Source organism: Malus domestica, chromosome 02 (assembly GCF_042453785.1).
Source record: "Malus domestica chromosome 02, GDT2T_hap1".
Classification (NCBI taxonomy): Eukaryota; Viridiplantae; Streptophyta; class Magnoliopsida; order Rosales; family Rosaceae; genus Malus; species Malus domestica.
The window spans coordinates 32,271,997-32,332,944 of NC_091662.1; the positions used below are offsets into that span (position 1 = coordinate 32,271,997).

Genomic DNA, 60,948 nt, shown 5'->3' on the forward strand with positions numbered 1-60,948 from the left:
GATAATTTTTGTTACAAAAAAATCGAATATAAATCTAGGGGTGGGCACGGTGCGGTTCGGTGCGGTTCCACCCCTAAAATGGAACCGGAACCGAAAAATATCAACGGTTCGGTTCGGTGCGGTTCCGTTTAAATTTATTACTAGAACCGTACGGTTCGGTTTACACCGGTTCCGATTCGGTTCTTGCCGGTTTACGGTTCCAAATACTAAATTATTTGAACACCACATCATCATGCATTCAAATACATCTTTGAAAATTGATTATATAAAGTTGCATACAACACATCTTTTTTAATGCAAATGTCTTTGGTAGTGGACCAAGTCAATAAAAAGAGACAATACATTGGCTGCCAATGTATTGTTTGAACTAAGAAGGGCATTTTTTTAATTGTTTTTCTAAAGTTGACAGACAATTGTGGATGTCTAAGTAAAAAATCACTATCCAGCAATTGGCAAATGAAGAAAAGTGTGCCATGCTATTGTATGAATTGAGTGATAGGCCCTGCAGGTATAGAAAATAAGTATGAGTCCAAATTAACAAACATCTTGAATGTGAGAACTGTTTTTGGAAGACTAATAACATTTTATGACACTTAGAAGCGTTTCTGATTAAATTTGGCAGAAAACTTTAAAATACATTTGACTCATAGAAGTACTTTATAAAAAATAGGTACTTATTCAAGAAACACTTCCAAGTAATTATAAAAGTTGCATACAACACATCATCATGCATTCAAATACATCTTCAAAAACTGATTATATAAAGTTGCATACAACACATCTTTTTTAATGCAAATGTCTTTGGTAGTGGACCAAGTCAATAAAAAGAGACAACTAATAGAAACATGCATTGGTCAGTTAGTCAACAAACAAAAAATGAAGAACTCAAGTAGCACTAGTCTCCTAAAATTGGTCTCCTGGTATTGGCATGTGTGTATATATATAATTAAATTATTTATTATTAATAAAACGGTTCGGTTCGGTTCCGGCCGGTTCTTGGTCATTCGAAACCGGAACCGGAACCGGTTTGAACGGTCCGGTTCGGTTTTTGGCTCAAAGTTGACTTTTCCGGTCAACACGGTTTTTTTTCATACGGTTCGATGCGGTTTTGCGGTTTGACGGTTTTTATGCCCACCCCTATATAAATCTTTGTGGTGAAATATGTTAGAATTTAAATCCAAGAAACAGATGCTAACGGCTAAAGAGAAACACGAGAAAAAAGAATTCATCTCTTTGTACATCTTTACTATATTTTTGCTCTGAAATTTGAAGTTTCATTTATGAAAAAAAACAGAAAAACAAATTCGATGATCCAAAGTCTCTCAATTTCACTTAGCAACCAAATTTGGTGTAAATTATTGTACTATAATACTTTTTGTTGCAGCTGTGGATTTTCACGTGCCATTTGATTAGAATCTTTAAAAAAATCTGTGCCCATGGCCACTTGATATAACGATAGTAGCTACCACGTTGTTGTAATTGCTTTTAGAAATCAAATATCATAAACTGTACTAATTGCGACTCCAAAGTTGTTGCTTGTTCTACATCGAAAAGAAAATTTTGAATGAGTGATTGAAATAGTGTTGGATATCTTTGGTTGTCAATTGATTTTAGGTCGGATGTTTATTTTTTAATATTTTTATACACATTATTTGGGAAAGAAGTACCTGATAAATGTTTTAACCACTTGAGTTACAAACTCTTTTATCTCTATTGCTAATGAAATACTTTCAGTCACGTAGATAAATGCTAGGTAAACCATATTTTAGTAGACTACATTGTACAATATTTCTATTAGAGGCGGAACTGGTACACCCCAAATTACTTCTCCCACACATTTTTAAAATTTTAATATTTATTTATCAAGTGCTAGTGGTGTGTAGAAAATATTAAAAAATTAAAAAGTTGTGGGAGAAGTAATTTGGGGTGTGTGAATATAATCTCTCTTTTTCTATCACATTAGTAGAGCCTACTAGTACAAGTAGTGTCCACCTATTTTGAGAACAACTTATATGATACAAGTTCATAGTCCCTCAATATTAAAAAAAAAAAAAAAAAAAAAAAAAAAAACCTCACTCCCACACGTTTTTTTTTCTCTCTCTCTCACTCTCCCTCTCTCCTTCTCATTTTCTAAAAAGCAAATGCTAGTATTAATTAAAGCAAACTTGAATCATTATTAAAGATGAAATGAACGGCTAAGAAGCAACATGAGGTGATCTATGGTTTAAGAAAAATAAAAAGAAAAATTAATAAAAAAAAGTTTGAAAACGTTATGTTTTAACGATAATGACAAAATAAAGGGTAAAGTGAATAATATCATGATTGATTTTTTAGTGTAAAAATATGACTTTCCGTTAAAGTAAACAATACCGGGAGCTTTTCGTTAAAGTTCACAAAATAAAAAAACACTGTTGTGTCAAGTGACGTTTCTTCTTGCATGACCACTCCTTTGAGCGGCATTTCCTCTTCTTTCTTTTTTTGGCTTCAGCGAAACTTTCACTCTCCTTATAAGTTCTTTCTTATAGCCTTACTCTATTTTTGAATTCCTCTTCAAATATGTTAATCCACATAAATTTAAAACAATTCGGCTGGACTGAATGTTAACTGCTACATAAGAATTAACATCTCTTTTGAAAATACGTTTTCGTTTTTATTTTGTTTTTCTTTCACATATTAAAGGAAAATTTGAATCTGTCCAGTACATAACAAATGAGTTTGGCGTTTTAGTAGTGAATGATTGACGAGGTAAACGAGTCAATTGTCAAGCAAATATTTGGGAAAAGGTTGAGTTTCGCCACTTCATCATCGAAAGCTCAGTCCAACAATCAAATACTTGGGAAGAGGTCCCGACTCCGCTAATTACAATCCTAATTGTGTTTTGCTTTCTTTCCTTGTCGTATCAACAACAACGACTAACACAAATATTATTATTTTATTCTCATATATCTACACATTATATTTTATTTCTCAGACTGGTAAATTTTGCAGGTTCATGGATCTTGATTCCATCTCATTATTAATAATACTATTTTGTTCGCATTTTCCATGCTGGTTATCCAATGCCTTCAATGATTATGATTTTTTGCAAGGACACGAATTTTTATAGTCTAGATGAACGGAAAGGGATCATTTTCGGATTCACTTTCTGGAGATCTTAGAGATCTTTACATTTTAACCGTTCATTATATATCGTGCAATTAGTTTTCGTCAGATACTATTTGTGTTTAATTTTAAATAAAAAAATCAAATAATTTCTGACCGCACGATACACGATGAATGGTTAAGATGTGAGAATCCTAGAGATCCCCCACAAGATGGATCCAAATGGGATCCGATTCTTAGATAACAATGTTCGTGTCATATATAGTAATATTTTAACTAATTGTGTTGTGTCAAACTCATTATATTAACAAGTTCTTAACACTTGATTTGATAATGGCCCGATTCGTCAATGAATTGTGTAGTTTCGTTATCGGGTTAACAAGTGTCGTGCATAATGTCGAGATCTGACAAAACGATATTCTAACAGTTTCTGTAACGGCACCAGTTAATGTGTTACACGATTACAATCTAACTTGTGATAAAAGAATTGATTCAAAATCTACTATTTTTCGTATTAAATTAACCGGTTATGCAAAAACTGGTTAAGCTTACCGTCATGTGGCTTCCCGTAACAATGAACTTGCAGCATATATGTCGGTCTCCGGTTGACGCATGCAATGATGTCAATCGCAAAGCAAGTAGCCAACTGCGACTCAAAACATGATTAGCAATCGATGATATTAATTCACTTTTCATCTTAAATATTAATACTGACGAGTACAAAAACCAAAAGTTCTACATCTCCTCCTCCTCCTGCTCCTCAGTCAGCTTCTGACAGAATCAACACAGATTCAGAGAGCCATTTTAAGGGTTTAGGGTTCGAAGCGATTGATCGTTCGAACCATGGCTGAGGAGTGCAGAGAGACGCTGCTGAAGAAGGTTTACTATGACGAGTGTCCCGGTTGTGTAATGGAACAGCGTAAAGAGCTGCAGAGAGGTCTTCCTATTAAAATGCTTGTTTCTGTATGGCTTATTGTTCTTTCAGCTGGTAAGAAAAGCACTTCAGTTTTTTCTTTTTGATTTTCTTTATCGTTTTTCTTGAACCGAATTCGAAAAGGGATTTCAAGTTCATCCTCATTGTGCTGCACTACAGTCTACAGTTCAATTTTCCTGTGAATGATGTGACGTGTATGTATGAATATATAACTCTGCAATTGATGTTGAGACTAAAAACTTGGAACGGAAATTCAGAAATATGATGTTAGAGGTTTAAGCTGTTATAAGTGCTTTTAGAATAAGCTACTATACCAGGAGATTATGAAATTAAAGAAAGACTTGTTGCTGCGTGTAAATTGGGTTGCTGATCCTATAGTTTGATTGCTTTGTTACACTCCAAATGATTAAACGTTTTTGTTAAGTAATGTTTATATCCGCACCGTCTTCATACTTTTTATTTATAAATGTTTAAACCCTGATCTATTGTTTGGTGATCGTTTTGCAGCGCTGCCAATATCATCTCTCTTTCCATTCCTTTATTTTATGGTGCGTGCATAATTATTAATTCTGTTGTTTCTTGTAATTTTTAAATTTTTGCAACCTTTAAAACCCGTTGAAGTCTACTCTTTTATCTCAAAATTCTAAATTATTGCTTGCAGATTAGGGATTTCCATATTGCTAAAAGAGAGGAAGACATTGGCTACTATGCTGGATATGTAGGTGAGTTGATGATTGTCACTACTTACCTTTCATTTCTTTCACCATTTCGTTCCTTAACAAGTGTCTTTACGAACTTTCTTACATTGTGAAGGGTCTTCATATATGCTTGGCAGAGTTCTGACGTCAATTCTTTGGGGAATGGTGGCTGATCGCTATGGTCGGAAGCCTGTCATAATTATAGGGACTGTTGCAGTGTTAGTAACTTCTGTTCTGCAATTGGGTTTCACTTTGATAATTTGGCAATAAGCACTGGCTCTTTTCTTCAACACTCTTCTCTGCGTATTTACAAATTATTTTTTACTTTTTACTGGCTCAGGGTTATTTTCAACACTCTATTTGGACTCAGTGTAAACTTTTGGATGGCTATTTCTACACGATTTCTTCTTGGAAGTTTGAATGGTTTACTTGGGCCGATTAAGGTACTATATTGTGTCATATATTAATGATGTCATTGCAAGTCTACAACCACGTATGTAATGTCTGGGTTACTTAGAATATATGATTTAACTGCATGACCAGGCATACGCAAGTGAAGCCTTCCGAGAAGAACACCAAGCTTTAGGCATGTCAACAGTAAGCCACATTGACCTCTCGATTCTGCAAGTTCTTATAATAAATATTCTACATCATCAACATTGAGAGTTATCATCTTTTTTCAGGTTAGTGTAGCCTGGGGTATTGGATTGATCATTGGCCCAGCCTTGGGAGGTTTCTTGGCCCAGGTAATTCTACTTATAGTACTTTCATGCTAGGAACCACACTTCAGAAAATCCCTCAGATGTGCGTGTATTTGTCGTGCTAATTGTTTAGTAAGACCATTCAATGGTACTTTTTGTGACTCTGTACATGTTAAATGATGGAAGAGATGTTTCGTTCATGTGTCTTTACCTAGACAATTTAATTTCTTTAAGCCTCTAAAAGGAACGATAACAGCAGATTGTGTTTTGGTAGATCCCATTCCAAATATGATACTTCGGACAAGTCAGAGAATGTTTCAACGTATGTTCTTTTGTGGGGTTTTCAAGTCTCAAGAACTGGATATGTTTAAGACTAAATGATCAACCGTCATCATAGCACTAGAGCAACCTCACATGAATAGTTATACAACCATTTTTTCACATACATGAATAATCTACATGGTTACGAAAGCTGTGCAACTTGCTGCAGTGAAAATCGTGGGGATCAGATCATTTAAGCGCACATGGTATCACTAACACTTGGGAATTAATTTTAAGGCTTAAAGCAAGCCTGAGGTATCACAGTGGTTCTGAATTAGTACTGGGGTTAGAGTGCAAGAAGGTTGGTTTTCGAAGGAATAGGCTAAATAGAGCAAATAATGGCTCACTGTCGGGTACACTTAGTGAAAATCATGGGTTAGCAGATGATTTTAGTAATTTTTAAGGCTGTTTCCTGCGAGTTTCAGGTTTTGGGATACCGAAATGGTCTTATCCTGCGCCAGCATGTCTATAATATGATGACTGTTCCGAGCTATTGGACACTAAAGAAGAATTTATTCTGTTTCTTTGTTATGTTTTCCTGGTTGATCTCTCTCTCTCTCTCTCTCTCTCTCTCTCTCTCTCTCTCTCGTTCGCTTGGCGTTTTGTCTTTTAGATTATAAATTGGATGTTCCTAACAAATTTTATGCAGCCAGCAGACAAATATCCAAGTATATTTTCCCAAAGCTCTATATTTGGGAGGTAAGTTTGGCTACTTATTTAAGTATACTGCAGTGGGATTGTCAAGTTTCAGCAGTTTTCTTATTATTTATTTGTTCCACAATGATGTTCCAAAACGTGAAATTCTTCTGCAGGTTTCCGTACTTCTTGCCTTGCCTATGTATATCGGTTTTTGCATTTGGAGTAACCATTGCTTCTTTCTGGCTTCCGGTACATATCTTAGTATATATTCCTTTATGTTGATGAATCTCTTTTACTTTTTCTCATTGTTGTTTTTGGCCTCCTATATTTTTTAGCTTATCACAGACATAACTTGCTTTTTGGACCCAAAACAAAAAAAACGTAACTTGCTTATTTTCTCATTTTTGTTTTTGTACTTGTTAGCCTAAATTTCTCATCACGTAGCCTCCATGAAATCTTGAATGCAGGCCTCCCTTACTGTCCTGCATTACATATAGACGCAGGTCCTAAATGAAAAGTACCTGTTCATACCAAGTTCCGTTCTTATATTATCTAATCATATACTCCATGTGTTCGACACTCATTCATCCTAGCATGCCTCAACTTATTTTTACGTGAATGAGAAGATTTCAGACATCTTGTCCTTTATATTTCGTACTTGCTTTTCGTACCCTTTCACTCTTTATTTGAATTTAACTTGAGGATCCCCCAAGAAAAGAGAAACTAGTAATGCTTGGTTCATTTTTAGCACACGTTTACATTAAGTACTCTTTGAAACTATACGTATTAACAGAAAACTTCCGTATCTTGATGGTTGCAGGAAACTTTACACAAGCACAACGGAAAAGCTAGATTAGACGATGATTCTTATGAAGCTTTGGAAGCTGCCAATGGTGGGTCTGATGCAAATGAAAAGCAAAAAACTGAAGAACAAACACCTAAAGAAAACCTCTTCAAGAATTGGCCCTTAATGTCTTCAATCATTGTTTACTGTGTTTTCTCACTTCATGACATGGCTTATACAGAGGTAACTTCTCTTAACACAGTGTGGTATAATTTGCAAAATCTTCCCTTTTCCTTTTGCTCTCTTTTACTGGAAGTTATGTACTGTGTGTTTCTTATGATTCGTTCAAAACAGATATTCTCATTATGGGCTGTGAGTCCTCGAAAGTTAGGGGGTTTGAGCTTTACAACCGAGGACGTTGGTGAAGTTCTTGCAATTTCTGGTAAACACATTATGATCTGCATAACATACCTGGGATATTTTCTTTAGGGTGGTGCTATCCATGCACCCATTTTTACCTCTCACACACCTCTCTTAATTTTTGGCTATTGGATCGTGTGAATGGAAGAAAATCAACGGACAAAAATGAACAAGAGTGTGTGTGAAGCAAAATGGGGTGTGTGAATAGCACTACCCTTGCTTTATATGCAGTCTCTGTCTGTTTCGATTTATACTACATATGCAGAATAAGGGATGATAACTTAATCAACTTGTAGGTTTTGGTCTTTTTGTCTTCCAAATTACTCTATATCCATATTTTGAAAGGCTGCTTGGTCCTGTTATGATTGCTCGTGTTGGAGGGGTAAGTTTTCCGCTCCTTCTCCCTGTGCATTATAGTACCTTCTGCATTTTAGTTCTTGCAAATAATTGTCCTTTGACCTAATTCCTGGTGAACGATATTAATTTTAATCTTCGTTAATCTTTTCACTCACGATTCGTGTGCAGATTATATCCATACCTCTGTTGTCAAGTTACCCGTTTATAGCAATGTTGTCCGGGCTCGCCCTTTCCGTGCTGTTAAACTGTGCATCTGTGGTGAAGAATGTCTTATCTGTATGTGCATCCATGACTCTAAAGCTCATTTTAACTAACACACTGTATGCACCATTGCATTACTGACGTATCATTAATTATGAGAAGCTGATATGAAATGTTTTACAAGAAACATAATCATAATACAAGCTACGAAAACAGAACTCTACTTTTATCTACTCCATCGAAATTGATAGTTTGTCAATTTTTATTTCCTTTTCTTTCGAGGGAATACTCTCTGGTACCGACGAAAGATATCGAGACGCTTCTCAATTGCTTACCATGCATTATCTTCTCTTACACGTTTTGTGCTCTAACTTCTAAATTTTTTGTGCACAATTAGATCACGATTGTAACTGGCCTGTTCATCCTTCAAAACAGAGCTGTGGTAATTTTATTCTCGAATTAACTGGTTTAAAATTTTCCTCTTCTCTGAGTCATGAGATTATTGATCTTCAAAAAAGAATGTGTCATAACTTAACTGTGATTGAACAACAGGACCAAAAACAAAGAGGCGCAGCGAATGGAATTGCGATGACGGCAATGTCTCTGTTCAAGGCAATTGGTCCAGCAGCTGGTGGTGCATTGTAAGTTTAGCTTTCCTTTACTTATAGGTGATGCTTGAATCCATATATTTGTTCCAGTAAGTACGCCAACTGGGAGCTGAAGTGATTTTTGTTATACGATGTTTCTTGTTGATACTGTTCAATTGCATAAGTTTGTGTATATCTTTTACGTACGGTTTTTTCTGCATAAGGTCCGTAGATTGCTAGTAGTATTGCACATTGTAAATCGGAGAAGGCGAGTTTACAAGCCTTACAATTAGTGTACTTTTTTCGGTGCACTTGTGTTGCATGATCTCATAGTAAAGAATTCAAAATTCTTCCTTTCCTATATTAATCATGGTTTCGTCTCAACAGGTTTTCTTGGGCACAAAAACGCCGGGATGCTGCTATCCTACCTGGTATCATACTTAACCAACTTTTCATCCTGGATTTACTGACAGCTCGCACGGTTTAGGAACATAACCGTTTCAATTTTCGATTGCAGGAAGCCAGATGATCTTCTTCATCTTGAATGTGGTTGAGGCAATCGCCGTTCTGATGACATTTAAGCCATTTCTTACTCTACATGAATAGATCGAGATCAATGTAAACAGAAATGGAATTTCATGCCGAACCTAAGGAAATAAGGAAACTCTCTCAACATAATTACGGGCAGATCATTGTATGCAATATGGTTGTTCACACTCTGTTGCAAGGATATAGCTTATTAGGAATATTAGATATGATCTTCATTATTGTAAGGGTAAAGATTCTTGGCATTGGTGTTATATGTGATCGAATAATCCTTTTCGGAAAAATTATATATAGCGATTTTGCAATTCAGTGAGATATTAAGGTTGCAATCGAGCGATTTTGAGTGTATTCGGCTTGCTCAAAGTCTTATCAATTTCGAGAGTGTACTTACATATTTTGGCCTTCTGTTGAGATTGAAGATTAAAACGATCAACATTCTTATGGTATGCAAAAAAAGACTTGAATTGCCACACAAGGAACCATTCCTGCACATGTAAACAGAAAGCAATCAAGAAGACCCGAATCGGCGTGGCACTTTATATGACTAAATTCCCCAACATTGTATTTGGTTCTTGTTTTGAACAGAAATCCGAAAACAGCTCGTCGTTTTGGTTTCGGGGTCTGAAATGTCCTGGCAATTGTGTAGGATGTATCCGGCACCAAACCTGGAGAATAAAATGAAAGAGTGGATGCGTGAGTGTATGAATCAGAAGAGCGAGGTTTGAGGGAAGAGAGAAGTAGAGGGAAAGTTGGAAAACTTGGAAATAGGATAAAATCGTGAAAGCTAGAAAGGAATTGTTTTTAAAATGAATGAAAACGTCTTTAGAGAAAAAAAATTGGATTCGAAAAGCCTTTGAAGTGCTTCTTACCAGAAGTACCAATCGTATGCTTCTTGCAGGAAGCATTTCAAATACTTTTTCAGGATTCAGTTGCATTTTAACTGGTTTCAAAAACATTTTCACAAAAAATGTGTTCATCCATTTTAAAATGCACTTCCAAACGAGTTCATGGACTCTCGGCGATAAAAAATGTGTAATCTTCTAATCCCTTTTGAGTGTTGGACTGAAACTACAACGATTATATAAACAAGTCTTGTCCAGAACCAGTTTCAAAGTAATGTACTAAATACTAAGAAATGAATGGAATGTTTAATTAATTAACAACTTAATATAGGGAGGGACACAGAGCTACCAACAAAAACTACTGAGATTGTCATCGTCCATGAATTTCTTATCGAACGTTCACGATGGTATGAACAACTTTATACGCAAACTTTACGATAACTGTTCGAAGATGCAAAATGGTTGTTGCCACCAACATCGGTTAGTTCCACATTGCTCTGGAAAGTTCAAGAGTTCTACTTGCAACCTGAGAATCCAATCTAGGTTGATTTGAGATGATTTCCTCTTAATATGAGCAATAAGGTTGAAAATTGTTTGGACTTGCCAATCTTGGCAACAAGTCGAGTATGAATTTTAAACATCTTAAATTCGTTCGTTCCCATGCATCTGTAAACGGACAAAAAAATTTAACGAGAATTTGACAAATATTAAAATATTTCAGGTATATATAATAAGATTACAGTTCGGTTATCGCCCCTATTCGTGCTCGAATCCGCTTTGTTTTCATTCTATGATATAGATTTTATATTTTACTTTCATTTTTAAGATGTCATTAGATAATAATATATTATAGTGAATTATTTAAGGCGTTCAAGTGCGACTCACTTAGTAGAATAAGGCTTTATTGTTGTTGTATAAAAGGCTATCAAGTTTTTTATGATATAAATTTTTTAAATATTGTTTACTACTTACTGTCATAACTCTTTTTTGCTCATCTTTGTGTTCTCTCTCTTAGTAAGAAAGTTTAAAACATCCGTCTTTGATTTGCTCCTTATCATTCATAAATTTAATGTCAGCTTGTTTAAAAAAAATGTAGATGAGGTGATCACGTTTTTTTACAATATGAAATTTCTTTTTGTTTACTGCATATCATTGCTCTTTTTTTATTTTTTTATTCCAAGTTTGTGATGTCATATATTTAATACCGAGTTTTTCAATTCTTATTTGTTCGCTGCACCCTAAGAAGACATGATTCCAAGCGGATACTTGGGATGTCCCCACCCTTCGAGGCCTGTCACAAAATTGTTTCAAGCACCTACAAAATCAAAAGCGCCCATTGTTTCAAAGAAAGGTGGAAATATATTTCATTTGATGGACATAGACAATTTGAAAGTTAAGCAGTGGTAAATCTAAGGATTCCTCCTTCTTCGGAACCCATAATATGTGAAAGCGTCGACGTAATTTTAGGGTGCGGCTAAAAGGGACGGCAAGGAGTATATATACTACTTAGGTTTTCTCTCTTATATGCAATGCAAAAGTTGTTAAGTTTTATCCCCTCAGTGAAAAGAGAGAAAAGCCCTAAAATAAAAACACATTGTGTGTCGTCCATCCTACATTGATCTACATGAGAGATATTGCTAACGCCTCAAATCAATCATTCCATTATCCATTGCTAGTTTTATCAGTGTGGATACGCCTAGAGGCTCAACACTTGGGGAGCATTGCGTGATCAATCATGAAGATGAAGATTGCAAGCATGGGGATGATCCAATCAAGCAGCATGCACGTGGCCCTTCTTTATTTGTTGTTTTATCAAATACAACCAACCAAATATATAATTGGGATAACATATTGTATGTTATTTATTTTTTTGCTATGTATTTAATTATTCAAATTAAATTAATCTCAATAATATGCCTGGAAACCTAACACTACCTCTATTAGAGAATATGATACACCTATCAAAATATAGTGTACTTAGCGTTTTTTGTCACATTAGTAGAGCCTAGTGCCCACCTTTTTTGTTATAAAGTATAGCCTACCAATACAAGTAGTGCCCACATTTTTTTATAACAACTTACATGACACGAGTACAGCTTCACGAGAAGTCTCATGCCAGTAAAATAAGAACGCGTTTTTGTTTCATTCGTGGGCGACACTATACACTCGTGCTAGTAAATCATTTTCTTATAGATATACCACGTTTCCTAAAATATGGTATATCTAGGACTTTTCATGTCACTTTAGGGTTTTTTTTTTTCCTTTCTCAATCACATATTAGAGAAAAACTTGAATTTGTCCATTACATAGTGAGTGAGTTTGGCGTTTATTAGTAAATGATTGACCTAATTGTAAAGCAAATATATGGGAATTGCTATTGAAACTCCAAAAATCTCATTTTGCACCCCAAACTTTTTATAATTAGAAAAAAAAATACACTTATAAGGAATATAAAATAAGATTTTTGAATTGTTGGGACTCTTCACATTTGGAGCCCGGTGTAATTCACTTTTCGGTCCCCCTCCCCCAAAGCTGACCATGTTTTTTTGTAAATGTACTACAAAAGTTGTTTTCATGTAGAAAAGAAAAATACTTAGGTACTCACTTTTTTGATGTGGCTCAATCAAAAGATACCACTCTTTATTTTCTAAAGCCGAAGAAAAAATCAATTAAAGTAACGCTAAGGAGATTAAATTTTAAAACAAAATTTTGTAAACCAAATGATGTGGTTGTTGATGATTGGATTACTACTTAAGTGTTGATTAATGTGTTTATTTCCTATTGGTGACACATTCATTAGTATACAAATTTGGTTTAAAAGTGTGATTTACTTAGTATTACTCAGTTAATTAACATGTCTATTATTTTTCCCAATAAAATATATATTAAAATATCATTGGAACAAAATTAAAAAGTCAGCATATAAGATCCAATGAACCTGCAAATTTCCAATCTAAGAAATAAAATATCAGTTGTAGATATATCAGAATAAAATACTAATAATTGTGTCAATTGTTGTTATTGATACGACAAGGAAAGAAAGCAAAACACAATTAGGATTGTAATTAGCGGAGTAGGAACTGTTGTTGGACTGAGCTTTGTTGATGACGTGGCGAAATTCAACCCTCTTCCCAAATATGGAACTGTTACTAGAACTTCAAAAATATTATTTGACACTCCTTACGAGTGTATTTTTCTTTCTAATTATAAAAAGTTTGGAGTGCAAAATGAAATTTTTGAAGTTTCAATATCAATTCCCTAAATATATATGGCAAAAATTGTTGGGACTCTTCACATTTGGAAGCCGGTGTAATTCACTTAGGTACTCACTTTTTTTATTTGGCTCAATTAAAAAATACCATGTGCTTTTTATTTTCTAAAGCCGACGGTAACGCCAAGAAGACTGAATGTATTGTATTGTAACTTTAAAATGTTACACTTTAAAAAAGTTTTTTTTATTAACACTTTAAAATCTCATTGTATTGTAACTTTTTTCTTTCCAAATATAAACATTTGAAGTGCACAATGAGCTATTTAGAATATCAATAACAACATCCTAAAAATGATTTTTCTTTTCAGTTTTATTACATAATAATGCTAGATATTCAAGTGAAATTTTAAATTTATAGTTTTTGAAGCTTTTTTTCCTTATATTTGGTTGTTTAAGATTGAAGTGTTTTTTATTATTTAGTGGAGGTTATGTTGTAGCTCTTTTTACTTATTATTTAATGAAATTTGTAAACTTACAATCAGTGAGTTCTAAAGTTTGTTTTGATTAAACTATTACTTGCAAGCATTAATACAATGTCTTACTCTTTTTTGGAAAACTATTTTAAGGAGTGACCTTTTACAAATTTGACATAGGCTTCCAAAATTTCTAAGATACTTTGACAAAAAGGAAACAACTTTTACAGTATATTGACAAAAAAATAACAACTTTCGTACGTACAAGACCTACAGGTACACTTTCATGTGGCTTCTCATGACAATAAAATAATAATATAAGAAGAAAAAAAACTTATGCATCTCTTTATTAAAGGAGCTCTAATGAAAAGGGTTTGGGCCAATAAATTTTAATCAAAAATCATCCTAAAATGTTATTTAATCAAAATGGCTCAAAGTTTAATAAACAAATCATCCAAAACTATTGTCCAATGGTCAAACTTACAAGCTCAACCCGCTACAAATCTACACTTTCATAAATACCCATAAATGATTCGATATCGTCCTGACTCTTCACCAACCTCAACCCAACACGAAACCGCCATAATAACTCCCTGTCTTCTTATCAAATCAAATTCCCCCATTTCAAAAACAACCAAATCAAAGTTCAAATCAAAGTTGGAAAAGGAAGCATTAATCGGAACAAAGTCGTCGAAATAAATACCCCTAAATGATTCGATATCGTCCTGACTCTTCACCAACCTCAACCCAGCACGAAACCGCCATAATAACTCCCTGTCTTCTTATCAAATCGAATTCCCCCATTTCAAAAACAACCAAATCAAAGTTCAGATCAAAGTTGAAAAATTAAGCATTCATCGTAACAAAGTTGCCGAAATAAGTTCAAAGAAGTTTAATGGCAGAAACCGGCGAAAAAGTGTCTGAAAAAAAAAAAACCAAAACATAAAATTGTTTCTGGAGAACCCAAAACATAACATTGTTTCTGGAAAAAAAAAAAATCAGATACAATGTTTGTTTTATCTGTGCACAAACAAACACTATATCTGGAAAGAAAAGAACCAAAATCCAGAAACAATGACTTAAATTCCAGAAACATTGACTTAAATTTAAAAAACAGTGACTCAAATTCCAGAAACAGTCTATGTTTTAACTAGGGGTGGGTTCGGTTTAAATCGGTTCGGTTTTTTGCCAAAACCGAAACCAAACCAAAATTTCAGTTCGGTTCGGTTCGGTTCAATTTTTTTTCGGTTTTTTTCGGTTCGGTTTCAGTTTTTTGTTTTTATTTTTTTTCAAAAAATGAAAAACATTGAAATTTTAAATTTTAACATATCCATCATAATATAAACATTCTAACTAGAATCAAAGACAATGAAAATAAACATTTAAAGTTGAACTAAAATCATCAATCAAGTCTTTCAAAGTCCAAACTAACAACCTCACAACACAAAAATCACACAAAAATCGTACAAATGACTTAGAAAAGTTAAATTATATGATGTTGTTCAAAGATCAGTGTTGTTTGCTTGTAACTGCATGTTGACAACTTGATTAGTAAAGGTAATGCGTGGGTGGATTTATTTAGTGTGTGTTGGATTCTTTTCCATCACAAATTACCCAAGTAATCTACTCGGAATAAATGTTTATGGATTATGTTACATGTTATATGAGAGTAGATTTGGAAAAGAAAGCTGGCGCAGAAGTAGACAGTGCTATGGAGATGGATGTTGGTACTTCGGGAAGAAGTTTGGTTCCGGAACCTTATATGGGGGAGAAATAATAGGTTAGGGTTTAGAGTTTTTATAGGCCTTTTTTTAATATTTTGAGCTTAAAGTTTGGCAACACATTGGGTTAGCACATTTTAACTTACAAATTGGGTTTAGAAAATAATACCCAAAACAAATAATTAAATAAAAAAATTAATTTAATTAATTCGGTTCGGTTTGGTTTGGTTCGGTTTCTAGATCACTAAAACCGAACCGAACCGAAAGAATTCGGTTCGGTTCGGTTTTTTCGGTTTCGGTTCGGTTTGGTTTTAGGTTTTTTTCGGTTTTCGGTTTTTTGAACCCACCCCTAGTTTTAACCTTTGACTGTTTCTTTTCTTTCATGCATCAATTGATTATATTTAAGAAACATGGTGCTTATTTTGCTTTGAATTCAAATACAGTGAATTTAACTATTTCTTTTTTAGCTTACATTTAAGAAATCGTGTGTCTATTTCATTTGGATCCATAAACAATGACTTAGATTTTAGAAACAGTAACTTAGATTCCAGAAATAATGTTACTTAAAATCCAGAAGCAATTTATTTTTACAGTCCAGAAACAGCGACCCGTTGTTATTATTGAATAGCTTGCATATCTCAAATTTATTTTATGGAGAAACAAATGATGAACTCCACTGACGAAGAAAAATTGAAAAACAGTACATCGAATACACTATGAATAATAACGACAATCACATTTCAACAAAATAATACAAAATATAAATTAAATAGTATGAGGATCTATATTTTTGTTTCAAAGAAAAAGAAGAAGGTCTGTAAAACAATGATGAACTCCATTAACGACGAAAATCTGGAACTCAACCTAAAAAATTTAAGGATAAAATCGATAAATCATAATTTATTATAGTTGAACCATTTTTAGTTGGACTACTTTAATATAAGTCTTGTACTAATCATTAAACAAACTTATAATATTATTTTTTTATTAAAACTAAAATTTTTCAAACATTTTTCATTAGTTTCGTTTTTATTAATTCATTGACATGACAGGCCAATAATTGCGGGTATACATGTGTTCTCCTGTTGACGCTTGCAATGATGTCAATTGCAAACCAAGCAGCCAACCCCGACTCAAAACATGATTAGCAATCCATGATATTTTTTCACTTTTCATCTTAATATTAATTCTGACGTATACGAAGACAAAAAGTTTTACGTCTCCTCCTACTCCTCCTCAGTCAGCTTCTAACAGAATCAAACAGATTCAGAGAGCCAATTTTCTGGGCTTCGGGTTCGAAGCGATTGATCGTTCGAACCATGGCTGAGGAGTGCAGAGAGACGCTGCTGAAGAAGGTTTACTATGACGAGTGTCCCGGCTGTGTAGTGGAACAGCGTAAAGAGCTGCAGAGAGGTCTTCCTATTAAAATGCTTGTTTCTATATGGCTTATTGCTCTTTCATCTGGTAAGAAAAAAAAATTTCCCTTCTGATTTTATTTATCTGTTGGAGCGGAAAAATTTGGATACTAATTCTCCATCAACAAGTAATCTTGAACTTATTGAGAAGGTTTAGACACCATCTTCGCTTGCCATCGATGAGGGAGGAAGGGGACCTGCAAAAAATAACTCTAAAGCTCAACTTAGTATTTGTTTAGAATGCCTCTAAAATATAGAACGATCTCAAACCTCTATCTTCAACCCATGCTGGTGTGATTATTGGCCTTTTGTAGGCATAAAATGTTTGGCCTCCAAGTCCTACTCTCCTTCTATTTTTCCATGTTCTATGGGTATTAGGTTGCTTCATTGTAGCTACACTCCCCATTTTTGGCGTGCTAGTGACTTGTTTAGTAGAGGAGTAATTTTTTTAAATGGTTTAACCCTGATCTAATCGTTTTGCAGCGCTGCCAGTATCATCTCTCTTTCCATTCCTTTATTTCATGGTGGGTGCATACTTATTAATACTGTTGTTACTTGTATTTCTAAAATTTTATAAAAAAATTCAACCTTCAAAACCCGTTGAAGTAGATTTGGTATCTCAGGATTCCAAATTATTGTTTTGCAGATCAGGGATTTGCATATTGCTAAAAGAGAGGAAGACATTGGCTACTATGCTGGATATGTAGGTGAGTTGATGATCGTCACTACTTAACTTTCATATTCTTCACCATTTCGTTCCTCCTTTAAGAACTTCCGTACATTGTGAAGGGGCTTCATTTATGCTTGGCAGAGTTCTGACATCAATTTTGTGGGGAATGGTGGCGGATCGCTATGGTCGGAAGCCTGTCATAATTATAGGGACTGTTGCAGTGTTAGTAACTTCTATTCTGCAATTGAGTTTCATTTTGATTATTTGGCAATTAACACTGGCTGTTTTCTTCAACACTTTTCTCTGCGTATTTACAAATTATTTTTACCATTTACTGGCTCAGGGTTATTTTCAACACTTTATTTGGACTCAGTGTAAACTATTGGATGGCTATTTGTACACGGTTTCTTCTTGGAAGTTTGAATGGTTCGCTTGGGCCGATTAAGGTACTACATCGTGTCATGTACGATTATTAATGATGTCATTGCACCTGTACAACCACGTATGTAATGTCCCCGTTACTTAGAATATATGATTTAACTGCATGACCAGGCATACGCATGTGAAGCCTTCCGAGAAGAACACCAAGCTTTAAGCATGTCAACAGTAAGCCACATTGGCCTCTGGGTTCTGCAGCTTCTTTTAATAAATGTTCTACATCATCAACATTGAGAGTTATCATCTTTTTTATCAGGTTAGTGTAGCCCGGGGTATCGGATTGATCATTGGCCCAGCTTTGGGAGGTTTCTTGGCCCAGGTAATTCTACCTCGTGTACTTTCACGCTAGGAACCACACTTCAGAAAATCCCTTAGTGTGCGTGTATTTTGTCGTGCTAATTGTTTAGCAAGACCATTCAATGAAACTTTTTGTGACTCCATATGTGTCAAATGATGGAAGAGGTGTATCGTTGATGTGCCTTTACCTAGACAACTTAATTTCTTTAATCCTCTAAAAAGAACAACAATAACTAGCTCCATTCCAAATATGATACTTCGGAAAAGTCAGAGAATGTTTCAATGCATGTTCTTTTGTAGAACTAGATATGTTTAACACTACATGTTCGACAGTCATTATACAACCACATACATGAATAATTCACGAAAGCTGCAACTTGCTGCAGAAAAAATCATGGGAAGCGCATGTGGTATCACTAACACATGGGAATTAATTTTAAGGCTGAAAGCAAGCGTGAGGTGTCCCAGTCGGTTCTGAATTAGTACAGGGGTTAGAGTGTGAGAACGTTGGTTTTAGAAGGAATAGGTTAAATAGAGCAAATAATGGCTCACTGTCGAGTACGCTTCGTGAAAATTATGGGGTAGCAGATGATTTTAGTATTTCAAGGCTGTTTCCTGCGAGTTTAAGGTTGTGGGATACTAAAACGATCTTATTGCAGCGCTAGCATGTCTGTATAATATGATGACTATTCAGAGCTATTGGACACTAAAGAAGAAACTATTCTATTCTTTGTTATTTTTTCCTGGTTGATCTCTCTCTCTCTCTCTCTCTCTCTCTCACTTAGCGTCTTGTCTTCTAGATTATTAATGTGATGTACCTAACAATATGCAGCCAGCAGACAAATATCCAAGTATATTTTCCCAAAACTCGATATTTGGGAGGTAAGTTTGGCTACTTATTAAGTACACTGCAATGGATTGTCAAATTTCTGAAGTTTTTGTGTTATTTATTTGTTGCAGTATGATGTTCCATATATAATGTGAAATATTTGTGCAGGTTTCCGTATTTCTTGCCTTGCCTATGTATATCGGCTTTAGCGTTTGGAGTAACCATTATTTCTTTCTGGCTTCCGGTACATATCTTAGTATATATTCCTTTATGCTGATAAATCTCTTTTATTTTTTCCTCATTGCTGTTTTTGGCCTCTTATAATTTTTTTCTCAATTTTCTCAATAGATGCCTCCATGAAATCTTGAATGCAGGCCTCCCTTACTGTCCTGCATTACATATAGACGCAGTTCCTAAATGAAAAGTACCTGTTAATACCAAGTTCCATTCTTATATTATATTATCTAATCATATACTCCGTGCGTTCTATACTCATTCATCCTAGCACGCCTTAACTTATTTATACGTGAATGAGAAGATTTCAGACATCTTGTCTTTCACTCTTTATTTGAATATAACTTCTTGACAATCTCCCAAGAAGAGAGAAACTAGTAATGCTTGGTTCATCTTTAGCACATGTTTACATTAAGTACTCTTTGAAACTATACGCATTAACAGAAAATTTCCGTATTTTGGTGGTTGCAGGAAACTTTACACCAGCACAACGGAAAAGCTAGATTACACGATGATTCTTATGAAGCTTTGGAAACTGCATCTGGTGGGTCTGATGCAAATGAAAAGCAAAAAACTGAAGAACAAACACCTAAAGAAAACCTTTTCAAGAATTGGCCCTTAATGTCTTCAATCATTGTTTATTGTGTTTTCTCACTTCATGACATGGCTTATGCAGAGGTAACTTCCGTGCGTTTTTTCATTTTAACACGGTATAGTACAATTTTCCGCATCTTCCCTTTTCCTTTTCCTCTCTTTTACTTGAAGTGATATACTATGTGTTTCTTATGATTCATTTAAAACAGATATTCTCATTATGGGCCGTGAGTCCTCGGAAGTTTGGGGGTTTGAGCTTTACAACTGAGGACGTTGGTGAAGTTCTTGCAATTTCTGGTAACACTTGATATTTCCACATGTTCCTAAAGCACATTATGATATGCATAACATATCTGGGATATTTGCTTTATATGCGGTCTCTGCTTGTTTCGATATGTGACTAACTACATATACAGAACAATGGCTGACAACTTAATCAACTTGTAGGTTTTAGTCTTTTTGTCTTCCAAATTACTCTATATCCATATGTTGAAAGGCTTCTTGGTCCTGTTATGATTGCTCGCGTTGGAGGGGTAAGTTTTCCGCTCCTGTTCCCTGTGCAGTATACTACCTTCCGCACTTTAGTTCTTTTTGCAAATAATTGTCCTTTGACCTAATTCCTGGTGACTGATATTAATTATAGGGGTGTGATATCCACACACTCCTTTTTACTTCTCCCACACCTTTTTAGTTTTCGGCCGTCGATCAGATGAATTGAAGAAGATCAACGGACATAAATTAACAAGGGGTGTGTGGACAGCACACCCCAAATTTTTATCTTCATGGTTTTTTCATTCGCGTGCAGATTATATCCATACCCCTGTTGTCAAGTTACCCGTTTATAGCAATGTTGTCCGGGCTCTCACTTTTCGTGCTGTTAAACTGTGCATCTGTGCTGAAGAATGTCATATCTGTATGTGCATCCATCCATAATTTTGGAGCTCATTTTAATTAATACACTGTATGCATCATTGCATGAATGCCCCTCATTTAGTGTATTAATCATAATACGAGCTACGAAAGCAAAACTCTACTTTTATCTACTCCATAGAAATTGATATATAGTTTGTCAATTTTTATGTACTTTTCTTTCGGGGGAATACTCGCTGGTACCGACAAAAGATATCAAAAGGCTTCCAATTGCTTACAATTATCTTCTCTTGTACGTGTTGTGCTCTAACTTTTAAATTTTTTGTGTACAATTAGATCACGATTATAACCGGCATGTTCATCCTTCAAAACAGAGCGGTGGTAATTTTCTTCTCGAATTAACTGGTTTAAAATTCTCCCCTCGTCTCAAGTCATGAGATTATTGATCTTCAATAGAAAATGTGTCGTGACTTGGCCGTGATTAAACAACAGGACCAAAAACAAAGAGGCGCAGCTAATGGACTTTCTATGACAGCAATGTCACTGTTCAAGGCAATTGCTCCAGCTGCTGGTGGTGCATTGTAAGTTTAGCTTTCTTTTACTTATGGGCGATGCTTAAATCCATATATTCGTTCTAGTAAGTACGCCAACTGGGAGTTGACGTGATGTTGTTATACGATGTTTCTTGTTGATACTGTTCAATAGTATACTTGTTTTTCGGTGAAGGCGAGTTTACAAGCCTTACACTTTACCAATGATATGAAATTTGTATTGCATGATCTCATCGTAAAGAATTCAAAAATCTTCCTTTCTTATGTTAATCATGATTTCGTCTCAACAGGTTTTCTTGGGCACAAAAACGTCGGGATGCTGCCCTCCTACCTGGTATCGTACTTGACCAACTTTTCATCGTGGATTTACTGACAGCTCGCATGGTTTAGAAACATAACCGCTTCAATTTTCGATTGCAGGAAGCCAGATGATATTCTTCATCTTGAATGTGGTCGAGGCAATTGCAGTTCTGATGACATTTAAGCCGTTTCTCACTCTACGTGAATAGATCGTGATCAACGTAAACGGAAGTTCATGTCGAAGTCTAAGGACATTTAAGCCGTTTCTGATGACATTTACGCTTTCAGTAAATCGTGCAGGAGTCTTATCACGTCGAGAGTAATTTGAAGTGGATTTACTGCCCCTCGATATGCTTCCGCTTTCGAAGATTCATTAGTTGCGGAGACGAAAAAAGCATTTGGTTTCCAAGTGGAGACATTTGCCTTAAGGTTAGCACTGTTGTCTGGTATCATACAGTTGGGTAGGGGGTCGATGCTGCAATAGGTCTCACCTCTATATTAGAATTGTTATTAGCACTCCAAAAAAATTATTTGGCACTCCAAACTTTCTATAATTAGAAAGAAAAATGCACTCGTGAAGAGTGTAGAATGAAATTTTTGAAGTGTTAATCATAGTTCCCAATTAGCAATTTAGAAAGGCAGCACAAATATGGTTTCACAAAATTATTCCTAGCATTTTCCTCATAGTAAACTTTCCCGAAATTGGATGCCAGGAATGCAATTTGTTGACGGGTAAAACTGGTCAGTCAACTAAGATCATCTTTATGAGAGATGTCAAAAAGTTCACGTTAACAACAACAGTAAGAAAGACAATATTAATTTTTCTTACTGAACAAATTCTTATGTGACATGACGTGGATCGACAATAAAGGAGGTTGCTGTAAAATTTGATAGCAACTCCAAATTTATTTTTAAATGATTAATAAATGTTTTATTTTTTTATCATTTTTTATTGTTTTTTGTTCTAAAAGTATTTATTACAATTATGAAAAATTTAATTTAGTGAGATTGCCTAAAACGACCCATTCCCTTAATCTTAGAATTGAAATAGGACAAACCAAATATAGACATGGTACGCACATGCCATCCACATCAATAGGACAAAAATAAGATTTTTCTAAAACGTACAATTACCTAATTATGCTCTCATATAAAGGGATTACTCAAAAATTTCAACCATCATTTTTTATTTTGTAGAGAGAAAGGGAGAGGAGAAAGAGAGAGAGAGAGAGAGATGAAGACGGGGAGTCGCTGGACGGCTGGAGGCTTGTGAGAAGTGGTGATATTCTGCTTGGAGTGGGTGGTGCTCACACTCGCCTTCATCTTGAGGTACTATGCCTGGTGGTGGTGGTGCTGCTGCTATGAGGTGCTCCAAGGTGCAACAAGCAGCTGACGAGGATTTGAAGGACCAGCCATAGCCTTTCCAAGTCTAACATGGAACATCCAACATACATCGATTCGATTCCTAGAACATCAAACATACCCCGCAGCCATGGCCTCCCTATTTGCTTCCACCACTAGAACAATCTCTCTCTCTCTCTCTCTCTCTCTCTCTCTCTCTCTCGTTTCTATTACTTTTCTTAGCGCATCCTATTGATGCAATGGATCATTTTTTGAAATTCGAGTGTCGCGGGCAGATTAGAGCTTTCAATTTTTTTAATTTGAGATTTTTGTTTTCACTGTAAGAAATTAGGGTTCTTGATGCAATATTTAGAACGTGTATCGGTTTTGTTGTAGACATATATCGTGCAATAAATGGCGTTGAGAGATATGTGGGGCTAGATTTTATAAATACGTAAGGATTTGTAATTTGTCGTTTACAAATCTTTGACCTAACTCTAAATTCTGGAAATCCCATTAAAATCATTTGTTTCTAATGATATGGACACGATATGCACATAATATGCTCATAAATCTGAAAACCCAGAGCTCACAATTCTTTCTTCAAAATAAAAAAAACATGACGACATCACTTGTGAAATTGTATTTTTTTTTTAAACAAATGATATTATCTACACTAAGCGAACGGAGATTAGGCTTAGCTTTTACATTTTATATGTGGGTATTTTCGTCATTTCGTTTTTGTGAATGTTGTGTGCATGGCAGCTTGTCCTATTTCAGTCATAAGATTAAGAAAATGAGTAATTTTTAGCAATTTCTCTGTAATTTAACATATTAGATGAATGATAAAACCTTCAAAGATTAAAGTGTCACATAAGCTTTTAAATTTAAATTTTATGTTTAAAATTTGACATTTTATTTAAAAATGCGGTTAGAACATAATAAGTCAAATTCAAACATTTAATGTGAAACAAAATACATATTAGCCATAATATTGTATTAATTTGAATCTTAACAACTTAAAATATTTCACCTCCAGACATAACCAAAATACGTTTTAATTATAGAGTAATGCTAGGAGACTAAATTTTGGAAATTAAAAAACATATAAATTGATGATTGATTTATTATTAAGTGTTGATAGGCGTACTCATTTTTATTGGTAACCTATTATTTAATTTATAATTTTAATTCTTAGCATTACTGTAACCTATTTTTTGTCACCTCTGCCGTCTTTCGTACTCTCACCATCCACCTTGAAATCATAAACACACACGAGTCATGACAAACACATTCTCTCTCCGGAATCAGATCTACCCACAGGCCCTCTCTCTCCCCTTCTTCCTGCAATGGAAATTAACTGATTACTTCCCCCAAATTGAAACCCTATTTCTCCATCCAAAACCCTAATATTCCAACCCTCAATCATCAATGGAGCAGCTCAAGACCATCGGCCGGGAACTCGCTATGGGCTCCCAGGGCGGCTTCGGCCAATCCAAGGAGTTCCTCGACCTCGTCAAGTCCATCGGCGAAGCTCGATCTAAGGCGGAGGAGGAGCGCATCGTCCTCCTCGAGATCGAAACCCTTAAACGACGTCTCTCCGAGCCCGAAATCCCCAAGCGCAAGATGAAGGAGTACATCGTCCGCCTCGTCTACGTTGAAATGCTCGGCCACGACGGCTCCTTCGCCTACATTCACGCCGTTAAGATGACTCACGACGATAACCTCCTCCTCAAGCGCACCGGTTACCTCGCCGTTTCCCTCTTCCTCAGTGACGATCACGATTTGATCATCTTGATCGTCAACACCATCCAGAAGGATCTCAGGTCTGACAATTACCTCGTCGTTTGCGCCGCCCTCAATGCCGTTTGCAAGCTCATCAACGACGAGACTGTGCCTGCCGTTTTGCCCCAGGTCGTCGACCTCCTCGCCCATCCCAAGGAGGCTGTCAGGAAGAAAGCCATCATGGCGCTTCACCGGTTTTATCAGAAATCGCCCTCCTCTGTTTCGCATCTAGTGTCGAGTTTTCGGAAGCGGCTTTGCGATAACGATCCGGGCGTCATGGGTGCCACGCTCTGGCCGCTGTTTGATCTCATTACCATCGATGTGAATTCTTATAAGGATTTGGTGGTCAGCTTTGTCAGCATTCTCAAGCAGGTCGCCGAGCGCAGGTTGCCTAAGGCCTACGATTACCATCAGCTTCCGGCGCCCTTTATTCAGGTTTTACTTACTATGATTGGAGCTGAGCTACTTTGTGTGTGAATTTATCTTTTTTGGTATGACAAAGTAATTGAAATGATAGCTCTCCTAAGTGTAAAGCGATGTAATTTAGTGATTGAATTTGACAATGCAGATTAGGTTGTTGAAGATTTTGGCATTGTTGGGGAGTGGTGATAAGCAATCAAGTGAGAGCATGTATATGGTAGTCGGCGATATATTTCGGAAGAGCGAATCCACAAGTAATATTGGAAATGCTGTTCTTTACGAGTGCATTTGTTGCGTTTCTTCCATATATCCTAATCCTAAGTTGTTAGAACAGGCTGCTCAAGTCATCTCAAGATTTTTGAAGGTTTCAACTTTTTGATCTTTTTTTTTCAGTGTAATTTTGTGCGAATTATGGTCTACATCTAGATGTTTAAGAGGGTTAAACGCCAATTCATGTTAGTTATTTCGTGGACAGAGTGACAGTCACAATTTGAAATATATGGGCATTGATGCCCTTGGTCGACTGATAAAGATTAGTCCAGAGATTGCCGAGCAACACCAACTAGCCGTCATTGATTGCTTAGAGGTACGAGATTCTCATTTAGTTTTAGGTATTCTGTTTTAGAGTTGTGCTTGTAACTTTTTAAGTTAAGTGAAGTTTGATGTGCATAATGCAGGACCCAGATGATACTCTGAAGCGAAAAACGTTTGAATTATTGTACAAGATGACCAAGTCCTCCAATGTGGAAGTAATTGTGGATCGTATGATTGATTACATGATTAGCATTAATGACAACCATTACAAAGCATACATAGCTTCTAGATGTGTGGAGCTTGCAGAGCAATTTGCACCAAGTAATCAATGGTTTATCCAGGTAAGTGTAATACATGCTGTAATTAAATTCTAGTTCTATTAGGGAGCAATTTTGTTAATGCTTATTGAACATCCAATGTCGTTGTCTGATATGTTTTCACTGCAGACCATGAATAAAGTCTTCGAACATGCCGGGGATCTAGTGAATGTTAAGGTGGCACATAACTTGATGAAGTTGATTGCCGAGGGATTTGGAGAGGATGATGATACTGCAGATAGTCAGTTGAGATCATCTGCGGTATGTAACTTTGATTTTGCACTTATGTTTATAACTGTTTCATTCAATATTAATGAAAATACGCCCTCCTATAGTTTTATTTGATCTCAAAGGTTCCCATTAAACTCTGTCCCTTTAATTGTAGATTCCTCAAATAGTCCCATAAATTACTCAGACCATCTACAATTGATGGGAAAGCATGGACACATCATTTTAGAAGGATGCGTTGTTAATTCAGAAAATTTGATACATCAACCCACAAGGGCCATGTGTTCTAATTTGCATAAAATTATGTAACTTACCCTCAAGCTTCCGTCTCTTTTTTCTCTCATTTCTCCATTATTTTATAATCTTCATCTGTCTCCACCACACTACCACCACACTACCACCACCTCCTTGTCTACCACTGAACTGATAAGGGGAAATAATGTGAAATTAGTGTATACCAACACCAAATTATGTTCAGGGGCAATGTGGAACACAACCTGCAATTCAGGGGCATTAGCTAACTTTCTCGTATAATGTATATTGTAGCCAACAATAGGCAACCTGATTTTTGTTGCCAAAGAGTTTGTTCTTTGAACTATGTTGTAGTTATTACGTAGAGCGATGGTGGGTTGTTTTACAAAACCACCACTGGACCTATGTATTTTTTTATTCTGACCTTTTTCACCCGTCTGATGCATATCTCCTGTTTTTTTAAGGCCGCAGAGGTAGATATTTCTTTGAGATTTACTTTACCTCATTGGGAAAGAAGCATTACTTGTTACTGCCTTGTTCATTGATTGGGATGAATTTTTTTGGGGTTGCTAAATCACTAAGTTTTCATTTGTTTGCCATTAGTTCAACAGTCCCCATTAAACTCAGCAGAGAAGATATTTTGCTGCAGTCACCTTTTTTCTTCACCTTATATAGCTTTAAAAACATTTGAAAATTATATCAAAGTAGCATGTTTACAATATTTGTGCATTGCTTGCTTCTGCACTCTGTCATCCACCAGTTCCTTTATTTTTCACTTATTGTGTATGGTAAAGAAAAAAACTTCTTTGTGTTTAGGTGGAGTCATATTTACGCATAATTGGTGAGCCAAAGCTTCCATCTGTATTTCTTCAGGTACATTAACTCCTCTGTACTTTTTCTCTTCTTTTATGTTAATTTTTTAGAAAGAATTTTCCTGTCGATGTCTTAATTTTAGTTGATCTCAGGTTATTTGTTGGGTTTTGGGGGAATATGGAACTGCTGATGGAAAATATTCTGCTTCCTATATCACTGGGAAGTTATGTGATGTTGCAGAGTCATATTCAAACGACGAATCCGTCAAGGTATTCTTCGAAGTCAGATTTTCGTAACTAGAGTTTGCATCATCTGAATTTGTATTTTAGTTTGAATGGAAGGGATTTCCATGCTTCTTAAATTTGGATATTAAGTCATGGTACAAAATATTTAAGATGCATATTAGACTATGACTCCATTTCATTTCCTTTTGCAAAAAAAATATATTTTTAAATTGTTCAGAATAAGTTATACATGGCAGCAAGCTGCTGACATCTACGAAACTGAATGATTTCGTAATTCAATAACTATTTCCATGTGAACATTAACTTGCTTTGAGTTTTAGTTAGTTTTCTATGACAGATCTGTGAGCCATCTTCTGCTTATGATTTTGAATTTTATTTTTCTACTGCCTTTTGGTAATACTATCCAATTCCTAATTGTTCAATGACTGCATATTTTGAGTTTTGGTTTCCATTTGGTAACCGGATGATGATTCTATAGTTTTTCACTTGGCTGGGGAAGCAAAATGCTCAGTGAGATGAATTAGTTATTGATTTAAACTTGGACATACTATTGGCGCTTTAAAGTGGCATATGGGATATGCTGGCTTCCTTTATCAAAAACCATTGAACCTCAACTTTGTAGTCTTTCATGTTAAGTTTGTATGTTTAGCATGTGCATGAAGTACAAACATCTGCTTATGTTCTTGTGTCTTTCCTCAGTGGCTTAGGCATTTTGATTCTATGATTATAAATATCATACCAGAGCTCATCAGACAAGTACTAGATGCGGACTCTCAACGCGATTCTGTTTTCTTTGATTTCTCTCAAACTAAAATATTTATTTAAGAAAAAGCCATCAAAAGTACAATTGTGGACAAGAAATCCACTCTCAAATTACATCAGCTAGAATTGCTTGAATAAAACTCTCCAATCTGCCAAAAGTATGTATAAATCTTTTGCACATAAAAAACTTCCTCAAGAAAACTGGGCTCTGGCATGGTTTGGAACGGTGCAGCTGTGACGGCATGGTTTGGAACAGTCAAGCTGTGACCTATATGCTTGTGGACCTTCAAAGGGAGGCTACCATCGGGGCCTATTAGCGGTAACAACAATTGAATCAAAAGAATGTGGGTGCAAATCATAATTAAAACAATATATATATATATATATATATACACGTATATTTTTAAGAATTGGGATTAAAAGGTACAACAACAACAAATCCTTTTCCCACTAAGTGGGGTCGGCTTTGTGAATCCTAGAAGGCCATTGCGCTTAGTTTTGTGTCATGTCTTCCGTTAGCTCCAAGTAGTCCAAGTCTTTTCTTAAGAGTCTCTTTCCAAGTCTTCCTAGGCCTTCCTCTACCCCTTTGGCCTTAAGCCTTTGTCTCATAATCACATCTTCTAACCAGAGCGTCTGTAGGTCTTTGTTTCACATGTCCAAACCAGAGATCATTTGAATAAGCAGGGCCTCATGTGTAGTTATAGAAACATGAGATCATTGGGAAAAAAAAAAAATAAAGAAGGCAATGTAGGGAACAAACTCTTTATTTTCCATTTGATTAAGAATAAGCAAAGGTAATTCTAATCCTCTATTTAGATTTTCATGGGCTGAACGGTGTTTCTGGTTTTATCTTATCCTTTTTTTGAAGTTTTAACAAAAATTAAATGCAAAAATATTCTATCTTGTATGTTTTCTGGTTGAACTTTAATTCTTTCAATTCATAGAAAATGCACCATCCATGTTGTGTTTATTTTATATCCATGCTTATTTCTTATTTGTTGAAACTGAAGTGAGTATGTTCTTCTTTTACAGGCTTATGCTGTTACAGCAATCATGAAAATATATGCATTTGAAATATCCGCTCGGAGAAAAGTCGAGATCCTACCTGAGGTGCATTTAAGGAACTCTTTAATCCTAACTTCACTTTTACTACAATATCAATTTCCATGCTTATAGTGTCTGCTTAGATTTAAACATCTTCTCATGTAGATCTTCATTTGGTAGCATGCTGTGGAATTATATGTAAGGATGCATGTAGTCATACGTTTCCTATCTGACAAGAAACTGAATCAGTGTTGGATTTTCTTTTCTAATCAATGTTTTTTTTTCTTTTCTAAATTTATTTAAATTTTCTTGTTTAAGCGGGAGCCTTGTGCACTGGGTACGACCTTTTTAAGTATGGTGTACTCCCTCTGTTTTTAAGAAATTATAATTTGATGGCTGGACTTGGAAAAGTTTGAAGATAAATCTAGGAGATATGTTTTAGAGTTGTAGTGATATGAATAGTTGTACATTGAAATTCTATGGACAGAACTTACAAGATCACATTCATCTATCATTGGTTAGCTATAGTGTTGTCATTTTCATTTTGTTTTGGCTCGTCACGGAGGTACTTTTCGATTGATAAAAATCTTTATTCCCATGCAGTGTCAGTCTTTGGTGGAAGAATTATCAGCTTCTCACTCAACAGATCTACAACAGCGTGCATATGAATTGCAAGCTGTCATTAGCTTAGATGCTCCTGCTGTTGAGAGTATAATGCCGCTAGACGCAAGTTGTGAAGACATTGAGGTCATATTGTCTACTCGTGCTATGCTTTTATGTCTTATCAAGTATTAAGAATTACAGCAGTCCTACATTAAGATTGTGGAGCCTTTTTCTGTGTTATGCCAAATGATTTTTTCCATGTGTAGAGTCCGATTCTGATCGACATATTTTCTTTTATTTTGCAACGTCCATTAACATACCGTAAAAATAGGATTCCATTGATAGTCTCTAAGTTAACTCAAAAAAATTGTATAACTTTCATTATTTTCAGGTTTGTTGTACTAAATTATTTGTTTGGTAAGAATTTTTAGATTTAACCCTTAATTATTGTAATGTTAGTATATGAAAAATGAACTGATGTATTTGTCTCATAAAAATGTATTTCTCAGAGCTTATTGTAATGCGACATAATACACTTTTCCAAGTCACAATATATCTCTCATGTTTAAATATCTTGATGAAATGTAGTTCACTTTTTCACATCGTGACGATGTATATGGTAGTGTTTCATGGATGCATTCTCAAAAATCATGATGCAGAATTATTCATGTTAGACAAGAATATATAGATTCTGAAGAATGTAACGCACAATACAAAAACTATGAAAAACGAACATGGATCCAAATGAGACTGCTTGCTTGCTTGCTATTCAAATATGCCCCACATGTCTTTTATACACCGAGCAATCAGCTCCCCATTCTTTACCATTTTCATTTATGTATATTTTCATGTATATGTATGGAATGGATCAATATAAAGACTGTCATCTTCAGGTCCCAATTGCGATGATCTCAATTAATATTATTAAACTGTACATTGGAAAACATTTTGGAAAAGATCTTGGTGTAAATGAAGAAAACTTCACAATCGGTTTGTGATTAGAATTTCTTACTTTACCAACATGGGTGAAACTTGGTTGGTACTACCTGGATACCTAGCAAGTGTTTCAACTTAGTGTTGGAGTTAGTTTGCTGGCTTCTGTCCTTCCTAGTCCTTGCATCTTATTTCTTCCCTTTAGTTGTGGGTGTTCTTTTTGTTCTTTTGAAAGGTTTTGCATATTTCTCCATTATTCCGGAAAACATTTGATTTGGGATTCTGCTCTGCATATACACCATCTCCTGTAGAGGTTATTTATTTATCTAAAATAAAGATTACATTTATAATTATATATGTACTAATATCTTCATCTTCTTTTGCAGATTGATAAAAACCTTTCATTCCTCAATGGCTATGTCCAAGAAGCACTAGAAAAAGGCGCTCAGCCCTATATTCCCGAGAATGAGCGCTCAGGAGTGTTAGATGTCAGCAACTTCGGAAACCAAGATCACCATGAAGCTTTAACCCATAGTCTTAGGTTTGAAGCGTATGATCTTCCAAAGCCAGTAGTGTCATCAAGAGTTCCCCCAGCTGCAGTTGCTTCCTCAACTGAGCTTGTTCCAGTGCTAGAACCATCTTATGCGAGGGAGACCCGCCAACCTGCATCATCGCCATCTGTCTCAGATGCAGGATCGTCGGAACTTAAGCTACGACTTGATGGTGTACAAAAAAAATGGGGCAGGCCAACATACTCTTCTTCTGCATCACCGAGCTCGAGCTCTTCAAGTTCTACTTCCCACAACACAACGAATGGGGTCACACAAGTAGATAGCGTGGGCACTTCAAATTCAAAAGCACGTGACACTTATGATTCAAGGCGGCCACAGGTTGAGATTTCTCAAGAAAAGCAGAAGCTTGCCTCTTCTCTGTTTGGAGGCTCATCAAAAACCGAGAAGAGGTCATCTTCTGCCAACCATAAGGCATCTAAGGTGGGTAGCCATGCTTCAGAGAAGTCCCAGGCGCCAAAGGCTGCAGTTGTACACGCTGAAGTTAATCATGAACCAGCTCCAGACTTGCTTGACTTGGGTGACTCAACTAGTTCTGCTCCGTCTGTAGATCCTTTTAAGCAGTTAGAAGGGCTTCTTGATCAAACTGACGTTGCGGCAAATGTGAATCATGGTACAGCAAAGACACCTGATTTTATGGGATTATATGCAGATACACCTGTCAGTGGGCTCAGTAGCAGTGTTGGGGATCTTTTGCCGACCAACAGGGATGAGTTTAATCTTACATCTGAGTTATCAAGTGCTACAAGGACTGCTCAAGGTGGGGTAACACAGATTAATAAGGGTCCTAACCCTAAAGATGCCTTGGAAAAGGATTCACGTGTAAGGCAGATGGGCGTGACACCAACAAGGCCGAATCCCAACTTGTTTCGAGATCTGCTTGGCTAAAACTGTTCAAACAACGGAACTTTGGTCATGATGGTTTGTGAATATTTTCTGTGGTCTTTCGGAGCAGCTGGCTGTATGATAGGAAATGCTACTCATTCATGAGTTTCAAAGCCAGATGCAGAATTGTAGAGACACCCGTATGGAGTGAAAACAAAAAAACCAGGTATAGGCATCATGTATTTCCTTGGATATTGTTTTGAGCCAAATCAACATGGAGCGTTTTCTTTGCGGCAGCGTGGAGGGGTTGTGGCGGGTTTTTCAAGCACTCGTAGGAATACGGTTGTGTCGCCCATGTGTATTAAGTGAGTTTTTGTTCGTGTTTAGGGACGTTTGTTCCCTCATTTAGCAAGTTTTACTTAAGTTGTAGACTCTAGTTGTTGTCCTTTTGACTTTATTGAGCCCCTTTGTATTTTTTGGCGGATGGAATTGAACACTCAAACATCTAATAGCACCCGGTCATATGCAATGACAGTGAGTAATAATGCTCCTTGGAGAATTCAGAAGCTATGTATCCTCACTAGGGATGGGCAAATACCCATTGGTTATGGGTAACCGTTAAGATAAATAAACAGTTATGGGTATAATCGTTTACCCGTGAAATTTAAATGGGCGGTTATGGGTATTAACCACGGTTATAAACGGGTAACCGTTTACCAATTTATTTTATATATGTAAAACTAACACAAACCATGTTTTCGATCCAATAATACTTAGCATCCAATAAATTAGCAAGGAATTCATCGGTCCTTCTCTCAATAACACTACTACAGGAATGATGATTCTCATCATCAAGGAATTGGCCAAATTAATTTAAATTCCTTGCGGGTAACCGTGAAATTGACAGAAATGCTTTGACAAAAATGTATTCTAAACAATTTTTGTAACCTAATAATACTTTGAAAATATTATATTTACCTTCATTGGTAATAGTTAAAAATATCGTCCGTAAACTATTATTTCAATTATTGGAATGGTATAAGGACTTACAAAATTAAAATATGGAAATGTATGATGAATGTACCTATAACGGTGTTTAATTGTGAAAAAAAAAATTATGACAATTTTTTTTTAATTTTCAAGTTGTTAAAAAACATGTAGACGGGTGAAAAAAGGGTAATGGTAAAAAAAAAAGATAAACAGGTTAAAAAGGATAAATGGGTAAACGGGTATTAAACGGTTACAGTTAAATGAGTATGCGGTTATGGGTATGGTTAACCGTTTATAAACGGTTATGAGTATGGGTATAACCGTTTAGGCAATTACCCAACGGGTTAACGGTTATGCGGGTATTAACATAAACGGTTATTGGTAAATTAACCGTGGTTACTCGTCCGCATAACCATTGCCCATCCTTAGTTGGCTGAAAAGGAGTCACAACCTCGTCAATTATACGTGTCTTTAGACCCAATTCTACCGATACACTCGAATCGTTACAGCCGTTCGATGTTGGTACGCACAAGAGAAAGGCTCATTGTAACACTACGTTGGCATTGTTACGTGCCTATTTTGAAAAAAATATAAAATGTCCATACACAAAAAGTCACTGAAATTGTGTTTTATCCAGGCTTAAAAATTAGCTGCTGCGGGAAATTCCAATCTACTCTCCCTCCACAACATGTAGGCAGACTTTTGCTATGGAGTTCGATCGTTCGTAAGGGTGAGGTTTAATGATATCTTGTGGTAGTTATACAAATTAGAGGTACAACTTGGGTTGGGCCAATCCGAACCTGTCCATGTTTAACCCGACTTTAAACCCGAACAAGCAGGATTTTTTTAGTTATAACCCGCCCGAACCCAACCCAATTTTAACCCGTTCATTGATTGGGTTGAGTTGGGTTGATCATTTGCCCGTCCATCCCCAATCCAACCTAACCCCACTAACCAAACTTAATCTAACCAGATTGTAACCCATATCAATTAATGTTCATACTACACCCAAGTGTGCCAAACCAAAAACCAACGCCCTTTCTAATATTTTTTTAATGAATTACCCTTTATAATTACTTAAGCTTCTAGGGAATAAGAGATTTTGATTAGTTAGCCCATATTCGTAGTCTCTAAATCTTAAAGCTTTATAGTAGATTGATTTATGAAATTAGAGTTAGCTAGATTTGATGCTACTTGGTTTATTTTTAGGAATTCTTGAAAATTAAGTTATTATAAGATTAAATTTGAAAAAGTTGGGCAACCCAAACCCAACCCAATTAAACTCGAGCTCTAATAAACCCGAATGAAACCCAACCCGAACCCGAGTTTGAATTGTAAAAGTTGGGTTAGAATTGGGTTGACCTTCCAACCCGCCTGAGTTGCACCCATAATACTAAAAACGTATTTAGCACTTCTCTGTTTTATTTTGACTCATATGTATCCATGTTGTGCAATCAATTAGATTTACACACAAGTATATACCAAAAATGAAGAAATAACGTAATTTTTTTGGCAATATTATTAGTGGGTAAAATTGTTACTTGTTAGGAGAGAGAGAAATTAGTTGGGATCGAACTTACACCTAAAGAATAGGTATGATCTATATTGGCATGGGTATGATTTTTTTTGTGGTCAATGCGCTAAACCGCCATGTGCACGAAGAAATACCATTGAGTGAACTCTACAAAACTACTTGACAATATCTAAAAACTTGTAAAATGTAAGAATACTGAATTACGTTCCGAAAATTCCGGCAAGACACTGATTCCTAAAATCATGATTAATTTGAATATTCGAACTTGGAAAAAATTAAAAGTTATAATTTCAAATTCAACAAATTAATTACCTTTTACAATTTCAACAAAAGTTATAATTTCCCCTTACATTTTCCATTTTATTTATTTGAAATACTCTTTTCCTACCGTCAGGTGGTTGTCAATTATTACTAGTTTCACAAAACCGTAAAAAATAAAAGATAAATAATTTACCAAAAAATAAAATAAAATAAAATGATAAATGGGAGAAGAAATTAGTAGCCCTAGCAAAAAAGAAGAAATTAGTTGCTTGTACTCACGTCGTCTCTGTAGGTACTAGGTAGCTTCAAGTCAAAACCTAGACGACCGTTAGAAGGCAGATTATCACCGACTACACGTCTCTTCAAAACCCTAAGCCACCCAACACACACGCAATCATACACTAGCTTGTTTCCGTTCACCACTGATTCTCTGCAACAAGTTCGAAACCATGAAAAGGAAGGCCGAAGAAGAAGAGCTGGGGAGGTTGTGGGGCGACGGCGAGGACTGGGAGAGAGGAGATTTGATCGGAGAAGGCTGTTTCGGGTCGGTTTTTCTTGCCTTTTCCAAGAAAAACAAACCCATTGTCAGTGATCGTCCACCACTGCCTCCGGTCATGGCTGTCAAATCTGCTGAGCTTTCCCATTCCGAGTCGATTCAGCACGAGACGGAGGTTCTCAGCTACGTAAAAGGCTCCGCTTTTGTGATTGATTGCTTGGGTGAAGAAATCACAACCAGTGAGGATGGCGATCAGATGGTCTACAATTTGCTGCTCGAATTTGCCGCAGGGGGAACCCTTGATGGCCTGATCAGGAGATTCAAGGGCCGGGGTTTGCCGGAATCCGATGTCATAAGTTACACAAGGTCAATTCTCCGAGGGTTGATACACATTCACGAGTGCGATTACGTCCACTGCGATTTAAAGCCGGAGAATATTTTGCTTGTGCCTGTTGCTAATACTGGAAGGTTTGTGGCCAAGGTCGCAGATTTGGGATTGGCTAAGAGAACCAAAGAGGATGTGGGAGGATGGAGAGGCACTCCGAGGTATACGGACCCGGATGCCTTGATGGATAATGTGCAAAATCAGTCCTCCGATATCTGGTCTGTTGGTGCCATTGTTCTTGAGATGTTAACAGGCAGCCCCCCTTGGGATGTGAAGCCCGGCTCCGATCTTGAAGACTTCTTGGACATGGTTTCTCAAGAAATTACCCCCAAAATTCCTCCCGGAATCTCAAGTGCGGCAAACGATTTTCTCAAGTGTTGCCTAGCCATCAATTCTTGGGAAAGGTTAACTGCCGAACAATTGTTGTTTCATCCATTCATAGCTGAGCCACAGGCATCCGAAGCATGTCATTCTTCTCTGGGCTATACCGTTGTTCCGAAAATTCAGCCCCCAGTAGGTTTAGTAATAACAGCCGGACTATAGAAGCCCTGTGTTATGTCACAAGTGAGTACAAGTCTGGTGTTCTGATCTTTATTGTTGTAGATCTTATTTCAAGTTTATAACCACAGAATTGCACAGATATTGTAGTTTGTTTTTTTCCCTAATTTTGTCTACTTTTATTAATCCTGATTGTGCAATTGTGCAGCCATGGCCATGAATGGCTAGTTGTAGTGATTATGTTTTTTCCCAATTGTTGATTGATATTCTGTGTTTTGGCGCGTTACTAGATTTGAAGCAGATGTTTCCCATATTGACCTCAAAGCAGCAAAACTACATCCAGGCCCATGATTTTGGTGAGTATGTTGTTGTTGTGAAAGTTACCATCGTAGTTTTTATCTATAATTCTTCGCTTGCTTAGGCTATAGATAGCAGAGAAGTGCCGGCAGCAAGCAGAGGCACATTAATCATATAGGACTACGCTTGAAAAGATGATTTGAGATGCTATGCACCAGTAAGAGTGAAAAACAGCAATCTGAGTACAAGGGTTAACAATTTCTACTTTTTTTAATTTGTAAGTCAGTTCTTTATCTACCAAGAATCAAATGTAGAATACTTTTACACAAGGAACTAAGAGTGTATTTTGTGGAATAACAGAAGATACATGAAGCCTCATTATCACAGAATGAAAGTATGATTACGTTGCAGAGCAGGCTAGATACAGTGTTGCAAAAGAGGACGAATAGACACCTAGATTTTGGTAGGTCTTGCTTCTAATTTCCTTTGGCAAGCTAGTCATAACTCTTGTTTGTGTTTACAACAACCCAATTTTTGCTTTAGCTTTCTAGTTCTTGTATTTGACTTGTGTATGTTTGTTATTGGTCTGGTCTTACCGAAGTCTTAAACTACTCCAATTTTTGCATACTTCACTGAGAGAAGGGGAATATAAACCTACTTGTTCTTCACTTCAAAAAAAATAAACTTATTTGTTCTAAATCTTGAAATGTTACTAAAATTTAAATGCTTATCCTCTTTTTTAAACGTGGTTTGGTTGATTCAAAAGATAAAATGAGGATCACTTGTGATATTTTCGTGATGCTTAAAGCTTAAAGCTTTTGGTTCTTCCTCTGTTCCTTCTGTAGCTGCTTTTGTTTAGTGGCTCTCTATCTGCAGTATAGTAGGTGCCATTTTCTCTGTTTGGCTTGCAGATTTCAGTGGTCTTCTCTGTTTCTTTCCTTCTAGTTCAGCATTTGATCCTGACATATGGTAAAACAGTTATTTGTCATCACCACAACTCTCATCACTCTTTGGATATAGAGAAGGCACCGTTATGTATGATTCGTATTCCACACTATCTTATTGGAATAAAGTCACTGTTGTCTGCAATTTCACCAGTGTCAGCTGCAATAAACTGCATCGTCCTGCAGAACTTCTTCTGCAAGGATTATGAACTTGTAGGGCAGCCTTCACCTGACATTTCTAAATCTAACATTACTTCTCCACTTACTTAATTTCTTTCGCTAGCTAATACTTTGTTACTGACTTTTTGACTTGTTTATACTTGTTTGGTTGGGACTAAACCTTTTGTTCAACAATCCCAAGTTAATTTAGCACATTTTGCAGAAAACTAAATCATGAAAAGTAGCAAATAGGAGGAGGTGCAAAACATAAAAATGATAAGATTATGTAGCTAAGAGAAGTAGTTGGAATTCAGAATGCTGTTATAGTTGGAGCCCCGACCATCATTTTGAAATTAATCACTGAGATTTGATGAAAAAATGAATATTAATTCATATGTATAAGTAGTTGAAAATTTTACATATTTGGTGGTTGAAAACGATAAAAAATGATCAATTGTGGTGTTTAGTTATGTCTTTTTTTGTAGCAAAGTTTTGGACTTCTGAATGCAATAATAGTTACTTGTTTCTCAAAATAGAATCACTGAGATTAGATTAAAAGGTGGTTTAGTTAGAAGAGTTGGATTATAGAAGCGAATCTGCTTTCTTTTAATTCCTTTATTTTCTCCAACTAATCCATGGATTTGCACAAAGGATTCAAAATTTTGTATCCGAAGTTTGTTTAGTTTTTGTTAGTCTTATTATTGCAGGCACGGTTATGGTCTTGCCTAACTATTGAATTTTAGCATTCAAAGTGGAGCAGTTGGTTCATTATTTCTTTTCCATTCCATGTCGTTGCTTGGATCCTAAATCTTCCAATTTGTTGCATTGTCCTTCTACCAGATTAGTTTTCCCCGTGTTCTCAATTACTGACCTTTTTTTTGGCTTTGCAGGATCATATGGACGCCTAGCTTTTGGTTGGTCTTGATCCTAACTTTCTTTGGCAAGCTAGTAGTAACTTTTTTTTTTTTTTTTTTCCTATTCCGTTTCAACGACCCTAATTTTTGCCTACTTTGCTTAAAGAAGATTAAACAATTGTTTGTCCTAAATCCCGAAAGGTCGCTAAAATGTAAATACTCGTCTACATTTCTTAAAACATGATTTAAGGAATGGAAAGTTAGAGGTGGTAAAAGGTGCAAATGATATTTTTAAACTTCTGAGGGCAATTATATAGTTAACCTCCTTATTAAAATAAAACCGCTGAGTTTTGATTCTGCAGGCTTTGATCTCTGTCTCTCTAGCACGCGCAATAGTTGGTGCTATGCTTGGAGTATGGTTTTTCATGATGCTTAAAGCTATGATCTTTTTTGTTTAAGTTGTTGAGAGCATGAATCCCACATCAAGGAAAGGAAGAACCGTGCATGTGCGTGTAAGTAATTGGGCTACTCTTTTATCGTGGAACCTCAACTTCCTTCATGAAAGCGGCTCACTGTCTGCAAAATAATAGTTTTAATTCATTCTTGTGTTTCCAGATTGCAGCAGTCTCCTAATCTATTGGCTTTCGGTTCGCTGGTAATGTGATGTTGTCTCTGTTTTGGCTTGAAGTATCTCACTCATATGTATTCAATCTGAAAAGGTAATCTTGTTATTGTTTTCAACAACCCAACTTTTGCCAATTTTTGCTTTAGATTGCTGCTTCTGTATTGACTTGTTTACATCTGTCGTAGGTTTTGTCTTAAATCTATGTGTATTTTCAACAAACCCGACTTTTGCATAGAGTATATGATTCTTTGTCCTAAATCTTGAAAAGACTACAGCTTAATAACGCATCTGCTTTTTTAAAATGTGATTTGATGTTTGAAAAAAGCATGATTTAGGGGATGCAAACTATAAAAAATGATGGATTTAACGTTAATCAAGTCGTTTTTGTAGCAAAGTTTTCGATTTGAAGTCTCTTGAGTGATTATGGCGATTGTAGTGATGTCACTACAATGTTTGATCACGTATCTAGTCCCAAAATCCCTGCAAAAATCTCAGGTGTAGTTAGGGATTTTCTTAAGGGTTGCCTTACCACGAGGTCTTGCGAAAGGTTAACTGCTGAGAAGTTAGGGTTGCCTTACCACGAGGTCTTGCGAAAGGTTAACTGCTGAGAAGTTATTACTTCGTCCATTTGTTGCTCGACCGCAATCATCAAAATCAGCTAGTCGTACGAAGATGGAGGTGGTGAGATCTTTGAGCCATGCAGGCTTTTACAAAAGCTCCGTCATTGTTCCGAGAATTCCACCCCGCCGGCACTGGGTTTTGAGATAGCAGCTGGTTTATACAAGTTTGATTTGAGAAAGTAGAATGTGAAGGGCCCCGTGTACCGCCAGCCTCGGTGTTATTATTTTCAACTCTTGAGTGTGAGGAGGGCTTGCTTGTAATGAGGGATGGTATTGTGAGTAATTACGGTGTTGCGATCATGATAGTACTACATTCTAGTGGTGTATTTATATTCATTTGTAGAAGGTTTTAAGTTCGGATTTTTTGAATGACAAGTTCGATACCAATTTAAATGGTTAACACATTATTTGACTTAGCCCAAGTTTCTTCGCCAACTTAGGGTAAATAATATAGTTGTATTGGAAAAACAAGAAAGTAAAATTCGGAAAAATTATTAAGGGTAGGATACATTTTACAACATCAACTTTGGATCAAATAATAAACTCATACCTCATTTTTCAAACATTACAATGTCATACATTAGCTTACGAAATAGTTGCAATGTCAAACCTCCGTCTCTTTCTTCGTCAATTTGTCTGTTAACTACTGATGTGGCATGTACCTACTCACTCGGTCAACTGAATTGAGAAATTAATTAAATATTAATAAACTGATTTTTTATTATTAAAATTAATGAAAAAGAATCTATCCCCGAGAATTCCTTCTCGTAATTCGTGACGGCTCTTCCACCTGGGTTCGTGCTCGAGAAGACCATTCGTGCATTCCTCCGCTTGAGGACTTTTTACCTGATTTTCTTTTAGCCTGCTACAGTACTCATGCGTTATGTGATTTCAGATGGAGGCTTCTTTCTCACTTCTCGGGATGTTTTGTTAGGGTTTTTGGTTTTTTTTTTTTTTGTTTGGGAACGATAACGAAGGCTGCAAAAACATTCTTAATTTGTTAATATTAATTAATTTCTCAATTCAGTTGGGCAAAAGTAGGCCCACGCTTGCTATGTCAGCAGTTAACATACTAACTAACGGACAACGAGAAGAAAGTCTAACATTGCAATGAACTCGCAAGTTGATGTGTGACATCACAATGTTCAAGAGAATGACACTCACATTGGGATATGACTTGAAATATCAACTTCCACTTCCAAAAACCTGCATCTCTCTCTCTTCCAAAACATACCGCATATGTTATATTTTTTGCAGAATTTCTAAACCGCTATGCTGGGAACTACACCAGCCCAATTACCCCCGAAAGCTAGACTGAGAAACACATTCTTCACCTAATTGTAACCATTCCTCATTTATGGGCAATGCCAAGGAACTAGCAACTGCCACTCTAGAAGATGACCAAACGTCGTCGAGGTCAATCTTGAAACTTCTAATAGTATCATTGCAGAATAGAACTAGAACCTCCTGCAGAACATAAATACATCACTGCTCTAGGGATACTATAACACACCAAATGTGTAAACCCAGGGGTATACTGTCCACACATCTCTTAAATTGATGAAGGGCTAACATCTAAACGCCCAAACTAAACTTTGATGAATAGTTGCCTGGTCACGACTCACCCGAGTCATCGCCAGAAATCAGAGGCAGATCAATTAGTTTGGTTGAGCTAAAGCTGAATATGTCATGAAAAGAACTTTTGGGTCTGGTTGTACGAGGATGATATAAGTAAGGAAACGTCTAACTGTGTCTACATGGACCTCCAAACTTCAGTACAACAAATGGGTTACGATCAGAGCAAAGTTAACAATGAACAATCAAGAAGTAACTAAACTATAATTCCATCTATTTGTTTCCTAACACAAGTACATGACTTGCCCAGTAAAAACAGAGCAATACTATCCTATAACAGCATCTCATAATATTATTTATTAGAAATTCAAGCAGATTCCAAATACGACGTTTCATGAATCCGTAGCATAAGCATCTTCTTACACATATATCCTAGATTGCATTTATGAATTTCCATGCAGAGAGTTTTTATATAAGAAAAAAAAAGATGGGAACTTAAAAGTACGCAGGCATGTCTCCCCTAAAGATTGAAAGATAAACAAAATCACAGTCATGCTAAGTTCAAAAGCATATAACATGATGGAGATTCCAGACTTTAACCAGGATCATGTTTGTCGCACCATGATAGTCTGTTGTTGGAACCTAAACCATCGCCCAGAAATTGAAAGACAAAACAACAAAACTACAGCTATGCTACATTCAAAAACATTTAAAAAAGATGAAGTTCCAGTTATTCGAACCAGGATCATGTTTGTTGGCACTGCATCAGCCTGTTTTAGAACCTACACGATCAACCAAAATAACCCCGGCATTTCGACGATCCACATAAGCATTTATTCTTCCTGTTGGGTCCACTGTTACTGCCAGCTTCATTAGAGCTTGAACTCCCATAATCATATGTCAACTCTGTCATCGGGGGAATGTGTCCGATGGCATAAAAAGCAATATGGACAAAAGACTGATTGTTGTGCTCATATACAACTGGTTGCCAAAAAACATTTGGTGAGCAGCTGTGATTAATGAACCGACCTACATTCCCAACATTCTTGGCACTTATGATCAGGCGATATGGAATGTTATAATCCTCAACATCATTAGGACTCTCCTCTATTAATCCAGGTTCATAACTCCACTTGAATGATTCATAATCACGGCCTGTGTCAAAAATATATTCATCATTTTCCCCTCCATCCTCTTTCTGTTTTAACTTTGCTTCATCTATAACTTCACCAGCATACTCACAAATAAAAGCACCAGCACGAATAGAATCCCATGACCGGAGGCCCCAGCCCCTATCCTTTGTCTTAAACACTTCCAGCCGCAATTTTACACCAGTTTGGGATACTCGGTTTTTGCAGTTGGGAGTGCATGGACACGTAGGACCACATTCATGTAACAATTGTTTACGGCTGACTAGAATCCCATTGCTAGTATAAGGAAAATCACCTCCATTTTTCTGAATGCAAGAGCAATTCGTATCACCTGGCTGGCATGCACTGCGGCAATTGCATCCAAAAGAAGGTGGCATTAGACTGAATGATTTAGTATATTTGAGTGTAGGGAAATAAGTGAAAGAAACCAGCGCCTTCTCATTATCAACCTCATTTACAAGGGAAACAGGTACAGGTTCAGTCCCTGAAGTGAGGTCTTGAAGAACAAGTCCAGCCCTTGAGGAAAAACCATCCTTCCACTTACGAATAGCTTGCCAAACTGCAAAAGCTGGAGGCTGTCCAGGAACCCTTAACAACTTGTACTTGAATATATTGCAACCAGCTTTCCCCCTCTCTGTCCATGACTCATGAACTTTATATAGGCCATCATAGACATAGATCTTTATTGTTGAACTAACATCATCTTTCACGCCCCGAATCACTCGTACTTCATTTCCATGATGCAAGCTTCTCTGAAGAGCAAGATTACCCCTTTCAAGCTTCTGATCAGCAACCTCCCTATCTTTGTCTTTGCTATTGCTATTTCCACCCTGACCACTGTATATCAAGACATCGCTAGCCTCTGCCTCATCATCATAGCCCCCTGAAGAAACAATGCTTAAGGCTACTGGATCTTTGTCACCATCACCATTGCCAGTCATGTAGTCAATTCCAGCCATAGATGGAGCATGTAATCCGACCGCACACATTTCCATTCGGAAAAAGAAAATATCACCAATCTCAACTCCAGGGATAACCCCAACTCTCCTCCTCATGTTTGTCCGAACCTTTTTGCTCATCACGATGCCACCAGCTTTCAAATCTGCACGCTTAATAACCCCAGTTTTCGATTCCTTGTTATCTTCAATCTGGCATATCCTTCTCCGGAGTGCATCAAAATTCATGAGCACATAATTAACCAACTCCCTGTTACCATCTTCAATTTGAAATGAACTCATAGCAGAAACAAAGGTCACACCTGACCCATTGTTTGTTAACGAATCACCATCTCCATTTTTCTTGGTCTTCTTCCGAGATGAACTAGCTTTTGTGGTCTTCTTTCGAGACGAACTAGAACCTACATGAGGATCAAAGTACCCATCTCCATTGGAATCCTCTGGAAAGTCATCGGCGCCAGATGAGGTTGGGGCTCTATATGACCGGATAGGAGCGGGCATGGGACCGGTTGGCGTCCTCATCTCACTATTTAGATCAGGTGAGGCCTGGTAGCTTGACGGTAAACCAAATGGGTAAAACGGAGGAAACCCATTAGGGGTATTGCCAAAGGGAGGCATGCCCGGAAAGGATGGGGCCTGAGACGCAGCTGGGAACACCGGCATCAAACTACGCAAAGGTCTAACATCCAAAACCCTTGACTTATCAAACCCAGCTGAAGGAGGAACGAAGTTTTGGCTGGACCCTCCTTCCATTACAAACCCTTGTTCACAAATCAACACAATACCAAAGTTTTTCGCTTTTTCGACAAACCCGTAAAGCCCTTTTCCTTAATTTATCTTCCTTCAACTTCTGGGTTCTTGTAATGGTTCTCTAAACTCTAAGCCCCAATTTCATCATCTTTTTTTGTCAGAGAAAAAAAAAAAATTTCACTTCAGACATTTATCTCTGCAAGACAACATCACAAACGACGCTGCACATTACTGAAAAGTTTCATAATTTAAAGAGCACGGAAAAACTCGAGCTGAAATCTACAGAAAATGAGATCTAGAACATGGTGCTGAGATGGGTATTTGGCTAAGATTTAAAATATTGACCAGAAATATTCAAATTAAGCATCAGATTTACATGCATGAATGCTTCGGTGGGAAAACAAGAATTGCAAAACCATTGTCACTCACCTCTTTGCATTTTCAGTTAAGAGCTGGGTATTTCTCCGTTGGCGACTTTCACTTTCAGAGAGAGAGAGAGAGAGAGAGAGAGAGAGAGAGAGAGAGACCGCACTACTTCAGTTCCGGTTTCTACCTTTTTTACTGGGTCCAACTTTAAACCGTCGTATGTTGCTATGTTTTGCCAAATGGTGTCCATCTAGGCCAGTTTACACTTCTAAAAGTTTCCTCATTTTTCGCTTTCTTAAAAAGTAACAAAAAAAAAAGTAAACTGCATTTAGACTAAAAAATTTGGGATCAGTCACTAGTTTCTGAATTATACCAATTTAACATGTTCGTCAGTTTTAATGTCTAATTAGATGTTAAGTTCTGATGTATCATATATTGGATTCATATTTTAAGCACACGTTGACCGTCAATTTCATAAAATGATTAAAAGAGTAAAGCATTAAACATTAAAGTTGAAGGTCGACGAGTGCTTAAAATGTGGGTCAAATCTATGCCACATAAGCACATAACGTCTAATTAGTCTGTAAAATTGATAGAGATGTTAAATTAGTGTAATTCAGAAATCACATTATGTAAAATACAAAAATTGAAACCTCGTGACTCATTTTGCAATTGGCGCCCAAACCTTGTGGTGTATAATGTAGTTGAACCAAAAGCAAAATCATGAAACTAGTCAAATTTATGTGGCTTGAATGCTATGTCGCACTCAATGCTACATGTATATTAGTCATTAGATTTGATTGCCACAAATTGCTGGATCTTCTATTTTTTAACTCAGTCATTCATTCTTCATATCACTTAGTGCTACACGTACCATTGAAGAAAAATTGTAAAGTTAGTATCAAAATTAACTTTTGGATTAAATTGCATATTTGGTCCCTAACATATAACATATTACATGGGTAAAAATCAAGTCTCTAAACTTTTTTTTTTTTTAAATAAGTTCTTGAACTCATTAAAACCTACTACTTTATTCCCTATTATAAGATTTAAATGAATTATATGCAAATTTCCATCAATTTAGGTCACGAGACACATTCTAAAGCGTAATAATGTCACTTCGTCACCCATAAGCTCTTGACATTGCTCATAGTTGCGAATCCACTCCTCTCTCCTCCAACTATTGTGTTCCATCGACCATACTCCACTCTCCTCCTCCAACATTGGGGTCAAAAGACTCAAAACTCAACTTAACAATAAAAGGATGTGCATTGAAGATAATTGAAGTCAAAACTCAAATCTTAGATAATTGGAGTCAAAACTCAAATCTTAGTTTTCTTAGTTGGCATTTGGCAAAAACTCTATATTGGGTTTGAATCTCATATTGGAATCCAAATTTGGCCTTACTTTAGCCGGAAACTTCTATGAGTTTCAAGTTGTGAAACCTTGTCCTTGATTTATCATATTTTGTATTATCGAACTTATGAAATTACCAAATTACCCTTGAGTTGACTTTCATTGACCGTCTCGTCGAAACGTGTAGACTTAAGTTAATTAATTTATTCGTATCGTACTCATCGTCATGAACGCGTAGGTGTGAATGGATTTGAAATCGGATGTATAATGAAGATTCTACGTTCGAACCGTCGAACGTTTTTGAATATTTGTGTTTCCTTTTATACATTCTTAAATTGCGAACCAAAGGGGACCCACTTGGGACTCTTGTCCCTTTATCTTTCTACCCAATCCGGATTCCCCCTTCCTTTTTGGATATTTACTTTATAACACACTATCTCTCTCCCCATCACTTTCTCTCCCTTTTCCTTTAAGACTCCCCCTGAGTTCTCTTTCTTCTCTGCAAACTCTCCATCTTCTCTCTGAGCTTCACTCACACAACAATAACCACAAAACTCACTGCTTGGACGTAGGACCTTGAAACCCCATGCCAAAACTTGATACTTCAATCATGACAGTCACGATGAACCTCTCATTCGATGAACTCCAACGACTTTCGTGACTTTTTCGATGTGGGTAAGTTCCTAGAAACCTTTGGGATGTGTTTTAAGGTTAGATCAAGGCTCCTTTTAAGTTGTACACACTTGTTAAACGTAGATATGGCTCGGAGTAAGCTTTTCCAAGTTTTCCTGCAAGCACCGTCCCTTTCTAGGCGTTTTTCGACCAGACCACGATGAGTTACTGTCGTGCAAGGTACTATTCTCTTCATCTATTTGAGAACTATGTTTTTCATTTTTGAATCACTCGATTTGGTTGAGTATTGAAAAAGTTATGAGCGTTTGAAGGTTTACCCAGAAATCGGCCAATCCACGGCCTGAAACCAGGTTAACTCGACCCGATACCCTTAAACCCGGATCCAGAACCCAACTACTAACCAAACTAAATCTTGGGCCATGCAACCAAGCCTAACCCAGAAACAAACCCAACCCAGAACCAAGCCCAAACCCAGAACCCAAATTTGACCTGACCCGGTCGAATCCTAGATTCCAATAAGCGCATGGGTGTGCGTGAGTGCCTGTCTTGGCCGGTGCGTGGAACAGATGCACCTCCATTGGAGGTACTGTGCTTCGCCGCTGTCCATTGCGGTGCCGATGACTTTTTCAATGTGCAGGGTACCCGAGGTTCCCCTTTAGGTTTTTCGACGTCCTAAATTAGTTTATGACGTCCTAAATCATGTTGATGTGCAGGGTACCCGAGGATCCCTTTTAGGCAATTAATCCATTAATTGGTTAATCAACACATTTTTGGAATAAATATTTTGGGGGTTATGTAATTTATATGGGATGTTTTGAAGGTTATGAAATAATTATCTTGTGGAAAATATAGGATGAGGATGGATGAAATAACTTTGAATTTGTTACCTATTTTGGGCACTTTTGATTTGGCTGAAGGATGATTGCCCACTGCTCGCGCGTAGGAATCTTATTGTACCTCAAAGGTATTTTTTTCCTTTTTTGTCAAAAAATTCACGTGTCACCTTGTGATTATTTTTGGCTCCACAAATGCCCCCACACCTGTTGGGCTGCTTATAGGAAAGGGCAGTAGGTGTAGAGATCATCTTGCTTTATGAAACGTAGGACTACTTCATATTTTGATGTAGATTCCCTCTTTAATAGGAAATTAGATCCTTCTAGGAAAGGGAAATAAATTCTCTCAAAGTCTATTTAAGTCCACCTTAAGTGGGTTATTAAATCAACTTTGGAGAGCGATTTACTCTACCCTACAAGAGAGAGAGCTTAGAGGATATTTGTTCCCCCTCCTCTAGCAATCTTCTACATCTTACCCGTGCAAAAGACCGTCTTTCGTTGATTTAGTCTTCTCCGTGTCGCACCGATGTAAGAAAAATTTAATTTTTCTTGTCTTCTTCTTGGATAGTGTTGTCGTGAGGCAGCTGTCGGGATGGTGCAGCATGTCGGCTGACAGGGGCCAGGAATCAGCTCGGCATGGGCTGATGAGGTGTTGTGGCAGGGACCACTGCTTTAGGCTACTTAACTTGGCTAGAGCCATGGGCAACTTGAGCAGTTGGGACCGTAGATTGAAGCTCTGAAATGTAGTGCTAGGTGAACCGCATGACTCATGTCTTTTGGGCTTCTGGACCAGGCCGACGATTGAGAGAAATGACGAGGTTGCGAGCCTTATGAGCTGCTAGAATGTTGGGCATGCAGGCCTCCTGCCTGTTGGAATGCTAGGTTGAGCTTCCCTGCTAAGTACCGTGAATGGCGTTGGTTGCTTAGTTCTTTTCGCCAGGAGAAAAGTGGGCTGCTCCCGAGAGAGAAGGTAAAGAAGATCAAGGCAGATGCATTGGTTCGTTTGAACGCTGTCGTGGAACCTATTATGAATGAAGGTGGAAAGAAGAGATTTTTCCCGCCTGCTTAATAGATGCTGGTTGAGAAAACTGAAGACTTCCTCCGCTACTTGTATGGGTCTGGTTATTGCCAAGAATCCTGTGATTAACATGACTTCTTCCAATGGGAAGGAAAATGAGGCTGCTAGATCTGAGCATGTGGCACCTGCCATGTCGAGAATGGCTTGTACGATTGCTGATAGTATTGCTCAGTGTAGAGGTCTTGTTATGCCTTTAGTGCCGAAGTCTGCACTAAGATGTTCGTTGGGAGCAAAGTTCGGTTCTTCTTCGGAAAAGCTTGCTATTACGAAGAGCGATAAGGTGGACTCTACTGCTAAAGTGGCACTAAGGCCCATTCCCTCTGTTGCTAAGATTGATTCGTCTGCTGGGAAGAAAAAAACTGCTTGCATGGGTAGCTGTGAGAAATCCACTAAGCCTGTTTTTGGGGAGGCTGCTGAGATTTGTGTGCTTTTGAAACCAAATCTTCTTGAAGACATGGACGCTTGTGCCAAGTTTGTCAATGGCGTTAGGTTGTTTGCCCAAGTTCCTTTGCGAAGCATACGACCGAGTATAGGAAGATTACTCTACTTGCAATGATACAGAAGATGGCTATTCTGGCAGCCGAGTCTATGCTCCTTGACCAAGAGGATACCAAGGATGCTGATGAGGTGGCAAAGGCTGTGGCAGCTGAAGCTTATTCTTCTCATATTCAAGATCTTGAGCACGCTATTTTTTAGCTTCATTCTGCTGCTTATGCAAATGATGAAGAGTTGATTGCTGCTTATAACCAGGTGATCCACTTCAAAAGAATCGTCGATAGGCTTGAATCCTAAGTATTGGAACTTCAAGGTGTACTGACGATCAACAAAAGTCTGAAGAAGGAAGTGGTTGAGCTGTAATGTGTTCGTGTTGGTCTGCTCGAGAAGGATGAACAGTTGAAGGGTGAGAATGATGGGCTTGAGTTTTTTAGACCTTCTCTATTTCTCCGGAAGACTTGCTTGCTTTTACTTTTGAGGCTTCCATTGGTGAAGTAGTTGGAAAAGTTTGTGCCTAGGCTGGGGCAGCTAGGGGTGAAGCGTTGGATGATGCCACTGCTAAGAGTGTCGTGACTGTTGAAAGTGTTATGACCGAGTAGTCGTGGGATGTCCAAGCCGTTGAAGTGTAGTCTTCTAGGTAGCCTTTAAGATTTTCTTTGTTTTTCCTTGTAGCTCTTATTTTGCTTGAACTCATTCGGCCTTTGCTAGTTGTTTATAAACATGTTTCCTTCGCTTATCTTCATCTTCACTTCTTTTTTTCATGCCCTAACCTTTAGACTTTTATAGACTAGTGGCAGGCGTGCTAAGTAGACAAGCTCGCGTAGCCTATGTAGCCATAAGTGTTGGTGTAGAACTTTGCAAAGTTGTCAGCCATAGGGTTGGCAGCCGGATACCTTACTTACAGAAGTAGACAAGTCCGCGTAACCACTAGGTTGTTAACCTTGGCTTTCTCCAATTCTGTAGGTTGCATAGCAAGTATCACAACACTTTAGGACTTGGTGTAGGTTGTTCTGCGCTTGGCAGAGGTGAAGCTTATCGACTACGTAGCATATCAGCAGTGGATAACGCTTCGTATATGCACGCTAACTTGTTTAACCTTTCACAAGAATGTGCGGTTGCATAAGTTTAGCGTGGTTTTACTGCTCGAAGGGCAAGCTGTAGGCAGTCTTCCGGAAACCGTAGGTTATCTTAGTGCACTAGATAGCAGTTTTAGGGTTCCAAGGCAGCCGTCTATAGAGCGTACTGCATAATGTGCCCCTTCCGTCTCTAGGGCTTGGTTCTTCACAGATTAGGCTAAGAGACCCAAAATCCTTCAGTTAGCTAAGCCTTGAAAAAGACCATTGTGGCTACTTCTAGGAATCCCGGCGCAAGCCATCGTGCATCTAGTTATACTAGGGCAACTAGGCTTATCCACGTTTGGATATTCAGAGTGTAAAGTTTATCCTCTCGTCTTGGAGAGTTGACCCATGTGGGTGTCGGGAAATTGATTTACCCTCTCACACTGGAGAACATGGTTGGTCCCTCGGAGGGTACAATTCCTGAGATAATTCCCTAAGAAGGGCGCAGTCTTTTCTTGAAGTGTAGGAGTGATAAGTTGTTGTAAGCATGCAGTCGAGCCAAATTGTGATTGCTTCTGAATTCCTCATTGAAAAACGAGTGAAACGAACGAGAACTTAGATGTAAGGTAGGAACTGCATAACAACTGGATAGTCTTTGGCTTGTGAGGTGGTGCCCGTTGAGTTTCTCTTTGGGCTTTGATGTAGTGGGAGGTCACACATGGTACATCTTCAGATTGTAGGCATTCCACTACTTTTCGATCTTTTTTTTTCGTTTCATGGTGGCGAGGGTGTAATTACTTTTTCCGTCTACTTTACTAATCTTGTACAGACATTCCCAAATGAGATTCATCTTTTTGGAGCCTTCTCTGCGGGTAGTGATGAAGGCTTTTCTTAGGACTAGATCTCCGAGCTGGAACTGCTGGATCTTAGCCCTTTTGTTGTAGCTGGAGAGGAGCTGATGTTGGTAGGCTGCAATGCGAGTGCTGGTCTGCTCGGGCTTTTCCTCTACCAGATCTAAGCTTGTGACCATCTCTTTACCGTTCTGTTCAATGCTTGGTAGTAGAGCGGTGATACTTGGCTTGATGACATTGGGATGAATGATTGCTTCCGAACCAAATGCCAAAAAGAAAGGAGTCTCACCGGTTGCTCGTCTTTTGGTGGTGCAATATGCCCATAGACATATGGGGAGTTTGTCAGGCCATTTTTCCTTATTATTAGTGAGGGATTTCTTGAGGCAGTCGAGGATCATTTTCTTCGACCTGCCCATTGCTTTGAGGGTATCTCGGCATAGACATGTGCTGCTTGATGCCATATTTTTGGAAGAACTTCACCAAATCTTTGCCCATGAATTGTGGGCCGTTGTCGGTGACAATGGATTAAGGGGCCAAATCGATAAATGATGTTCCTCCGTATGAAGCGCTCTATGTCCGTCTGAATCGTGGTCGTCATGGGCTCTGCTTCTACCTATTTGATGAAATAGTCGGTTGCCACGATCATCATGCCTTTGCCCCTAGTAATCTGGCTAGTGAGTAGCTGCGAATCAGAATGAATTGAAAGCTTTTTCACCGCTAAGTCTTTTGTCATTCGAAGGCCTGCTAGTGGGGTTTCATACTCTGCTTCGTTGTTAGATGCTTTGAAACCTAGAATGATCACCTGCTCGGGCATCGAACCGCCTGGGGTGACAAGGATCACATCTGCTCTTGAACCTTTGTAGTTGGATGTGCCGTCGACATGCAAATGCCAGAAGTCTCCATCGGGTGGAGTAAGCGCGGCTAGAATATGCTTGTCTACTTCCGGGGCATCATTGGGTCGCTCTGTTGCGTCACGTAGGCTCGGCGTGAAGGCGCAGTAGGGAGCTGTGGAGATGAGGCCATGTCACACGCAGCAAGAGATGCACAACTGCTGGTATTGGGCCATTCTAGAGTTGAATCATTGAGCAAAGGTCGGTTAGGGCTGTGTGACGCGCAGCAGGAGGTAGTGCTCAACTGCCGGTACATGTTGCTCTTATGTAGAATCTTCTGGGGCGACGAGGATAAAACTTGCTTCTGAGTGTTCCTTCCAGTGTTCATCTGCCCTTGGCATGTCTTTTAGGCCGAGTTGTTGCGTTCGTAAAAAAACTTTACATCCGCCAGGGTCTACGCCTTTATCGTCGCGCATCTAGATTCGGCGGAATAATGCGTCATGATGATGATTGTGTGCGTTTGAAGGTAAAACTTGAGCTTCCTGGTTACAACAACTATTGCCAAAGTTAGCTTTTGAATTTCTAATAGCATCGAGAAGAGCTTTCGAACTGTAGAATACAGGTAGTCGAGCCCCCAGCTTTTCTCATATGATAATAGAGCTTATTGCTGCTTAAGATATCGTCAAACATGCGAATGAGTCATCCGTTGCTTTGGGTTTGGATAGTAGGGAAGTGATGTCGGGTACTTCTTCAAGTTCTTAAATGTGCATTGGTGAGCCTCGTCTTAAAGTGCATGCTTCTTTGCCAGAGCGAAGGAGTCTGCTAGAGTTAGATCTTCTTTCATGATCAATTTTCCGAAGAGCAAGTGGTCTGCTAGAAGTCTTTTATGGAAGGCTACTTTAGCTATCGAGTTGTTGCATCCGACTATCTTTGCCTTCTCTGTTTTGAACCTCCTCACATAACCACGAAACGACTCATTTGGGTTCTTCTTGACGTCGAACAAATGGTCGGACTTCTTTTTGATCGAGCGATAGGATGAATATTCTTTGGTGAAAACCAAAGAGAGTTCGTAGAAATTCCGGATGGATTGTGGCGGCATGGTGTAGAACCAATCTTGCACCTCACCGTTGTAGAGTGGTGGCGAATATCTTGCACATGAAATCATCGTTGTTTCGATAGAGGATCATTGCGCTTCGGTAGTGTTTTAATGTCTCTTCGGGTCTTCATCCCTTTTGAAAGATGTGAAATGCGGCATGCTGAACTCGCGTGGAGGCTCTGCCTGCTCGATCTCATCCGTAAAGGGTAACCTGCTTATGTTGGTCATGTTCCGTCGTAGTGCCTCGTCGGTGACCTCGTTGCGTTGGAAATTACGCAATTGCTTGGTCAAGAGTCTCTCTACTTCTTCCTGAATTTTGCTTTGTTGAGGTAGTGGAGCTCGCGGATGCGGTGCGTGTAGTGCGTTCTTAGCAGGCAAGCGAATTCTTCGTAGGCTGCAGGTTAAACTTGAGTCGTATTGAGTGACTGCTTATCTCCGTCCATCGTGCTGCCTACTCCGATGTGAGGTGGATGATGCTCCTTGCGAGCTTAGCCGTGAATGAACACTTCACTTGAAAGGTTGCTCATGTTGACTATTCAGTGTGACCCCGATCGTGAATATATGCTCATCTGTGGGCCTAGTCGAGAGTGCACGCTCCTCCTCGCTCTAAGACGGGAGTATACGCTATCTCGGGTGTCCAATCGGGAGTGTACACTACCTGAACGCTCGGTTCATGACTGGTCGAGTGGCTGCTTGCCAGGATGTTGCTGGAAAGGTTCTTTGTCTGCCTTTGTCCTACTTCGAGACACCTTATCTAGGGCACGTTGCATCTCGGTGCACTGTAAAAGCTGGTTCACCAAGCTCGTCTGTTGTGCAAGGGAACTCGTCAACTTTATGACTTATCAAGACAAGTGTTGTTCGCCACTTAGATTGGAAGAGCTTGGAAGGAATATGCCTCATTGAGCAGTGGAAGGGTAGTAGACTCCGGGCGCGAGATTTGAGTTGGGAAATGTCAAATCTGCGAAAAAATATGGTGAGAATGCCTCCGGCTCGATGATAGGTCCGGATGGTTGAGACAGTCTTGGGCCGACTTAGGCTGTTTGGAAAGCCACGGGAGCAGACTAGGTTGCAGGAGTAGGCTGGGCCACGAGAGCAGGCTGGGTCGCGAGAGTAGGCTGCTCGGCAGGAGCAGGCTGGGTCACGGGAGTGGGCTGCTTGTCGGAAGCAGGCTGGACCACGGGAGTGGGCTACTCGGCGGGAGTAGGCTGCTCAGTGCGTGATGTATACAAATGCGAGGCTTGGGCTCAGGCCCGTGCAAGCTTGGATGGCACGGCTTGGGCTATGGTGGAACCTCGTAGTGGTGGTACCACTCCATCTATGACCACATTTAGCCTCGTGGATCGCCGCAGTCCCATTTCTTGAGTATTAGAATTTTCACTTGTGGAATTTTCTAAATTTCTAGCCATTATATTTTTCTTATACATTTTATCAAAGAACCTTTGCAAATAAAAAAATTCTAATAATAAGAATGTATGAAAAATATTCAAATGGACTAGAAAATAGAGAAAAACCTTTTTATGCGAGAGTCTTCTACGAGTCTGGATCTCAACTCTCAATGAAAGCACCAATTTGTGGATGCAAATTTCTTCCTCATTGATCTTGGACAAAATTGCACCTACAAAACAATTAACACCTTAGGTCAAGGCCAAGAGCCTCATGCGCCCACGATGAATGGGGGGGTTTTGGCCGAAGAACCTCAAATGCCAAAGTTAGAATTTAGAGAGAAAAAGTGTTTGAGAATTCTAGAGAATTTTAGCAAGAGTGTTGGAATGATCTTTTGGGGAAAATGAGAGCCTATTTATAGGGATAGGGTGTAACTTATGGTTTAATGTGTGATTTAATGGATTAATTAGGCAATTAATCCATTAATTGGTTAATCAACACATTTTTGGAATAAATATTTTGGGGCTTATGTAATTTATATGGGATGTTTTGAAGGTTATGAAATAATTACCTTGTGGAAAATATAGGATGAGGATGGATGAAATAGCTTTGAATTTGTTACCTATTTTGGGAACTTTTGATTTGGTTGAATGATGATTGCTCGTTGCTCGCGCGTAGGAATCTCATTGTACCTCAAAGGTATTTTTGTCCTCTTTTGTCCAAAAATTCACGTGTCGCCTTGTGATTATTTTTGGCTCCACAATATCTATATATGGCTTCGGTCGGGTGATATAGTGGCATACGGGCGAATGATATCTATTTATGGCTTCGGTCGAGTGATGTAGGGCTTACAGGCAAATGAAGATTTATATATGGTTTTAGTCAGGTGATGTAGGGTCTACGGGCGATTGAAGATTTATATATGGCTTCGGTCGGGTGATGCAGGGCCTACGGGCAAATGAAGGCCTTCAGGCGATTTTGATACCACTACTAAGCACACTATATATGATATATGTTTTATGAAGTTTTATGGCATGCTAGGGTTTTCGGAAAACCTATTACATATTATGCTATTGAGTTTTCTAAACTGGGGGTTAGTACGTTAATGAATAACTATTTTAGTATTACTTATATATAAACTTGGTCTACTCATGTTTTGTTTTGCACCCCCTCAGGACCTAGGAATGAGGCATACGATCTGAGCTACGAGGCATTCCCATATTAGTAAGCTTGTGTCCTCCTTTCTGCGTTGGACATCTCTTGTAATAGCACCTTCTATTATACCTTCCGCTTGTATTCTGAATTAGTAATATGCTCTCAACATGTCATGCATTATCACTATTATTTTGTAAGGTTTGTATTTTGTAAGCTTATGTCATGCATGTTTCTGCAAAATTTATATGCATGTTTCTCATGTTCTCAGCATATGCATTCATAAATGGCTTGCATCACCCTCGGGTGTTGGCCAACACGTGGCCATCTTGTTGTCCTTTGGACACCGGGATCGGGGCGTGTCACAAGTCCCCAATGTATTGGGGAGATTTGGACTCATATTTAAGCTCAAATGTAAGATTTCAGTCCAAATTGTTTAAAGCATTGAAGATGAGTAGTAAAGTGACATATTGAATGAAAAAAGGGGAGAAGAACTAAATGAGATATTATTAGATTGAATAAAGAGAATTTACAGATAGAACTAAGAAGGGCAGAGCAAAAGGTGAAAAAGGAAATGCAGAAAACACGCCCCTACAATGGCCAAGATTGTTTGATTCCCTGGCTGGGGAGGAAGAGATCCGGAGAGGATCTCAACCCCTACTACTTTTATACAGGCAATTGGGGTAAAAATTTCAACCCATCAATCAAGAACCATAAATTTATTGGGCTAATTAATCTCTAGTCGAGTTTGAGATGGTCCACTTCTCCTTGGCAGAAGTAGCTTCAGCTTCCAATTGTTTGGTCTATATATTGACATAAAAAAGAAAATGTCCGGTCATGCAAAATATTTGTTCTACTAGATTATATTAGATTCGAACTTGAGACCTCTTCTTCTAACATGCGAAAGAGAATCACCAATAAGACCAAGAGCTAATTCCACTCTGCAAAAACAAACTTTACATAAACCAACTAGCTATTCCACTTTGCTGGAATCACGTCCCCAAAAAATGAATCGAGAAATATTGCTAAATCGACTTAGATATAAGATAGAAATAATGAACTATTGGCATAAATCCTTGCACAGACAGCATATACGAGTAAATCAGCAAGAATCCAGTACCCAGAAGAAAGAAGAAACAAAAGTCTAGCAAGTCTTTCTAGCACGGAGCACAACATTCCAAATTTTAACTGTTCAATCCAAAACAAAACGATGAAATATGAAAGGCGCAACTTCAAACACTGTACGAAATCTTAAGAAACAATGTTAAGTTTCAATTGTAAGAGTACGAGTATGATCCTTACAAGTCTTGGGATAATTGATATTATAAAGAAGTCTAAATCTTATAAGGAATGCAGTCTTGAGAGAAGTTCCAATTGGTTTTGGAAAAGAACTTAGTGTTGGAACTTTATAAGGTCTCATAAATCTTTATGGTTTGTATAACTTTGACTCCTAGTCCAATTTTGATAGGGAATGGACAGAGGAGTACTATATATATGGTTCAAACCACTGCTCTTGTGATACCAGCTTGTGTTGTTCTAAGACCTATTGATTAGAGAAGCTATTGTCATCGTAAAAGAGGAGAAGGTTTCGGACACAGAGGCTGCAATGGCTTCTTCATCAGGATCGAACAATGCAGGTATGTTCTAAGGGTTTGATTCTTAAGTCTGTTTAAATGCAAAGCTTAAACTAGTTGTGATTCAATTGGATGAATCCTTGATTCTTGGATAAGGTGTTATAAACTTGTTCTTACATCAATATCAAAGTAAAAGATGCATTTTTGACGAAAGTAAATTCAAATAACTCACTTGAACAAAGGCTATCAACACGGACATCCTGCCTAATCGATCAGACCAGGAAGTTGATGAAGGTGCACAAAACTAGTCGTAAACCGTGAAATATATAAACGGTTCCCAAAACTAGCTTACTATACATGTCTATCTCTCTCATATGTCCGTCCTACAACTCATATCAAAGAGAAACTTCTATGATAGGACTAACTCACCACAACCTAGCTCAGAATCCATATCTTTCTCGTTGAAGCCCTCTTCCTCCTTAGCCAACTCTCTCTTTGCTTCCTCAAGCTCTGCCTCTGTGACAGCAAGGGCAGCACTCCGCCTCTTCTTCTCATTATCCAAAGCTTCAACGTCTTCTCTCAACCTCTTCACTCTCCTTGCCCTTTCCAGAAATTTCTTCATACCCAAAGCCGATTGAACATGTGGCTCCAGCCAAGCCAAGTCAAATCTGAACATCTCGACATCCTCCCATAAACTTCGAAGATGAGTAAAGGCATCCCCATTCATATCCTTGACCTTTGTTGTTTTAAGAAAATGCAAGAGCCCTCCGAGCGCTGTCAAAGCACATTCTACAACTTTACGATTCTTCTTACGTACGCACTCAATCAATGAAGGATGCAATGAACAAGCTTCCTCCAGCAGTGGAACGAAAGCTTTCTCTATTAGTCCCAACCCACGAAATTCCAAAAGCTCCCCTGTTGGTTTGGTGGGAATTTCCTCAAGCTCCTTAACTAGAGAAGGGTCAGGAAGGCTTTCAACAATAGCCTTGGTGCAAACTTGTTCAGGACCTGATGTTTCTTGGAAAGGAGTCGGCAGTTCTGAACTTGGTGTCTTAGGTGTAGGAGAAGATTCTGGAGTATGCACCGAATGCACATGTGAAGGTTCCTGCCCACCACGCTCTTTCTTTATGGGCTCCATAAGTGCAGATTCTGCAAAACCATTTGCTCTTTGGTCTATTGGAATACGGACCTTCACTTCAACAATGCATTTATCATTCACGAGATAACCTGCAGTCTTGTCATAAAGTTCACTGAGCAGCATGAATGATTTGAAGCCCCATTCACTACTGTGTTCTTTGAACTCTTTATAAGAGCCTGTGAGCAAAAATATAAAGGAATACAAAACTTTAATCAGGTACACAAAGCACATCAAAGGTAATACGGAAACAACAACAAAGGAAGTCCAATTTGGAATTTACTACAGAAGCAAATTGTCAACAAAGATGACCTCAATCAATGATCAAGAACTCATGCTAATTATAATAACATATTTGCAGATGGACTTCCTTCCATGTGTAAACGTACATAACCCAGGCATAAATCCGTTAGCTTTAAAACCAGAAAGTTTAAGAAAAAATAAAAACTAAGCTGCTACCAGTAATATTATCACCACCAAAGCTTAAGGGAAGAGAAATTCTAAATAGTTCTTGACGACAAATCCAAACTAACTGATCCGAAAATCAAAATTATGGTTTCATTGATAAAGATCAGCTACTCAATTTATACTAGAAACTCACTCCAAAAACCTTGTTTGAAATCTTTATATCCAAATGCAACATAACTTGTTCCAACAACCAACAACGCATGTCGCATGAATGAGATAACGATCATTTAAACAATTTGTCCTAGAAATCACTACAAATTCTTTGTTTTCAATCATTCAATCCAAATGCACCATAACTTATTACAACCAACAACGCATGTCACATAAGTGATCACTATCAGTTAAACAATTATGCTAGAAACTCACGCCAGATCAATCAGTTAAAACAAGTTATACTACAAACTCACTCCAAAACCTTTGTTTTAACTCTTTCTATCCAAATGCACCTCATGTCGTATAGATGACAAAAGCTCAGCAAAACAATTTACAATCTTATACTAGAAACGCAATCCAAATCCCTTGTTTTAAATCTCTCCATCCAAATCCACCATAACTTGTTACAAGTAACGAACGATGCGTGTCACATACAAACAACAAACAACAACAGAATCATGATGGAAAGCACAAGGAAATCCATTTACTGAGTTTCGATTGCCAAAGCCACAAGATCACATAGAAAGAACATAAACATGAAACAGTAAAAGTTATACCCTTTGTAGCCATTGTGATTGTCTTGTTGCTGTCCAGTTGATTGAGCACACTCAAGCTGAAGTGGGCAAATTTAGTCCAACCAGGTTCCAGAGTTGAAGCACTTGGGACACACAAGTACATGGAGAAGTGCATTTCGGAATTTACTTCGTTGCCCTTCGGCCGTGCTAGGATCCTCCTGACCAAATCAAAATTATCAAACCAAAACGGCGATCTTGAAGTGTTCACAATCAAAAAAACAAAAATTTAAAAAAAAAAACCTAAACAAAACAAAATATGAGAGAATAATTTTACCATTTGAAACCAGCGATGGTGAAAACGTCAGAGTAATGATTTTCGTTCTTGAGCTTAGAGAAGTTTTCGATCACCCATGTGAATGTCCCAGACACCTCTTCTTCTTCCTTGTTCTTGCTCTTCATCTACAAAACAGAAAAATTCAAATAAATAAAACCCATAAAAATGGTCACCCAATAATCACACCAACCATCACAGCAATCCTAACCATGATCGACGGTGAGAGAGAGGAGGGGGGAGAGAAAGAGAGAGAGAGAGAGAGAGGAAAATACTCTCCACTCCCCAGCAGAGCACACACTGACACTGCAGCCCAGTAGGCTCAGCGGACAAAACCTCCAATTATATGATGGCTCAGTCAAACAATGTCCAAAGGGGTCCCATGCTGGTCCTTTTTTTATTTTTTTTTAAAGAAAACTAATGGATATGATTTGGTAGTTTTGAATTTTAATGATAAAAATAAAATAAAAGGTAAAATGAATAATACATGGATTAACTTTTTAGTGTAAAAATATGATTTTTTGTTAAAGTGAACAATACCAGGAGTTTTTCATTAAAGTTCATTTATTTTTTCTTCAGAAAAGGCAAATATATTACCAACAAAGAAACATTACACATGAAAGGTCCAAATATACGTTGTGAACAAAAGAAAAAACAAACCCTTAAAATACACATTACAAAGCCCAAAGAAAGCTTTGGAATCCAGCACAAACACACCACACAACACAAGAAACCCTAAACCACATCGGCTACTGTAGCAAGTCATTTTGCCGCCGAAACTCCCCAATGAGTCGAAACCATCTCCGTCACAAAGACCTGCCATCACATCATCTCGAGTCCCAGAGTTGAGGAAGAAAAAAACTGCTCCATCCCTCACTAACCACCAAAACGATTGCCGCTCCATCCTCCACCCACGTTCGTGCTTTATGTCTAACAAAATGGACGGAAATTGCCATCCCAATGTCATATTTTTTCACTTATTTAATAACATATTTATCCTTTTGTAAGAAAACTTTTAAATCCTTATTTAATTAATTACTAAAATTTTGAAAATGTTGTAATGTAATATGTGGATGACATATACGAATAGTTTGTTACTATTCATCCAAAGAAAAATAAGATGGGTTATCATTTATATGA

The 60,948-nt window shown here is 37.7% G+C and overlaps 7 protein-coding genes across 17 annotated transcripts; 4 read left to right on the forward strand and 3 right to left on the reverse strand.

The window, feature by feature from the left end:
• Window positions 1–3,594: 3,594 nt before the first annotated feature.
• Window positions 3,595–9,663, forward strand: LOC103409146 (protein ZINC INDUCED FACILITATOR-LIKE 1). The gene is made up of 17 exons (XM_008347965.4): window positions 3,595–4,090; window positions 4,544–4,584; window positions 4,698–4,758; window positions 4,850–4,952; window positions 5,075–5,177; window positions 5,278–5,331; window positions 5,418–5,480; window positions 6,406–6,455; window positions 6,569–6,644; window positions 7,216–7,422; window positions 7,534–7,621; window positions 7,896–7,981; window positions 8,125–8,232; window positions 8,555–8,599; window positions 8,710–8,798; window positions 9,132–9,175; window positions 9,262–9,663. Exons 1-17 carry the CDS (start codon window positions 3,946–3,948, stop codon window positions 9,348–9,350), a joined length of 1,452 nt encoding a protein of 483 aa, XP_008346187.2. The 5' UTR covers window positions 3,595–3,945; the 3' UTR covers window positions 9,351–9,663.
• A 6,976-nt stretch (window positions 9,664–16,639) lies between these two features.
• On the forward strand, window positions 16,640–23,504 carry LOC103418494 (protein ZINC INDUCED FACILITATOR-LIKE 1-like). 3 transcript variants are annotated; one of them, XR_001787967.3, is made up of 18 exons: window positions 16,640–17,001; window positions 17,436–17,476; window positions 17,599–17,659; window positions 17,742–17,844; window positions 17,966–18,068; window positions 18,175–18,228; window positions 18,317–18,379; window positions 19,190–19,239; window positions 19,355–19,430; window positions 19,892–20,098; window positions 20,224–20,311; window positions 20,462–20,547; window positions 20,820–20,927; window positions 21,221–21,265; window positions 21,377–21,465; window positions 21,726–21,769; window positions 21,856–22,164; window positions 22,933–23,504. XR_001787967.3 is itself a non-coding variant. In XM_008356618.4 (17 exons), the coding sequence occupies exons 1-17, from the start codon at window positions 16,857–16,859 to the stop codon at window positions 21,942–21,944; spliced, it is 1,452 nt and encodes a 483-aa protein (XP_008354840.2). In that variant the 5' UTR covers window positions 16,640–16,856; the 3' UTR covers window positions 21,945–22,364. The 3 variants fall into 3 exon arrangements, 2 of the variants coding, with proteins under 2 accessions (XP_008354840.2, XP_017183110.2); XM_008356618.4 differs by lacking the exon at window positions 22,933–23,504 and having other exon boundaries at window positions 21,856–22,364; XM_017327621.3 differs by lacking the exons at window positions 20,820–20,927; window positions 22,933–23,504 and having other exon boundaries at window positions 16,698–17,001; window positions 21,856–22,364.
• An 812-nt stretch (window positions 23,505–24,316) lies between these two features.
• LOC103418495 (AP-4 complex subunit epsilon-like) lies at window positions 24,317–32,965 on the forward strand. The gene is made up of 10 exons (XM_008356620.4): window positions 24,317–25,296; window positions 25,430–25,645; window positions 25,757–25,867; window positions 25,959–26,156; window positions 26,262–26,393; window positions 27,429–27,485; window positions 27,578–27,694; window positions 29,465–29,542; window positions 30,080–30,223; window positions 31,399–32,965. Exons 1-10 carry the CDS (start codon window positions 24,508–24,510, stop codon window positions 32,467–32,469), a joined length of 2,913 nt encoding a protein of 970 aa, XP_008354842.2. The 5' UTR covers window positions 24,317–24,507; the 3' UTR covers window positions 32,470–32,965.
• A 2,471-nt stretch (window positions 32,966–35,436) lies between these two features.
• LOC103407315 (mitogen-activated protein kinase kinase kinase 20-like) lies at window positions 35,437–40,473 on the forward strand. Of its 8 annotated transcripts, XM_029095213.2 has the most exons (6): window positions 35,467–36,636; window positions 36,861–37,144; window positions 37,228–37,330; window positions 38,861–38,884; window positions 39,187–39,336; window positions 39,440–40,473. In XM_029095213.2, exon 1 carries the CDS (start codon window positions 35,641–35,643, stop codon window positions 36,613–36,615), a length of 975 nt encoding a protein of 324 aa, XP_028951046.1. In that variant the 5' UTR covers window positions 35,467–35,640; the 3' UTR covers window positions 36,616–36,636; window positions 36,861–37,144; window positions 37,228–37,330; window positions 38,861–38,884; window positions 39,187–39,336; window positions 39,440–40,473. The 8 variants fall into 8 exon arrangements, with proteins under 8 accessions (XP_028951035.1, XP_028951046.1, XP_028951058.1 ...); XM_029095202.2 differs by having other exon boundaries at window positions 35,437–36,636; window positions 36,861–36,926; window positions 36,992–37,144; window positions 37,228–39,336; XM_029095225.2 differs by having other exon boundaries at window positions 37,228–39,336; window positions 39,440–39,543; window positions 39,840–40,473.
• A 1,666-nt stretch (window positions 40,474–42,139) lies between these two features.
• Window positions 42,140–45,108, reverse strand: LOC103409193 (histone-lysine N-methyltransferase, H3 lysine-9 specific SUVH1-like). Of its 2 annotated transcripts, none has more exons than XM_008348017.4 (2): window positions 44,931–45,108; window positions 42,140–44,649 (listed from the first exon to the last, which is right to left on the reverse strand). In XM_008348017.4, exon 2 carries the CDS (start codon window positions 44,502–44,504, stop codon window positions 42,435–42,437), a length of 2,070 nt encoding a protein of 689 aa, XP_008346239.1. In that variant the 5' UTR covers window positions 44,505–44,649; window positions 44,931–45,108; the 3' UTR covers window positions 42,140–42,434. The 2 variants fall into 2 exon arrangements, with proteins under 2 accessions (XP_008346239.1, XP_008346233.1); XM_008348011.4 differs by having other exon boundaries at window positions 42,140–44,697; window positions 44,931–45,101.
• A 5,960-nt stretch (window positions 45,109–51,068) lies between these two features.
• Window positions 51,069–51,587, reverse strand: LOC139191881 (uncharacterized). Its single transcript, XM_070812911.1, has one exon. It carries the CDS (start codon window positions 51,585–51,587, stop codon window positions 51,069–51,071), a length of 519 nt encoding a protein of 172 aa, XP_070669012.1.
• A 4,533-nt stretch (window positions 51,588–56,120) lies between these two features.
• On the reverse strand, window positions 56,121–60,126 carry LOC103409209 (MATH domain and coiled-coil domain-containing protein At3g58370-like). The gene is made up of 5 exons (XM_017325838.3): window positions 60,020–60,126; window positions 59,812–59,936; window positions 59,520–59,695; window positions 57,636–58,520; window positions 56,121–56,573 (listed from the first exon to the last, which is right to left on the reverse strand). Exons 1-5 carry the CDS (start codon window positions 60,020–60,022, stop codon window positions 56,563–56,565), a joined length of 1,200 nt encoding a protein of 399 aa, XP_017181327.3. The 5' UTR covers window positions 60,023–60,126; the 3' UTR covers window positions 56,121–56,562.
• Between the last annotated feature and the right edge of the window lie 822 nt (window positions 60,127–60,948).

Bases quoted from the DNA above. Each gene is read 5' to 3' on its own strand.
- LOC103409146 (XM_008347965.4), top strand. From the start codon at position 3,946: ATGGCTGAGGAGTGCAGAGAGACGCTGCTGAAGAAGGTTTACTATGAC. The intron at 8,600-8,709 runs GTAATTTTATTC...ATTGAACAACAG, and splicing joins TCCTTCAAAACAGAGCTGTG to GACCAAAAACAAAGAGGCGC. The intron at 8,799-9,131 runs GTAAGTTTAGCT...TCGTCTCAACAG, and splicing joins CCAGCAGCTGGTGGTGCATT to GTTTTCTTGGGCACAAAAAC.
- LOC103407315 (XM_029095202.2), top strand. From the start codon at position 35,641: ATGAAAAGGAAGGCCGAAGAAGAAGAGCTGGGGAGGTTGTGGGGCGAC.
- LOC103409193 (XM_008348017.4), bottom strand. From the start codon at position 44,504: ATGGAAGGAGGGTCCAGCCAAAACTTCGTTCCTCCTTCAGCTGGGTTT.
- LOC103418494 (XM_008356618.4), top strand. From the start codon at position 16,857: ATGGCTGAGGAGTGCAGAGAGACGCTGCTGAAGAAGGTTTACTATGAC. The intron at 19,240-19,354 runs GTAAGTTTGGCT...ATATTTGTGCAG, and splicing joins CAAAACTCGATATTTGGGAG to GTTTCCGTATTTCTTGCCTT. The intron at 21,466-21,725 runs GTAAGTTTAGCT...TCGTCTCAACAG, and splicing joins CCAGCTGCTGGTGGTGCATT to GTTTTCTTGGGCACAAAAAC.
- LOC139191881 (XM_070812911.1), bottom strand. From the start codon at position 51,587: ATGGGCAGGTCGAAGAAAATGATCCTCGACTGCCTCAAGAAATCCCTC.
- LOC103418495 (XM_008356620.4), top strand. From the start codon at position 24,508: ATGGAGCAGCTCAAGACCATCGGCCGGGAACTCGCTATGGGCTCCCAG. The intron at 26,394-27,428 runs GTATGTAACTTT...CTTTGTGTTTAG, and splicing joins GTCAGTTGAGATCATCTGCG to GTGGAGTCATATTTACGCAT. The intron at 30,224-31,398 runs GTCATATTGTCT...CTTCTTTTGCAG, and splicing joins CAAGTTGTGAAGACATTGAG to ATTGATAAAAACCTTTCATT.
- LOC103409209 (XM_017325838.3), bottom strand. The intron at 59,696-59,811 runs GTAAAATTATTC...TGATTTGGTCAG, and splicing joins ACCATCGCTGGTTTCAAATG to GAGGATCCTAGCACGGCCGA. The intron at 58,521-59,519 runs GTATAACTTTTA...TTTTGCTCACAG, and splicing joins AATCACAATGGCTACAAAGG to GCTCTTATAAAGAGTTCAAA.